Below are 72,089 nucleotides of genomic sequence, written 5' to 3' on the forward strand. Positions count from 1 at the left end.
CCATTTGGAAATGTCTCTCATTCGATGTTCAGAGATAAAAGGGTTAACCATTCTTGCCATTATTTTCTGCAGATAAGTCCTTGTTCATACTGAATCACCAGTTCTGGCATACTTCCAAAGTATTCCCAATAGTCCAGTTTTATTTCTGTCCAGGAGGCTGGATGCCAAGGACCATCAAGCACAAGTGCACATAAGCAGCAAGATTACAGTCAACACACTCTGAAAATTGAAAATGGCAGACATAGTGAGGCCATCGATGCCCCAGCCACGTCACCCTTCCAGGCCCAGGGCGGAAGAGCAAGACCAGGTTCTTTCTTTTACTCCAGTTTCTTCTTTGACTTTGAAAGGTGTTGTATTAATTATTGCTATGCCACCAACTTGTTCTAATTAGGGGGTGGGCACTGGAAATCGAACCCAGGGCACTCTACCACTGAGCTACATCCCACACTTTTTTTTTTTCCTTTTGGAGACAGTATTGCTAAATAGCTGAGGCTGTCCTCAAACTTGTTATCTTCCTGCCTCCACCTCTCAAGTAGCTGAATGTACCACCAAGTTCAGGGAAACTCTATCACAGAACTTTTTTTTTTCTTTTCTTTTTTACTCTTTATTTCAAGACAGGCTTTGGCTAAATTGCCCAGGCTGACCTTTAACTTTCCATCCTCTTGCCTCTGCCTCCTACATAGCTGGGGTTAAAGGTATGCGTCATAGTGCCCTGATACCTTGTTGCCATTGTGTGGACTTTCACAATGAATCTCCAACAGTGTAACATGCAAATAACATGTTTAAATTGTATAGTTTTCTATGAAAATAACATGGAGCCGTATGAAATTGTGAAAATGGGCCTTCAGAAGGCTTCTAAATGCCATTAGATTCGTTTGTGTGCATTAAGACCTTTCAACAGAGTTGGGCACACAACACATCCTCACGCTGACCCCCACAAATAGTCACCACTATTATTTTCATATGAAAGACTGTAAGCCATGATCACTGCTTTTCAGCAAATTGCACAATAGATAGACACTCCCATATTAGGGACAATAAAAAAGGAACTAGTTGTCATTCTCAGAAATTCTCAGCACAGCCTTTCGGATTCAGAAAAAACACCAGAAAAAAAAAAAGTGCAGATTTAATCTGAGTCAGGTGTGAAGTGGGAGGAGGTGATTCTAGCTTCACAGAGAATCGAGGCACTTCTCTGGAGCCTGGACCCCATCAGACACAGCACATGCTGCAGGCTGGAAGAAGGTAGGTCCAGGGACATCCTTCCTGGGCTTTTGGACTGATGGATTTTCAGTTACTGGTTCTTAGACTCCTAGGAATAGGAGAAAGAATGAGACAGCTCACATAGCACATACCGGTACTGTGGATCGGGGAGCGTTGAGTCCACCCTGAAGTGTACATCTGGTGCATTTGAGGAGTAGGTTTGCAGCACAAGATGAAGATGGTCAACCACCTCCTAAAGTCCAAAGCTGGGTGTGTGTCGGTAGTTTTAGTTATTTTTGTTCTCTAACTTTCTGGGCTTTCAAAAAACTGTAAGCACATATTTTCAATGTTTGATTAATCAATTTATGTACCTTTAAAACACTCCTTCTTCTGTAGTTTTCATTCTCTGTCTCCAAACTTGTCATTTTTATAATGTGACATTTAAAGAAAAGATCTGCCACATGCAGAATCTGGTGGAGAGAGGGCTTGGGGTTAAGGCAGGGTCCTCAGCCAAATGCACTTACAATGGTCCTGCCGTAGTCTGTGGCCTGGCTTAGTTCTCCAGTGGTCTTTGTCACCATGCATGGCACACCCAAGCCACAAACTGAAGTTGCTCATGAAGAACTATGTGGATGCAAAATTCTTAGAAGATTCTTAGCTTTGTGGAAATCACAAAGAAGATTGGGGGAAACTACCCAACGCACTCTCTTTTTAGAGAGATTAAAGAAACCTAGAGAGGGGAAATGACCTGCCCAGAATCAGACTCGTTAATGAAAGGGCTAGGACTATACTGGATTCTAGTCCAGTCTGTCTCCCTGCCCAGGTTACCATTTCTGTATCACCACCATTTTCTTCTTCAAAAAAAAACAAAAACATCCAGATGCAGGCCTCTTTTGGGGTCTATATTTTATAAGTTTGTCAAAGGTGAGTCTAGACCTTTAGACCACTCTTTTCATGCCTCCTTGGAGATGGTGACCCATGAGGGGTGTTAATATAAAAATAAGGACACAAACGATTGGTGGTCATGCATTTCCACAAGGATTTGATAGCCAATAGGAGATGGAAGAATTGCCCATGTATCTCTATCTCTGTACCAGGAGCCCAAGTAAGTACACTGTAACCGCCAATGGTCTCCCAGAGGTCACAGGCAATGCGGCAAAGTAAGTGTCAGATCTTCCCCAAAACCTGGAAGAAATGTTGTTCATACTATCCAAGAGTCTGCATTTTGGGTTTCCTTGATATTTGAAAATGAAGACATTGATCATTGGAGTGTAGACATACATTTTTGTCCTTGGGGAGCTGACTTGTCCTGGGTCAGGACATGTGGATTTCTGTGATATGAAGGTAGGAGCTCCTCCCGTGGCCAGAGTCTCTTAGAAAGACATAGAGAGTATCAGCCTTCAGTGTCCAGAGCCTGACCTGTCTTGGCAGAGAATCAAAGTCACTTGAAAGCAGGTTTTGATATAATGTCTTTGTCCTGGGGAAGCCTGCCATCTTACTAGAGAGGCTTCAAATACAGAAGAGCCACCAGAGGTGTTTATAAATTTCCTAAATCCTCTATCTGAAGGTAGACCCCACAGGCAGAGACCCCACTGCATAAAAGAGAATAAAATAAAGTACACATTCACTTAGACTGAAAAGAATCCTCTTTAGTTACTTCATAGCCCTTTTGCTTCTGTGGTGTAACAGGGAGGTAAGTTGAGTGATTCATGTGTCTGAATGGAGGCAGACTGCGTGATACTGTCAGTGTACTTACGAGAAGGGTCAATGTTGGGGTGGGATGTTCTGCTTATTGTTATGAAGCAGACAGAGATGCAATTCATAGGGAAATTCCTATGAATGGGACCGACATGCCGAAATGCCCCAATATAAGAATGAAATTGTTGTTTTGGAAAAAAACTAAAATAAGGCCAATGCATTAGAGATATCAAAAATAAAAAGGAGAGATAGCAGAGGGACAGGTGACTGTAATGTCAGATACTTAGATAGGCTGAGGCAGCAGGATCCAAAGTTCAAGGCCAGTCACAGCAACTTACTGAAACCATGCCTCAAGATAAAATTTTAAAAGCCAGTGTGTTGGGGCAGGGGGGTGTTAGGAAAAAGAAGGAATGGGATAGCTCAGTGGTAGAACAGTACTGGTTTCATTTCCCAGGACCACAGAATAAATAAGTACATGAGAAAAGAAGTTCAAAATAAGGTCAGAGTAACAAAGGTGGACAGAATCAGCTGAATTTCTCTTATCAACAACTTTAAAAATGCTTAACTATTTATTAATAGTGTAATACAAAGGAAGTGTTTTAAAGAAGAGGGTGACCAATAGGACCTTACCCTCCTCCCCATGATGTATACTTTTATATCACAATTGACTTTTTTCTACATTGGGTGTTCCCTTACAACTTGCGTCACCTTAGTTATTTTTGACCATTTTAATTTTTACCCAGCATATCGGTGATATGAATGATGTATACACCACCATGATAGTTTATTATGAATGTGAATATATGTCTACCTCTGCCAGTGATTTTTTATACCTTCATATATTTTCATGATAATATTTATCCTTTAGTTTCTGCTTGAATAGCTCCATTAAGTACTTCCTATGTGATCAGTCTGGGGGTAATAAGTTCCCTATTGTTGCTTACCTGAGGAAATCTTTATTTTCCTTGATGGAGAGTTTTTTCTGGTTACACTATTTTGGGGTTGCGGTTATTGTCTTTATTTTAGCGCTTTGACTTTTTCATCCCCTTCTCTTCTGGCCCTCAGGATATTTTTGGTCAAGAAATCCACTGATGTGTAATCAAGATTCTCTTAGATTTGACTTGCTTTTTCTTTTGCTGTTGTAAGAGTCTATCTTTGTCTCTGACTTTGATGTTTTGTTTATAATATGCCTTGGAGAGGAGGTCTTTGGTTTGAATCTCTTTGGGAAATTTTGAGCTTCATGGATCTGGATGTCCATTTCTCTCCCTGGACTAGGGAACTGTTCGGCAATTATTTTATTAAGTGAACTTTCTATCCCTTTCTGTCTCTTCTCCTACTGGAACTCCCATAATGTGAAAATTTGTTAATGGTATCCCACCAGTATCTTAGATTTTCTTCACATTTTTTTATGCTTCCCCCCACTCTTTCCCCCCTTACGGCTAATTTTCCAAGATGTTTTCAAGTTTACAAAGTTTAAAATTTTGCTTGATCCAGTCTGCTGTTGAAATCTGTTGTACTTGGGGGTGGTGGTGGTTAATTTTATTTATTTTTTTGACAGTAGAATGCATTTTGACACATTGTACACCCATGGAGCACAACTTCTCATTCCTCTGGCTGTACGTGGTATAGTGTCACACCAGTAGTATAATCATACATGTATATAGAGTAATAATGTCTGTCTTATTTCACCATCCTTCCCACCCCCACAGCCCCACCCCTCCCGTCATGGCCCTATGCACAATCCAAAGCTCCTTCATTCTTTCCTACCTTCCACTCCCCAGTATGAATTAGCATTTTCTTAACAGAGAAAGCATTTGGGCTTTGGTTTTGGGGGATTGACTTATTTCACTTAGCATGACATTCTCTAGTTTCATCCATTTACCTGCAAATGCCATAAATTCATTCTTCTTTAAGGCTGAGTAATATTTCATTGTGTATATATACCACATTTTTTTATCCATTCATCTGTTGAAGGACATCTAGGTTGGTTCCATAGTTTAGCTATTGTGAATTGAGTTTCTATGAACATTGATGTGGCTGAGTCACTGTAGTGAGCTGATTTTCAATCCTTTGGATATAAATTGAGGAGTAGGATATCTGGGTCAAATGGTGGTTCCATTCTTAGTTTTCTGAGGAATTTCTATACTGCTTTCCTGAGTGGTTGTACCAATTTGCAGTCCCACCACCAATGTATCAGTGAATATTTTCCCCCACATCTTTGTCAACACTTATTATTGCTTGTAGTTTTTAGAATTGCCATTCTGACTGGAGTGAATGAAATCTTAGAGTAGTTTTGATTTGTATTTCTTTAATTGCTAGAGATAATGAACATTTTTTTTCATATATTTGTTGATTGATTGTATTTTTTATTCTGTGAAGTGTCTGTTCAGTTCCTTAGCCCATTTATTGATTGGGTTATTATTATTATTTTTGGTGTTAAGTTTTTTGAGTTCTCTATATATTCTGGTGATTAGTGCTCTATCTAAGGAGCATGTGGTGAAGATGTTTTTTTCTTTTCTGAGAGAAGCTTTTTAGTTTGAATCTATCCCATTTATTAATTCTTGATTTTATTTCTTGCACTAGGAGTCTTGTTAAGGAAGTCATGTCCTAAGCTGACATCAGGAACATTTGGGCCTACTTTTTATTCTACTAGGTGCAGGATCTCTGTTCTAGTGCCAAAGTCTTTGATCCACTTTGAGTTGATTTTTGTGAGAAAGAGAAGTTTAATTTCATTTTGCTACATTAGGATTTCCACTTTTCCCAACACCATTTATTGAATAGACTACCTTTTCTCCAATGTATGTTTTTGGTGCCTTTTTCTAGTATGAGACAATCACATTTATGTGGGTTTGTCTCTGTGTCTTCTGCTTTGAACCATTGGTCTACATGTCTGTATGGGTACCAATACCATGCAGTTTTTGTTACTATTGCTCTGTAGGATAATTTAAGGTTTGGTATTGTGATGCCTCCTGCTTTACTCTTCTTGATAAAGATTGCTTTGGCTATTCTGGGTCTCTTGTTTTTCCAAATGAATTTCATGGAAATCTCTTATATTTTTAAATTTGATTTATTGAAGATTTCAGTTTTGAGTTTCTGTTTGGTTCTTTGTTTTACATATGTTATTTTATATAAGATAACATATATATTATAACATATAATATATTATATAACAATATATAAAATAACATATCATATGTTATATAATGTATTATATAATATATTAATATATGATTAATATATAATTAATATATACTAGATTATATAATCTATACAATAGATTATATAATATATATTATACATGTATATCTTTAGTTTTTTGTTCAGTTCATGAATTGTTTTTCTGATTTCATTGAATTGTCTAAATTGTCTAACTATATTATTTTGTATCTCTGAATTTCCTTAAGTTTATTTAATTCCCTTTCAGGAAACTCATGTAATTCTATTTCTTTGGAGTTAGTTATTGAGGAATTATTGTGTTCGTTGGAAAATGCCATATTTTCTTGTGTTTTCACATTTCTTGCGTATCTGTGTGGCTGGCTGCACAACTTTTGGAGCATCCACATCCTCAACACTTTACAAAGTACTCTTAAAGGTCAAGATTTTCACCTGCACATGAGTCTGAGCTGGTGGGCTGGGCAAGAAGCAGTCATTCTGGCTCTGGTTGGGGGTAGTGTTGCAGGCTTCATGCAGTTGCTTCAGCTGTGTGGAGCTGAACAGGATCTTACAAAACTACTGTGTCCCTTGAAACTTTAGGAACATGTTCTCTCACTGAGGCACAAGTAGATGCAGATTGCCCATGAATCTGGGGTCTTTGACCCTGAGGGACAAACTAGCAGCTTGGACCTACAGGTTGGGGACCTTCGCTATGCATCGGCAAGTCAAGATTTAAGGCACTATAATAAGACAAGAGATTTAAAATGTGGTGTCAAGGGCATGACTCTGAGTCTTAAGTTCCATCCTCCAAGTCTGGGGTTTGTAGAACAAAATTCAAGGTTCCATAAAACACATTCACTAAAGACAGACAGTGGAAAGACTTCTAGTTCTGAGGGTGTACCTATGTTCCGATAAGAAAAAGGGGACTATAAAATACTATACATAAATGGTAATGCTGATGATTCTGGGTAGCTAACTACTACTATTAAAGTGATCCTTCAATGGAGAGGTGGCTATAACCAATGGAATAGGAAAAATATGGATAGAGATCAATTTGATCACACTTAAATATGAAATTGAAGAAAATTTCCTAATTTTGGGGTCCAACATATTTACCTGGGTTCTCTCCACATTTTCCTGTCTTCAGCACTAAGATCTTGACATCACGTGGTCTTTAGATTTTCTCTCTCTCTCTCCCCTTTTCTCCTTTTCCCCTTCTCTCCTCTTAATGTGTTCCTTTTTATGCCTTCCTTTCTTAAATAGCTATCATAATATAGTTCAGAATTTCCCCTTAGGGAGAAAGCTGACTCACACTGCCATGTCCCTCTCTTGTCCCATCCAGGTCCTTATCCTGAATCAATTTCTTATTCTAGCACTGTTTCTGCTGCCATGATAACCACGCAAGGAACGGAACAGACCTCCGTGGAGGGCGGCCCTGCTCTGCAGTTCCTGGAGCAGGCAACCGCTCTACGCTCCCAAGTGTGGAAAAGGATGCAGAAGAAGTTCTTGAAGGGTGAACCCCTGGCTCTCGGGGTAAGTCAGTCGCCTGTGTGAGAGAAGACCAGGGGTGTAAACTCACACCCGATCAACCCAATGCCCAATACTGTCCCAGGAACCTTGTCGTTTACCCACCAGTCCTAGGATCTTCAGTGTTTAATTTTCAGGTCTTATCATTTGAAAAAAATTGGTATGGTACTCTGTCACATCATGTTTCTGATCCAGCTACATTTAAAGTATGGTGACTTTAGTTCCATTCCAGGTGGTGGGTCATCCAGGAGAGTTCTATTTCAGCCCAGGGGAAGAACAGCTGCAGAAAGGGCTTAGTGGGCTAGCCGAGGTCCTCGCCACTGGCCTGTCTGGTAGTAGACAGACCATTTGTCCCTTTATCTGTCTCTCTGGTTCCTTTTCTTAGCCTGATTCTCAGATGGTAAAAAATATTTTATCTTCCAAACACTTCTACCTGGAATCTCAGATGGATGTGGCTAAAGAAATGGAGAGTTTAAACATTGCCACTATAGGGCAGGTTAAGGGATGCTGAATACAGAGGTTTATTTTTATCCCAACTTCAGCTGGGCTCAACTAATTGTACTTTATATTCTCCCCCACCCCCTTATTCAAATTTTTTTCAATTTTGGAAAATGCTTATTTATATTGACATATGCAATGTTTATTCTTAATATATTAAAAGGTGTTCTTTTTGGGGGGGGTGGGGGGATACCAAGGATTGAATTCAGAGGCACTGAGCCACTCCCCAGCCTTGTTTTGTATTTTATTTAGAGACAGGTTCTCAAAAGTGAGGCTTAGTGTCTCACTTTTGCTGAGTCTGGCTTTGAACTTGTGATCCTTTTGCTTCAGTTTTGGGGTTATAGGAGTGTGCCACCACACCAGGCTTAGTAAGTATTCTTAAACAGACTTTTTAAAGAGGAATTTTAGTTTTACAGAACAATTGAGAGGAAAACACAGATATATCCCATAGTCACTCTGTGCCCATACATACATAGTTTCCCATTATCAATCTCCCCCGCCAGTACATTTTTTACAATTGATTAACTTTCAGTGACAGATCATTATAATTCAAAGTCCGTAATACACATTAAGATTCTCTCTTTGGACAAATGTATAATACACATATCCACCTTCATAGTGTCAAAGTAATTTCCCTTTTCTGAAAATCCCCCATGCTCTGTGTACTCATTCTTCCTTCCTCTCTAGCCCCTGGAAACTGCTATTGTTTTAATTCCTCTATAGTTTGCCTTGTTCTAAAACTCATATTACTGGAATTAAATATCAATTTAAATGTAATGGTTTAATTAAATGACAAATTAAATAATTTAGCCTTTTAATGTAGATTTCCTTCACTGGTAGTAGACAGACCATTTGTCCCTTTATTCATTGTTTCCTCCATGTTTTTTTATGACCTGATAGCTTGTTTCAATTTAGCACTGAAATATTCCTTTTTCTGAATGTACCACAGTTCCTTTTTACACATTCTTCTATAAAATGATATTTTGGTTGCAAATGTCAATAAAGCTGCTATGAATATCTGTGTCTGGGTTTCCAATGGTCATAAATGTTCAACTCATTGGAGCGAACACAATTGCTGGAGTATATGGTGTTCAAGTCCATTTTGTGTTGTTAGAAAAAAATACCTGAGGCTTGGTAACTTAAGAAAGAAATGAGTTTATAGGGTTTACACTTGTGGTGGCTGAAAAGTGAAAAGTGTATTGCATTCTAGTGAGAGTTCCTTGGCTACATCCAGACATTTTGGAGGAGGATAAAGAAAAAGCACATGCAGCACCTGAATTTATAACAGCTTGCTTTTGTGAGAGCTACCCCTCTCCTCAAGACCAGTAAAAACCCCTTACATGGATGGTTCCACATGAACTAATTACCTTTCACAAGGCCTAACCTCTTCAGGGTCCTGCCACCTCAACTCTACCACATTGGAAACCAAGCTTTCATCACCCAAACCTTTGGAAGACAAACTAAATCCGAATCATAGCGTATTGTAAGAATTTGTTCAGTTTTATAAGAAAATTGCTGAATTCCTTTATCACGAATACAAATAATAATAAATGCTGGTGAGGATGTAGGGAAAAAGGATTTACTTATAGACTATAGAACTGTAAATTAGTAAAACCATATAAAAATCAGCATGGAGATTTCTCAAAAGACTGGGAATGGAACCACCATACGACCCAGCTATTCTACTCCTTGGGATCTATGCAAAAGAATTAAAGTCAGCATACCATAATGATACATGCATACTCATGTTTAGAGCAATACAATCAGGGGACTGAAGTATCCATAAATGGATGAGTGGATAAAGAATAGGTGTAAGTGTGTGTGTGTGTGTGTGTGTGTGTGTGTGTGTGTGTACATACATATTGAATATTTTCAATGCTAATTGAAACAAGCTATCAAGCCAGGAAAAAAAAAATGGAGGAAACTTTATGTGTATTAAGTGAAAGAAATCTGCATTATGGGTACACACACACACACACACACACACACACACACACAGAGAGAGAGAGAGAGAGTGGAGTTTTATTTAGGCATAAAGAAGAGCCAAATTATGTCACTTGATGGAACTAGAGAACATTATGTTCAATGAACTAAGACAGACTTATCTTTTCTTCATTGTATCACTTTTTTTTTGCTGTTTTCAAAGATCAGTTGATGCTGTTCTGAGCTTTCTATTCTATTCCCTTGATCTGTTTTACTATTTTTTTTTTACAATACCACAGTGTCTTGATAAATGTAGCTTTCTAATATGCACTGAAGTTGTATAGTGTTAGTCTTCTTACTCTATTCTTCATCAATACTACATCTGCTATAAACTTCAGAATCAGTTTGTTCATACCTACAAAATGACTTATTGGGATTTTTAGATTGCATTGAATCTCTACATAAAGTTGGGAAGAAATTAAATCTTGACAATATTAAGTCTTCCTGTCTATGAACAAGGAATAGAATATCTTCTCAGGTTTTCTTAATTCTTTGATCTAATCCATCAGAGTTTTATAGTTTTCCTTACAGGTTTTGTACAAGTTTTTCAGATTTATACATAACAATCCCAAATCAATACCTAAGTATGTAATTTTTAAGGTTACTAATTTAAATAGAGTAAGCCATGCTGAAGACAGAATCTCAGAACTGAAAGACAAAGTGGCCAGCCTTGAATATTCAGCTAGTATCAAAGGAAAAAAAATAATTAACATGATAAGAATATGTAAGAAATCTGGGATAACATGAAAAGACCCAATTTAAGAAACACTGGAATTTTGAGGGCTCTGAGGTGCAAGCTAATGGAATGGATAAACTCTTCAAGGAAATAATAATAGAAAAAATTTCCAAACCTTCAGAATGAGATGGACATTCAGATACAGGAAGAATTCAGAACCTCAAATAGAGCAGGTCAAAAAAGAGGCTCTTCAAGACCCATTATAATTAAAATGCTTAACATACAAAACAAGGATAAAATAAAAGCTTTAAGGGAAAAATGTCAGGTCACATTTAGAGGTAAACATTCAGAATCATATATCCTCCAAACCCTGTTATAGTCAGTTATGAGTTTTATTAGTTCCAGGAGTATTTTGTTTTGTTTTACCTTCAGACTTTTCTACATGACCATCATGTCATTTATGAACATTTTTAGTTCTTCCATATATATATATATATATATATATATATATATATATATATATATATATATATATATATATATTCTCTTATGTCCTTTACTTTTTAATGTTAGTTTAGGTAGGACTTTAGCACAGTGTTGAAAGAAGTACCTTGCCCTTCATCTTGGTGGGGAAGCTTTGAGTTTCTCACTGTTAACTATGAAGGGAGCTGTGGGATTTTTGTAGGTATTCTTTAGCCAGTTGAGGAAGTTCCTCCCCATTTCTAATTTACTAGGAGTTTTTTTAATGCCTATTCTGCATTTATTGATATGATCACATGATTTTTCTTCAGTTTATTGATGTGATAGTTAATATTAATTTATTTTTAAATGTTGAACTTACCTACCTGGGATAAATATCACTTGTTACAGAAGATAGTTCTTTTTATACCTTCTTAGATTCAATTCAATGATGTTTTGTTGAGGATTTTAGTATCCATATTCATATTTTAGTAAGAATTTCAAAAGTGTTGACTTTCAGTTTTCTTTCTTCTTATTTATTTATTTGTTTATTATTTGGGGTAATTTCTGTCTGGGTTTGCTATTATGATAGTGCCCTCTCTCACAGAATGAGTTAGAATGCATGCCCACTATTTATACTTTCTGGAAGTTATTATAGAGAACTGGTATCATTTCTTTTTTTAAGAATTTGTTAGAATTTGCTATTGAAATCTTCTGTAATTGGTACTTTCTGTTTTGGAATATTTAAATCATGAAGTCATCTTATTTAATGACATAAGCCTACTCAGATCAGCTATTTCTTATTGTGAGTTTTGGTACATTATGCCTTGAGGACTTATCACTTCATCTAGGTTATCTCATTTGTGGGTACAGAGTTTCTTATAGTATTCCTTTATTAACCTTTTTATGCCCTAGGTTCTACAATAACATTCCTTATTTCATATCTAATATTTCTAATTGGTATTCTCCTATTTCTTTCATAGACTGGCTAAAAGGAAATTGATTTAAAAGCATTCCTCTGGGTGCTTTATTTATCTTTAAAAACAGTTTTTCTATTTTGGTTGCCTTTGGCTATTGGTTTCATATTTTCATTTTCATTGATTTCTCTTATGCTTTTTATTTTTTCTTGTTTCCTTTGGACTTAATTTGTTCTTCTTTTTTTCTGGTTTCCTCAGATGAAAGCTCAGGGGATTGGTTTTAGGTCTTTCATCTTTTCTTATGCATGCACACATGCTATGAATTTCCCTTTGCACACTACCTTCACTACATCCCCAAGGTTGTGATACTATTTTCATTTTCTTCAACTCCTTCTTAATACCTTTTGCGCAACTGAACTCCAATTCCTCATTTTTATTTACTGTACTCAAATTTGTCAGGTTTCTGTTCTCACAACTAAAAGGCTCAGGGGTTACTCCAGTTGAACTGGGCTAACTGGGCTGTGCAAAATAACCACACAAGAGACACAAATACCTTTTTCTTTGGGGTCCTGTGACGGCTCCTCTGACATTAAGGGTCCACAGGAAGAGAGAGAGCGAGAGCTGACCCATTTTATTGAGGAGAAGCTGTTCAAATGAGGCAAGGGGTCAGGTTTCAGGGGGCTGAGTATCTTCATGATGTCCACTGTCAGCAGGTTGACTGACACCTGGGTAGGCCACACCCAAGGGCACAGTAAGAGAAGGTGACACACACACAAGGCACTTCCATGGAAGATTCTATCCTAAACAAGGCAAGGGGTTATATTACAAAGGAACAGGTGAGCATAGCTTCACCCATGGGGCTGTAGGAAGACACACCCATGCACCAGACACCAACCCTCGAACCCAAGAAGGGTGGGGAAAGCTCTGCCACATTTCTGTGACTGAGCACCTCAGCACCCAGCCAGGGAGTGTGACTCAGTCACGTGCAAGGTTGGTCTCCCACACAAATTCTTTCCTCAGATCCCAAAAGAATGCCACATTTGTTCTCTGCCTCCATCTAAGTTTTTTTTTTCCTTCAGGTTACCTCTTCTTGCTAGAATGATTGCTTCCTATGTCCTGTATGACTCCTGTTTGAGCATGTGACAAAGAGAACAGCCATTGTGGTAGAAGAAGCAATGAGAGTATCAGAAAAGTGCCCTGAGCAGGTTTTGGCATGCTCCTTCTAACCTTGAAATTAATGGGTCAATGATAAATATTCTGAGGAATAATTTTGATAAGTTAGAATATCCACAGTTCTTGATGAGAAAAAAAGTGATAAGAATGTCTGGAAATTCATCAGACTATATCAAAAGATGGAGAATGAGGGTCACTTAGTGTTTGGATATGAGATAGCATGGTCACAATTTTGGTGGTGGATGATCTTTTTTAACTTTCTTTGTCATTTCTAGGTTGTGCAGATTATAATTGCCCTGATTATCTTCATCTTCGGGATAATAATGATGACTCTCAAGTGGTTCATTTATGGACCACTTATAATTTCGGGGTACACAGTTTGGGGGTCACTGATGGTGAGTAGCATATCTTCTGGAATAACTGGAGGTATCTTAACACTGTTGTTAATAAGGTGAGGCTTTGCATGGAATCCTACCCCAACTCTCTCTAGTAGTTCTAGAACTTTGAGAAAGATATATTCAACCTTGCGATGACTCAGATTTTTCATATTTAAAGTGTCAATTAAAATACAAAACTCATGGAAAGTTGGATCTACCAAATATTTAGTATGGATCTATTAGGATAGAGCATAGCAGCCTGTAACCACAGGCTCAAATCAGAACAAATTAAAGATTGACAGCAAAAGCAGACCACAAAAAGTGCAAAGGCTAGTCAGTTCCAGAGCTGGTATCCTGTAGTGTAAGAATTTATCTGACTGGCTGACACATATCATGTTCACAAATGTGTTATAGGTGTATTCTTAAACCAGATATGGGCAATAATAATGCACTTACTAGTGTTAACTTGGACTAATCGAGAATCATTTCTGTGTCTGTTCACCCTGCTCGGAAGCTCATGGGAGTCTAAACAAAATGAGGGTGTTGTTAGAAAGGAAGAAGAGAAGACATAACTGACAGGCAATTTGTACTGTCGAACTCATCTTAGAAAACGGAGTTGCTGTTAGATAAGTTTTGTTTCACAAGTTTAATGAACGTAACTACAATTTATATTAGAATTTAAGAAAATTTAGAAATATTTCCCTAAAAAACCCACATATACAAGAAGAGTTTTTTGTTGTTGTTGTTTTTGTTTTAGCAAATTGAAAGTGTAAACTGAGTATATAAATTATCTTTTCATCTACCGACAAGAGAAAGGTAAACTGTCTAAAATGCGTCTCTGTTAGAATCAGGGAACATATTCAAGTATAAAGGATATCCACGTATCTATAAAATTGAGAATAAGACAGTTTAGAGTTTTGTGAGAGACTTGCCTTTTTAATTTTTCTGTCCTGCTGACAGTTGAAGTGCCAGATTTGAAGAAGAGCAAATGCAGATCTTTTGGAAGCTGAGCTACACTTTATTTAATAATACCAAGGCCAAAAGAGCTTTTATGAAACTCTTACCCAAATCTGGGCTCCCTGCTGAGTGGCACAGTCCTGTCCCAAGTAATCACCACCAACTTCTGAGGGAGGATTTGTCTTCATAGCATGGATGAAGCAATCGTGACTTACAGGGCTTAAGGAAATTTCCCAAGATCTTTTTGGTATAGGAATCATGACTTGAAAAGCATCAGTCCAGTTCTAGGATCACACACCACTCTAACCACTCTAGTTTTCCACTTCCACTTTTTTTTTTTTTTTTTTTTTGTAAGACCAGGATGGAAACCACCTTACCCAGTTCATGACTTCTATGCATGTTTAGTGGTTCACTGGGAACTACAGGATCTGTCATCAGAGGACTGCAGGTGTTTGCCACCTGACAAGCCTTTGCTTAGTCATGAGAAACATTTTTGCTGATACCTTCAATTATTTTCTCACCCTTACTTCCAAATTTCAGTTGAAAAGTGCCTCTCTTTTCTCCTTTATATGGTACAAGTTCAAAGACCAATTGTACAGTTTTCTTAGGTCTCCAGTACAGCTATGGATCTTGATGAGAATCTTGGAGCATTATCCCCACTTTGGTCTATTTATTCAAGCTTGCTTTTGTTTCCTTTGGAACACTGTCGTGTTTTACTCATGTATATCTTTTGCATTCCTTGTTAAGTCTAGTCTTCTGAGATGCTATATATAATTTTTGCTATGCTTCATGATATTTTCTTATTAAGTCTTATCTTTTAACGTACAAATAGACAAATATTTATAAATCATATATAATTTCTGGCACAGCATATCTGATATTGTGTACAACATATATAATATATAATGTTTTCCATGTGCCTGACTGAACTTTCAATAGTTAGTATTAGTTTTTAGATGATATTCTTGGATGTTTCAAATATAAATCATATTCATATGTGAATAAGAGTAAGTCTAACAAATTATTCAAATATTTTCTCACCTAAGTATTTTGGTTACTGTACTCAGAATACTATTATATAATAATCCATATCATTATCTTGATTTTAATTTTAAGGAGGAGACCCTAGTATTTCCCCACTGAACATGATAAAAACTTTTAGGTGAAGACAGACATTCTATCATATTATAGAAAATACAGTTCTTCACATTCTATTAACCATGTTTAAGTCAATAGTAATTTTGAATTGTTTAAATGCCTTATCAACATTGTAAATAACAGTAGCAATTAATTCGATTTTTCCCTTAATACCACAAATTTAATAAATTAATAAGTTATAGTAAGTTATAATTTCTGATATATCTTTAAAGTTTTTTTAACCACATTTTTCCCTCTTATTCCTAGTTTATTATTTCAGGCTCCTTTTCAATTGCAGCAGGAAAAAGAACTACAAAAGGAATGGTAATATTTCTTTTCATTTTACTTCAGCATTGAAAGGGGAAGGATTTAATCAAATGTGCATTCTTCCAGAACAGAAAGCAAAGTTTGTTTCTTTGATTTAAAAACATCAAGAGATATTATGAATTTTACCTAGAAAGATCTTTCTTTCAAAAATGGTGGACGAACAATTGGCTGATGATAGAGTTACTGACATTGACCAGATATTTTGGCAGAGTAGTTGCTGCACAAATTGTTATGCAGATATAGGATATAGAGAATTCTAGAAAATAAATGTCAGGTGGATTCAGCCATCCAAGTCTTGAAGCTTGAGATCCAGCCCACAATGACAACATCAAGTATTGGAGTGGACTAATCTTTATTGACTTACTGATGAAAATGAGTATTCCAACTGTATCCAGGAAGGATTTGAGTTTGCAATAAAGGAAGTTCCTCAAGCACTATTACATAAGAAGAAGTGAATTTAAAACATAACTCTTGGGTCAGCATGTAAAAGTCAAAAGTCCAGATCTCAGCAAACATTTTACTTACTGGCTAAGGGCCATATTTGAGTTTTCTTTGCTCAAGGATAAATTTTAAATTCTGGAGCATAATAAATACAGTCTTTCCAAATTTGTCCTCCACCTACCTTCCTACCTTCTCCACCAGCTACTGCCATTAAAATGTACCTTGCACTACACACACACCAAACCTCACACTTGCCTGAGCAATTTCTATTTCTATAAAAAGCTTCCATACCTTCTCCATGAGAAGAGAATACCAACAAAAGCATACACAAAAGAGAGACATAATATGAGAATAGAGGCATGAGAGTTGAGAAGCAGTTAGAAATGATGAGAGGTCACTCACCTGTAGCAGAGCAGGGGAGGAAATGGACGCAGGAACAGTACAAGGGACTTTGAAATCTCTCCTGGGGGATTGAGAGTTCATCTCTTGTGCCCATAGGAGTTATCTGAAGGATTTAATCTTTGTTTTTCCTTTTGATTGGCACATTATAGTTATACATAACAGTGTGACTTTTTATGATATATTCATACATGCACACCAATAAAACAGTATAATTTGATCAATTCCATTCCCCAATACCTCCCCCTTTCCTCCCCTCCCTATCCCCTGGTCCCTGTTTCTATTTTTCTGGTCTCCCTTCTATTTTTTTAAACATAATAGTTCTAATTACTTATAGATCACAGTAGAATGCATTTTGACACATTGGATACAAATGGAGCACAACTTCTCATCCTCTGTCTGTACATCATAATGCAGAGTCACTCCAGTAGTGTAATCATACATATGGTAATAATGTCTGTCTCATTCTACCCTCCATCTCATCCCCACAGCCCCATCCCTCCCCTCACACCCCTCTGCACAATCCAAAGTTTCTTCATTCTTCCCCTACAAGCCCCCCTCCCCCCAATATGGATCAGCATCCACTTATCAGAGAACACATTTGGCCTTTTGGTTTTGGGGATTGGTTTACTTCACTTAGTATGATGTTGTCTAGTTCCTTCCATTTACCTGCAGATGTTATAATTTCATTTTTATTTAAGGCTGAGTAATATTCCATTGTGCATTTGTACCACATTTTATTTATCCATTCTTCTGTTGAAGAGCACCTAGGTTGGTACCATAGTTTAGCTATTGTGAATTGAGCTGCTATGAACATTGATGTGGCTGCGTCACTGTGTCATTGTGTATGCTGAATTTAAGTCCTTTGATTATAAACCCATTTGACCCATATAACTGGGTCAAATGGTGGTTCCACTCCAAGTTTTCTGAAGAATCTCCAAAATGGTTGCACGAATTTGCAGTCCAACCAACAATGTATGAGTGTACCTTTTCCCCCACATCCTCGCCAACACTTATTGTTGCTAGTATTCTTGATAACTGCCTTTCTGACTGGAGTGAGAGAAAATCAGAGTAGTTTTGATTTGCATTTCTCTAATTAGTAGAGATTATGAAAGCTTTTTCCATCTTTTTTTGGTTGATTGTAGTTCTTCTTCTGTGTAGTGTCTGTTCAGTTCCTTAGTCCATTTATTGATTGGGTTATTTGGGGTTTTGGTGTTAAGTGTTTTGAGTTCTTTATCTATGAAGGATTTATTCTTGGGAAGAACAAGATCATATTTTTGTTTCAGCAAAAATTTAGGATTGAAAGTCCTGAGGGAAAAGAGTCGATTTAAGAGATTATTAATGAAGATTGAGAGGATGAAATGGGATGGGAAAGAGGTAGAGGTTGAAAGAGATTGATGGAGATCTATCTGGGGATGTTGTGGGTTGTTTAATTGATTTTCATTGCTTCCTAGGTCCGAAGCAGTCTAGGCCTGAACATTGTCAGCTCTGTGTTGGCTTCCACAGGGATGATCATCACTATAATTAATGTGGCTATTTTTACCAACTTTTACTATTACTGTGACTACAATGAGATTTCGGATCATTGTGGGACCATGAAAACTTTAATGGTAAGTGCTTCCTCTTTTCCTGGGATACCAGGGTGGAAGAAGTATGCAGGGCTCTGACCTTGGCAAAAGCAACCTCCATTAATTAGTGAGGCACTTCGGGAATTTGGATGTGACTGAGAAATAGAACAGTCTTTTATTTAGCCATCAGGTTCACCTCTCATTGCTGTTTGTTCTTCCTCTACATAGCATGAGGCCAACCGAGTAGAAAGCAATATTGATAGAGCACATACTCATTAAATAGCTACTGAGATGAGCATGTTTGCACCATTTTTTCCTGTTTAATTTTAAAACACGGATCAGTGTGTACTATTATGTCCACTTTAAAAAAAAAAAAGGAGGGCAGATGTCAGTTCCTATAGGACCTCAGGGCTTCCTGAGGGAGCCTGATGAAGTTACATGGTCCTCTAGTAATATTTGAAAATTGTCTTGAACGTTATCCTACAGGTGGTGATAAATCCAGCAACCTTCTTGACATCTCTTGACATAATTCCCAATGTTCAAATATCCTTCCGAGGACATTGTAGCCTCCACATCCAGCTCCCGACAAATTCTCCATCTTTGTTGTGTATCTTGACTACTTTTTTTTGTGTCACTTACAATGGATTTGGGGCAAATAAGCTTGGACCCTCTCATCTCCGTTCCTTGTGTTCCTTCGTTGTGCTTTGTTTTAGGGTCTGGAGTGTGTGGTGCTTATTCTGAGTGTGCTAGAATTCTGCATTGCTGTGTCCCTCTCTGCTTTTGGATGCAAAGTGATCTGCTGCAGCCCCGGTGAGGTGAGAATCGGCCTTCCTTTGAAGGCGTCTCTACCAGTTTTCTATTGCTGTGTGATGGACTTCACAGACCTGCTAGTCAAACCCTAGCAGCTGGTGGGATTCTGTCTTCTGCTCTCCCAGGAGGCTTAAGACAGCACAGGTTGATTATCTCAGTTACAGCTTAGCTGGGTCCTCTCCTCAGGGTCTTCCCAGGCTGTACTCATGGAGCTCGTTGAGCCCATGGTCTCATATGAAGTTTCTAGCCCTCTTCCATGCTCATGTGGCATATTTCACATGAACTATGAAATACTTCTCTGAGGACATACTTCTCTGAGGACAGCAGAGGACAGCCTATGTCTCAAGTTCTTTCAGTCTCACAGGATTAGGTAAGATCCATCCAGAGCAATGTTCTTTTTGATATACTCAGAGTCAACTGATTCCTAACTTCCTTACAGGAGTGTCACTTCCTCGAATTGACAGGTTCCACCTTTTACATTTTCTGTCATCTCCCAACAGTCCATTCAAATTAGGAATCCATCAGTGAATTAATATACGGATGAGGTTACAGCCCTATGATCCAAACAGTTCTCCAAAGTCCCACACTCAAGGGGAGAGAATCACAAAAGTCTCAACTATTGGGTGTGATCTTAGGAGTCTGACTATCCCCCTTCAAGGGTATCATGAGTCTAGATCAGAGACTTCTTCACTGCCGCAGTCTGGCTGGGCACAAAATAACCGAGCCGCCACATAGCCTTGTAGGTTCAAACAGCAACCTTTATTCCCGAACTCTCACGGGCACTCTCCACACACGCTCCCTGGGAACCTCTCTCTAACGCCACCCACGCTACTCCCCCAGGCACACACACACACACACACACACACCAACCGGAAATCCCTCCTCTGGACCTTCCCCAACCAATGTGAACCCTCCAGGAATCCCCGCGAGAACTCCAAAGTAGCTCGAGAACTCCAAAGCAGAGGTGCCGGGCACCAGAGGCAGCAAGAGCCTCTCCATTGCCGGACAGTAAAGGTCAAATATACAATACAAATAATCCAGCATCACAGCAATTATATATAGCTTAACTCAAATCATCATCTCAATGGTTCCCTGGCGTCACCTTTCAAACATTCCCTCTGGCAAATACCAGGCGTCATTCTGACTGGGCCGTGGCTCTCAACACTTCACAATGGAGATGTCCTCCAAGAACGCCAGATTTTGTTTCATTACTCAATTACAGAAACCTTCCCTAGACTACTGAAGAAATTCCAGGGATTAAACTCCTTTATCCATTTTGAGACATGCAGTAGATTCTGTCTTCTGCTCTCCCAGAAAATAATGACTCACACAGAGAGTAAGGCAAGAAATGGAGAGAAGAGACCAGGAAAGAGGTCCTCAAAAGAATAGGGTGGTGACAGGGGCTGGGGACAAGGTATAGTCTTCAAGGACACACCCTCAAAGACCTACTCCCTTCAACTAGATCTCACCTCCGATAGTTTCCACCATCTCCCTATAGTCCACTCAAATGATGAATGTATCAATAGACTAATCCACTGATAAGGTTGGAGCTCCCTGGATCCGATCACTTCCTAAAACATCTACCTGTGAATATTGCTGTACTGAGGATCAAGCTTTCGATATTTGAGCCTTTGGGGAGATGCTCCAGATCCAGCCATAAGGTTGATGAGGGGTTTCCTCTAAATATTGAGGGATCCAGAAAGAAAGTGGCTAGTAAAACCCTAGCAGCTGGTGGGACTGCAAATTGGTGCAACCACTCTGGAAAGCAGTATGGAGATTCTTCGGAAAACTAAGAATGGAACCACCATTTGACCCAGTTATTCCACTCCTCAGCATATACCCCAAAGACTTGAAATTAGCATACTGTAGTGGTACAGCCACATCAATGTTTATAGCAACTCAATTCACAAGAGCTAAGCTATGGAACCAACCAAGGTGCCCTTCAACAAATGAAGGGATAAAGAAAATGTGGTACATATACACAGTGTAATATTACTCAGCCATAAAGAAGAATGAAATTATGGCATTTGCTGGTAAATGGATGGAAGTGGAGAATATCATCTAAGTGAAATAAGCCAATTCCTTAAAACCAAAGGTTGAATGCTCTCCCTGATATGGAGATGCTAACTCACAATAAGCAAAGGGGGGTGAGTAGGGAAGAATACAAGTACTTTGGATTATACAAAGAGGATTGGAGGGAAGTTAGGGGAATGGAAAAGAAAGCCAGTAGAATGGATCAAGCATTACTTTCCTATGTTCATATATGAACACACAACCGATGTAATTCCACATCATGTACAACCAGAAGAGGAAGTTGTACTCCATGTATGTATAATATGTCAAAATATATTCTATTGTCATGTATCACCACAAATAAAAAATAAATAAGTAAATAAATAAAACCCAGCAGCTGCTCATTAGCTTCATTACACAAAGGCCCTGGGGCAGCAAAACTCACAGACAAATATAGAACAACAGTTTAATGAGACTGCTCTTGTGGTTCTCATTTCTGTTCTTTGTGTCTCTTTGCCTTCTTTTGAGGCTCCCAGGCCACACCACAAAAAACACCCCCACAGAAGACACAGGAGCTAAATCACCTGAAGTCTCATAGTGGGTTTTGCCTAATTGAGGTCTGAGAAGTGTGAGTTTCCTGATAATTCCTGCCACCCTGGGCCAGTGTGGGTTCAGTGGGGCTCTATTGTGGCAGCAGATCATGATTTGGATGTGCACTGTCATCAGCACGAGTAACCTGGTTTGGAGGAGCAGCCCTGCATTTCCCATAGCACCTGGGTTAGGGGTGACTCCTCAGGGACCACCGTTCTCGAATAAGATGGATCAACTCTAAGGCTCCCAGCCATCAGCATCTCAGGCCCAGAGCCATCACTGGGTGAGGCTCCTAGATCTAGCCTGGTCTGAGGAACGCCTGAGAGTCCAGGCTGCTCTGGATGGAATTCAGAGAAGGTGGTGTGGACACTGCAGATGACATAAGTGGGTGGGGAAGGGAGGCCTGACATAGTTTGGTCACTCACCTGTGGCATTCTCATTTATTTCACAGGCCCTGATAATTCTGCCACCAAATCCTCCTGTGACAGAAACAGCAGCTTGTGCACCTTTTAAGGAGGTGTAATGCCACCATCAAGAGAAAAATGTTCCAGAAAATCTATTCTTACTTTAACTCAAGAACGCAATTTAGAATCCCACTCTGATTTGTGTGTGTGTGTGTGTGTTTATAAATTCAGAATCGTGTTCTCATTTTTCTCCAGGAACTTGACAACTCAATCCTCTGTATCTTTATCAGAATATTTGAAATTAAATAAATAAAGCATGCATTTAAGGGTCAGCAGAACTTGGACGTTTTCATTTATTCTCAAGACTTGACGTATAGGGATTAAACATGCAAAGAAACTGTGATTGCTGCTAAAATGAGACAGCTGGGGCACAGATTATTTTTCCTTCAAGAAATTTGAATACATGTGTCTCCCCACTTTTTCTTTCTTTTTTCCCATGAAAAGTGCCATGGGATAGCACAACCAGTCCTTGCATGTGCCTGAGTATTGAGCATAGGTACGTGTGGATCAGATACAACTCATATTTTCTCTCCCTCTCTCCTGCTATTTCCTACTAGGCAGGATTGAATTTTAATGAGATTTGTTTCCAGTTCCATACACAGGATTATACAATACACCATTTTTAATAAATATTCATCAAATCTACTTGATTTTGTTATTACAGAGCAAAAATAAATAAAATTAAAAGCAGTTCATTCATGTGTTACCTGTTTCCCATTCAGATGCCCATATTTGTGACAAGAGACTTTAGTATTGAGGTCAGAAAAAAGAGTAATGTGCTAAAGAATGTGAGCTTTCTATACTATCAACCTAGGGTTTTTATCTTGAAGATCTCATCTCTTTTATTTTCTATGTGTCTAAGCCAGGCAGAGAAAGGGAAAAAGTATATGATCTCATTTAGGAGAAAAATGTTGAAGGCAGAAAACCAAACAGTAGTTATTTGGGGTGGAGGGAGGGGAGAAGGAACGAGGTGGGGAGATAAAGATCAAAGGATACAACATAGTAGATATGTAGAGATGTACAATATGAAGACTTCGTATTTGGGTAGATTTCATCTGCTCTACAGACACACACACAGGTAATTATGTAAGATGATAGTCATATCAATTTGTTTCACTGTAGTAATCATTTTTGTTTTATGTATCTCATAATATCACATTGTATAACAAATATGTACAGTGAAATTTATAAAAAAAGAAAAGTATTTGACTTCATGATAATTGACCCCTAAGTCCCTTAGTATATGTTTCCTAGGAATAACATTCTACTATACAACCTGAATACTATATTGTGTCCTAAAAATGTAGTTACATATATACACAATGGAATATTACTCAGCAATTAAAGAAAATAAAATCATGGCATTTGCAGGTAAATGGATGCAGTTGGAGAAGATAATGGTAAGTAAAGTTATCCAATTCCCAAAAAACAAATGGTGAATGTTTTCTCTGATATAAGGTAACTGACTCATAGTGGGGTAGGGAGAGGGAGCAAGGGAGGAATAAATGAACTCTAGATAGGGCAGAGGGGTGGGAGGGGAAGGAGGGGCCAGAGGGTTAGCAATGATGGTGGAATATGATGGACACAATTATCCAAAGTTCACGTAGGAAGACATGAATTGGTGTGAATATACTTTATATAAAACAGAGATATGAAAAATTGTGCTGTATATGTGTAATAAGAATTGTAATGCATTCTGCTCTCATGTATTTAAAAAATAAACGCAATTAAAAAGTTAAATGGGAAAAAGACTATAAAATGAAAAATGAACATAAAAAATGTAGTTACATACTAATATACTACATAGTTTCTATTAAAATGCCCTCCATTGTTCCAAAATATATATATGTATATATTAGCAAAAAAATACAATTAATATGTAATCATATAACACACACATATACATATGTGTGTGTGTATATATATGTTTTTGTGTATATATATATATATATATATATATATATATATATATATATTTCACTTGTATATTTGGCTACTTTGTCTCTTTTACCCAGAAAAGTAATTATTTTTTTTCTCAAGCAATTCAAGTTTATTTGTAGATTTTAGTAATAATATTGGTAAATTAAGAAATTATAAGCACAATTTGCTCAAATGAAAGCATTTTGAATAAACTTCTCAATGATTTTTTTAGAATTAATTATATATTTTTTCATGTTTCATTGGTGATGATTCTATTATCTAATTTGAATTTATAAATATCCAAAGGAAGTTTTAAAGCATAATTATAATTAACCCTTTCTAAAAGAAAAGAATTTATAACAGTACATTATAGAGTAACAATTCAAACTCAACTATTTTTCTTTTTAATTGGAGCATAAAGCTGAGACAATACTTCGTTCCAGGTTAACATGTGACTTTTTGGTTTTAAAGGTGAATGTACATACTAAACATAGAAATTCACCACTAAAACTTTGTCATTACCTCCCAGACTACCTTGACATTATTCCTCCATTTCATAATTGACAAATTCCCACTACTGGTCACCTGGCCAACACCTTCCATTTCTGGAACTTAACACTTAGTAAATTATGGACACAGAAACGTTGTTATGACAATTACTTTGTCTCTTAAGATTCCTATAATCTAACTCTTAGATCAGTTCCCACCCTGTTAGCTTGTTGGATTTTATATTTGTTGGTCTTTTATGTTTTTAAAGTCTGTATTAGTTACTTTATAAAATGTCTCACATACTGGAAATTTTTTGTTGTTTTGGTTTTTGTTGTTTTTTTTCCCCACAAGTTCATGTTAACATTTTTAGCAAGAGCCCAACATAGGTGAAGTAATTTACTTATTAATTTTCTATTGTACCAGATAAGAAGGTATATACTATCGGTTTATTCCATTTTTTGCTAATGCTAACACCACTTTAACCACTTTGATCACATGGTGAAAGTGGTGTTACGGACTGAGTTTTTGTATAGTCCCTCCCAGATTTGTAGGCTAAAATCCTAACATCCAGTGGGCTGTCACTATGAGATGGGGCCTTGGCAGGTGATCAGATCATGAGGGTGGAGCTCTCATGAATGTATTAGTGCCCTCGGAAGAGACCATGGAGAACTTTCTTTCTCCTTTCCACCAGGGGAGGACACAGCAGGAAGACCCCCATCTGTGAGCCAGAATATGCTCAAATAATATGTATGAGGCACAAATAGGAATCAATTGACGTGAGGCTATTACTTCTATATAAAAAAAAATGGTTTTGTTTTTTTTCCTCATTTGGATATATCCTGTGATGAGACAGAAGTCTTGACTATAGTGACTCCATGTTGTTTAATATCTCCATTTTGTAAAACAGCCATGTCAACTAGGAAGGTCACAACTGGGACAAGTTGTTTTTCTTTTGCTTGTGAAAATCCTCAAGAACACAGAACTATCTAACTGGGCTCTGTTTCTGTAACTGGGATGACTGGGCTAATTGTGATTGGCTAAGCTTCCCGCCACCTGACTGCAATCTCCCGCTTCTGTAACCTGGCTTGCTTGCATTAGCTAAACCCCCAAACATTCCTTTTGTGGTTTTCAAGCTTAAAAGGAACGCCCTTACAATTGTTTGGGGCTGATCCGGAACAGACTTTGTGTTCCAGGTCAGTCGCCGAGGGTCTGCTTCAATAAAGGCTTGATTCGATTACATGTGAGTGGTCTGGAAGTCAATTTATGAAACCCCAGGACGTTGCTTTAACTATAATGATCCACATACTCTCAGAGATCAAACAGCCAGAGACCTGCTCCTAGCTGTTAGTTTTTCCCATGTAGAGAGAACCTACTGCTTACTTTACTTTGCTTAAATCTCAGCTGAGGACAATGTTTACTCTTTGCTCTATGTGACACTTCCCTTTTCTTCTCCACAATGGGAATAAGATTTTCACTTCTCTGAGAAGTTCCAGAAAGTTTTGTGAAACAGCTGGTGATGACCTTCCCGTCTTCTCTGAGGTGGTTGAATCCTGGAGAAGATGGCCAGGCTATGTTTACAGGCAGACTTCCCATTCTCCAAACCGCAATTTATCCACAAGACATTATGAAAAACGCAACTTCTTGTGAAACAATGCATTTGTTTTCTTCTCTCTTTCAAGCATATAGGACTTTTCAAGTTCTTTCCTAAGAATGCATATTGAAAGGAAAGTGACCAGAACACTCGGAGCAACCAAAAGATCTTTATTGCAGCAGTACAACAAAGAGAAAGGAAAGGAGGAAAGAGAGAGAGAGAGAGAGAGAGAGAGAGAGAGAGAAAGAGCAAGAGAGAGAGAGCAAGAGAGGGGGGCCTGGCAGGAGGGAGTTTTTATAGCCCAAATCTAATGGGGCCTCTGGGTCTGCAAGCTGCCTTGTTGGCCCAAGGGGGGGTTAAGTGTTCAGCCTTGAGCGGGACTTGACACAAACAGGTGATAAAGGACCAGATAGAGGGGGGTTTGAGTGCGTGGGCTATCTTGCAGCCAACATCTGTTCAGCCTGCCCAGCAGACAACAGAGTTCAGCCTGCTCTGCACCCAACACATATAAAGTGGAAGGGAAGAGGAAAACAAATGGAGGAAGGAAAAGGAGACGTGGTCTCGTAGCTACTTTGGAGTTTTGCAAAACTCCAAAGAATAATAAGAATATTCCACTAAAAAGATTATGGCAAGTGCTTCAATGGAAATCAATAGAAATAGAAATAGAAACAGAAAATCAGTAGAAAGGAGTTCCTACTGTAGGCCTAGGAGAGTGACCTCGAATAGAGGAGCTGATTATGATAACTAGGAAAAGGGCAGATATCCTCAAAATTACAACCAATCCCAGCAGCTTGGGCAGGTGGCTGAGGCAGGAGGATGATGAGCTCAAAGCCAGCTTCGGCAAAAACAAGGTGCCTGGCAACTCAGTGGAACCCCGTCTCTAAATAAAATACTAAATTGGGCTGGGGATGTGTAAAAAAAGAAAAAAGTTCATAAAGATTCCTGTGGTTTTGAAGAAGCAAGTTTAAAGGGTAGATGATAAAAGCTGAGATGCAGAAGGGACCTGGGAAACAGGATCTAGGTAGAAAAGCAACAGACAAACTAGGCAAGTGGTCATTTTGGGTCCAAAAGTTAGGGCCGTCTTATTTTCCAAGTAGAGATCCTTAGCCCAAGAAAGGCCAGGGTGGAAAAGAACAACCCATGGACCAGCAGGAATAAGGCATATTATTTTTGGAGTCTGTGCACAGAGTTGTATGAAGAGTTAAATGATCAGTAAAATTAGCCCTAACTCCCTCACTGCCACATATAAACATCTGCTCTTGGGCTTTGCCATAGGAACATGGGTGGCTCCCAGCTAAGTCAAATGGGATCTAGTAGCAAGAAATTAACTTGAGTGCCATCTGCAGGACGTGGAATAGGAAGCGCCAGCCTTCATTCCTCCTGAAGTTTTTCACTTAACAACATATGGACCAAACTGCCTTTGCAAGAACTCAGGGAGGAGGCAAAGGAGCGAGCGCCCAGGTGGAGAGTGCAGCCAGGAAGACACCCATCGAGGTGGGTGGTGAAGTTCATGGCACTTTTACCAATCCTCGCCTCTTTGTCACCCTGGCACCCAACTCCAAACATTTACATCAGAAGGGCAAGATGAGTGGACCACGCGTCCAGCATTCTGCATTCTGAGGGTGTCGTCTGGGGGCCTGGTTTCTATCTCACCTGACTCCAAGTGCTGACATGAACTGGCACAATTTGGGTACCGCGGTAGGGTACCAAGAATACAGGTGAGCACCCTGGTTTCAGTTCTAGAGAGATTGTAGCACCTCAGCCAGACACCAGCAGGAGAAAGAGAAAACACGCCCAGAGAATAAGCCAGCAAATCTCTTTAACTGGACAATTACACATTTAATCCCAGGGTCGAACACCCTGGCCTCAAAGTTTTGAGGGCCTCTGGAATCTCTAGCTATGCTGATTGCTGAAGTCTTCCTCTTATATGATTGGCCAATCTGTAATGACTGGAAAAGTTTTTTTGTTTTTTTAGAAATACGTAAATCTCAGCAAAAGAGCACCAAACATACAGAGGAACAGAAAAACATCTATTTCAAAGGAATAAAATAAATCTTCAGAAATCAACCCTAAAAAAACAGATGTCTCGAGTGAAAGGAAGCCTAGTAGAGCAGAGGAAGGAAAGGGGAGCAGGGAGGGAGGCCAGGAGGGAAAAGGGGAGCATCATGAACCCAAATCGATTTTCATGCAAGTATGAGTTTGTCGGGATGAACCCAACTACTGTGTGTAACCATAAAGCTCTAATAAAAATACATTAATTAAAAAAATAAGAAAAAAATGCCCAGAGGTCTATAAATTATATGACTTTGTAAAAATGTTTGCATACTTGTAGGTTTTTTTTTTTTTTTTTTTTTTTTTTTTTAGCGTTCTTCACAAAAGCCAAGAGGTGGAATAACCCAAGCATCTGTTGATAGGTAAAAAAAGAAAATGTGGCATGTACGTGAAAGAAAGAAATGCTGCAATATAGACGAAACTCAAGGGCATCGTGCTAAGTGAAGCAAGTCAGTTGCCAAAAACATTAAAATAAATGCTGTGATCACAAGAGGTGTCTCAAGTCATCCTAGAGGTCACAGGAAGCAGAAAGTAGTTGCCAGGGTCAGGGAGAAAGGGAAAAAGATCCTGTGGTTTGTTCAATGGCTACAAAGGTTTTGTTTCAGTAGAGAAAAAGCCCTAGAGATCTGCTGTGCAACAATTTGACTATAATGAATACTACCAAACTCTACACTTGAAATGGTTAAGATGGTGAATTACGTGAGTTTTTAATTATAACTAAAAGTTTAAAAAGCCAAAATCAAGAAATTGTTTAAAGAAAACAATATCCTGATTCTTACATACCCACCTATACACAGAAGTCATAGAAAACCCTTTTGCTCCTAGATTAATGGTTATCAACATGGGGTGAAGGGATTTTGCTCCTCCTCTGTTGGAGGACCTTTGGCAATGTTTGATGACATTCCTGGGTGGCATACCTGAGGTGGGATTGCTGCTGGCATCTAGAGAGTAGCGGACAGGATATCTGCTAAACAATTTACTGGAGCACAGAACAGTCCCCTACAATAAGGATTTATCTAGCCAATGTGTGATCATTAGGAGCTTCTTTTGAGAAACCCTGTCCTAGATTATTAATCAGCATGTGTTATCATTATATCAGTCTTTCCCCTCCAGATTAGGTTGGTGGGGTTCAGACTCTGTAAATAACTGATAGTATAAACGCTGGATGGAACTCAGCTGAGACACTAGAGAGAGGAGCCTTGTTCAGAGGTTGATAAAGCCCCAAAAGAAAAGAATAAACAGGAGAGGGTGAAGGAGGGGGAGGGGGAGGGAGAGGGATGGGGGAGGGGGACAGAGAGGGAGGTGGGTGGGAGGAAGAAGTGGGGCAGATAAGAAGGGAAGGCAGTACATGGACCACTTTGGGCCACTCTGCAGGATTCTGTGCTGAGCACATTACATGTGTTTGAATCCTTCAAACTTCTCTAAGTTTTCTTTTAAATTTATGCTAAAGAGGAAACAGATGGAAGAGGGAGGTTTTGCCAGGGTGGGCAGATTCAACTGGTTTATTGATGAATTTCCTGGAAGGGAAGTGGCTGTGGTTGTCCCTTAAGAGGCCCACCCACTTCTTGGTCAAGCTCAGGAGGAAAGCTGCACCCCACTAACCCACTGGATTGTTCCATAGCAATAAGGGGGCAGGATGTGATGGGGAAATGACAGCGGGCACCTGAGGAAGTGGAAGGGGCACCAGGAGACCAGGAGGGTGAGGGTGGGGGTGGAGGCTGTTCTGCCCCTGCCACAGACTTCTGGGAGAATCCATCCTCTCTCTCAGACCCATCTCCAGACTAGTGGTTATCAACATGGGGTGAAGGGATTTTGCTCCTCCTCTGTTGGAGGACCTTTGGCATACCTGAGGTAGGATTGCTGCTGGCATCTAGAGAGTAGCGGAGAGGGAATCTGCTAAACAATCTACTGGAGCACAGAACAGTCCCCTACCACAAGGAATTATCTAGCCAGTAACCTCTTGTCCTTCTGGCCCTGAAGGCAAAGACAACCTTCTAAATGGGGTTCCTTCATGCAGAGCCCACTGCTCCCTGGGGACAGCGGTGGCTCATGCTGTGTTCCTGGGTTTCTTCTGGCAGCACCCCCCACCCTAAGGAAAGCAGGAAGGAAGCTGTGCAGCTGTATCTGCAGCTGGCTTGGGTTCCCCTGCCCAGTGCATCAAAGTCAGCTCCAGAGAAGAGCTCCCTCCAGGGCGGCAGGCTCTCAGGGACCTCTGCCCTCAGGAGACCACTCCACTCTAAGCATGCATTTGCTGAGCGGGTTCAGATCTTCCTCAGTGTTCCCCATCGGTACCTCTTCCAGTTTCACTACTTCCATAGAAGTCTCCAACCTTTCCTGAAGTCCATTAGTAGAGAAAGTGGCCAGGGGAGGAAGGTGGCTTTAGAATAGGCAGCAAGTAGGCAACAAGACCTGAAAGTCTGCTTCTAGTTGTGGAATTGGAAAAAAAAAATATATATATATATAAATTTATTTATAAACAACAAATATATAAATATAAATATGTATATGTTTAGACAGCAAAATAAAAAAATATTTTTCTATGTTCTATTGTTACTATTTTTGGCCACATGTTATTGAATGTGCCTTGAAAGCTACATAGGCATTATTACTATTATTATATGGTTAACTACATAATATAAAATACTTTATTATTTATCATCTTTCTATTACTAGTAATATTATTATTAGAACTGGTGACATATTATTGAACGCTGCTTAGAAGCAGTATAGGCCTTTCATAAATATTTTATGTCATCTCCATAACAAGTTTCTAGTATTGTTTTCTAATAGTTTATGTAACAGGGGTCCACTTCATGCTTTGAATATAACCCTTGCTGCTCGGCCACTATGGCTTCTTTTAAAAGTGACATACTTCTTTTTTCTTTCCTCTTGTTCCTCTGCCCGTCCCTAACCATGGGGAGAACAAGGTGAAATTTATTATTGTCTTAGCCCGAGTTATCTGAGCTTTGGTTCACAGACCACAGGAATGAAAGAATCCAAACTTTAGGGCTGGCACTTGCAGGTGTATCTATTAAAGCTACAAATGAATGATATTCCCTGACAGGGCACATCTGTAGCCTTTGAATCTCCTCTATAAAAGGTTACTGTTCCCCCAGGCAGTTAGAATCTCAGCCTCTTGGGTGTAATGTGCACTATGAAGTCTCCTTTGCTAGTAAAGCAATAAAATTTCTTTTTCCTTTTTCTCAAAATCTTATCCTTCTTATTGGATCAGCATCAGGGACAAGGACCCAACTTTTGGTATGGATTAGGAAAAAATGCAACTTCAAGAACATAGACCTGTCTAACAGTGTGGAGCTGGTAAGTATTCAAGGGGCAATTCACACAGAAAGCTCTGTGACGCTTACCGACTCCCAACGTTGGTAATTCAATTAGTGATTTTTCTGAAGTTACTAGAAGTTCACAAGTCAGAAAGTGCAGACACATTTCACAAATGCTGCAAGCATCACATCCTGTGCAGCTGTAAACGCTGGGCTCAGGAAGGGCTGGTGACTTTCAGAAGGCGACAAGTAGGAACTGTTGATCAGACTTGGAGAACCCGGAGTTACCACGTCCTGGGGGTTTCTGAGAGTCAGCTGGGACCACGGCACTGGTCCTCGGGCACAGGTAGGCAATGCAGGAAGACTCTTCTCAACCCAGCGCTCTTGCTGTGACATTATGGGCACAGGGATTTTAACTCTTTCTGCTATTTTCTGACTGCATGATCTTGGTGAGGCACTTAGCTGAGGTCACATGATAAATGGAAGCCGAGCATTTTTCTCTTCAAATGCCATCAGGCCATTGGCAACTTGTGCAACCCATGGGCAAGGAATGGCATAGAGGTAGAAGGCTGAATCCTAATAAATCATGACTGGCAGGGTAGATTGGGGTTGAAATTCATCACACAGTGAGCGATGCAGTTGTTGTTGGTAGGACTAGGGGAAAGGGACATGGCTACATATTGAATGCTTTCTGGGAACATTTGCTTCTGAACATGGGGACCGAGAGGCATGATTCGTGCTCATGCCTTCCTTGACGTGTTGATTCTGTACAATCAGTGTCAAACACGACAGGAAAACCCTTAGGAAACCAAGGCTTTGTGTTTTCACTGCTCAGTACTATCAGTTTCTTTCCCTAAAAAAAAAGGGGAGGGGGGGTCCAAGTCTGGACAAAGGGGCAAGTCCTCTCCTATAGTTTTGGGAGACAGAACCTGGGAGTCCAGTGCTTGCAAGAGCTGCCTTGTTTTCTCTTCCAGTGTCAGCAGCACCATCATGATTTCACAACCTGTGCCCAGTGCAAATGTGGCTGTGCTCACGTCAAATGGCATCAACTTTCCCCAAACAGAGAATATAAGACCCACCCATAATAACCTGGACAACTTGAAGAAACGTCTAAAGGCAGAGGTCAAAGTCATTGGGGTAAAGCCAAGGAAGGACACATGGGAGTTGGGTGGTGGGTGGAGGAAAGAGACTGAGGGTCTTGGTACTAGAGATCCATTGTGAGTGTGGAGATTCACATCTTGCCGGAGGCATGACAGGCTGATCTGCAGACCAGTGCAAGTCACGTGGAGAGCTGTTTAAACCTTCCCCAGGACTTTTCTCACAAGATTAAATCTGTGTTTTTATTATTTGGAAAACCAGTAGTTGAATTTTGATTGCTTCAAAATTGTTTTTTGTATTTCTGAAGTGAAGTGTTTTTTTTATATTTCTTTTATGAAACCTATTATAAAGAATTACACATTTTATATTTTTTCACCAATTGCATGCTTAATAATCACACTGACTTTTTGACTTAATTTTTTTTTAATTGTTGATGGAACTTTATTTTATTTATTTCTATGTGGTCCTGAGAATCAAGCCCAGTGCTTCACACATGCTAGGCAAGCGCTGTTTGGTGATTTTTTTGCCTTTGTTCATTTATTTATTTATTTATTTTTTCATTACGATTCTTAATACACCATTATACAATAATTTGTCATATCTCTGATTATATATAAGGTATGTTGACACCAAATTCATATCTTCATACATGTATTTTATATAATGATGAGAGTCTTTTTCTCTCACTGCAAATTACAATAAAAACACACTTCCTTTCTTTTCTCTCTCTCTCTCTCTCTTTTTTTTTTTTTTTTGTACTGGGGATTGAACTCAGGGGCACTTGACCACTGAGCCATATCCCCAACCCTATTGTGTATTTTATTTAAAGACAGGGTCTTACTGAGTTGCTTAGCACCTTGCTTTTGCTGAGGCTGGCTTTGAACTCATAATCCTCCTGTCTCAGCCTCCCGAGCCGCTTGGATTACAGGTTTGCATGACTGCGCCTGGCTTCTCTGTTTCTTTTAAGAACAGGGATGATATTTACATTTGCTCCTCTCTCTCCTCTCCTCCATGATTTATTAAAGAAACAGTGGGATGAAGGGATGTTGGGGAGGGAGCTATGCAGACCTGGGAGGAAACCAAGGAATCCATGTTTCTAGAGTTGTCTCTGCACTAGCATTATCTGAAGCAAGGTGCTGCTTCTGACCAGGTTTCAGACCCAGTGGGACCAATCGCCTAGCCTCAGAGATACATTCCTGTGGGTTCCCGTGAGAATCCTGTGACAGAAGGTTTGAAAAGCTTCCTGGTAAATGTCAATAGAACTGTGAGTCTCTGAGGGGAAGATGGACCTCAGGGAGGCAAACTACCTCTTAAAACATAGGTTCCGGAACCCCAGGATAGGACCCAAGACACCACAGAGCTGTCCAGAGATCCAGGCTGCATGGTGTGGCCATCGGGGGTCTGGAGATGTGAGATGGGGCTTCCACATTTTCAGCGCTCATGTGAGAGCAAGGATTTTTAGATGTCCCCTGTTCCCCCAAGAGGCAGAAGGAAAGTTACTAGCTATGGACTCCAACAGCTCAGCCCTTGCCATGAGCTGGGAGTAAAGGTCCTAAACAGACCAGGGCTTGGGAGGCCAAAGTGCCCTCAGGACAGTGGTCCCCTGGTAGAACGGCACCCCTTCCCAAAAGAATTTTCGGATTTCTCACTCCAGAGCTTTTGCCGTGACAGCGTCCTCACTGGGATCTCGTAGAAGGTGAAGATGTGCGGGTAGCACAGGTGGAAGTGGATTTGTCTTCATCGAGGCTGGCTTAATCTTCGACCTCCTTTCCTTTTTCTACAGACGATCCAGATCATGTGTGGTGTGATGGTGTTGAGCCTGGGGATCATTTTGGCATCTGCTCCCTTCTCTCAACATTTTAGCTGGGTGTACTCCGCCCTGTTAAAATCTGGTTATCCATTCATAGGAGGCTTGCTTGTAAGTAGAGTTCCGCAGGAGGGCCGGTGGGGAGGGAGGGGTGAGGCCATACCCAGGGACCCTAACACCATACTCCTGTCCACTGGCCACCATTCTTCTGTCCATCACACTCAGTGGTTACAACCTATTCTCCTTGGTGTGTAGTCCAGGGAGAGCATCAGTATGCAGGAGGGCAGCAGTGGCTTTATTTGGGGTCAATTTCTTATCTGGTTTAGATAAACGTTTCTTTTAAAGGTCACCTTATTTTTCACCATAGTATCCTAAGCTATGTTGAGATTGGTGGCATCTTTCCAGGGTTAGGGGGGGAAAAATCATGAAGTATGATAGAGGTAGGAAACGGCTTTCCATATAGGACAGTGAGCTCCAATGAAAGAGGCCACCCTCTCCCAGGAAAAAACACTGAGAGGCTTGTGGGCTTTAGAGAGGAAGGGACACTTCCAGCTCATTGCTTCCACGGGGTGGGGGTGGGGGTGGGGGTGGGGGTGGGGGACGGAGTGTGTAATCTAGGCAGAGGTCTATACTTTCCGGATGGGACTGGAAACTTCTCTGAAACAGCACCACATCTGCGGTGTTGGGAGGAATGAATGGTTCTTTTCTCAGAAGGTGACTTTCTTCTAGATTGATGTGGGTTTGCCCTTCTCACAGCGAAGGTTTTATTTCCAATAGTCTCTTCCCACAGCTCGGGATCTATCACTCGCCTCTCCTGCCTTCATTTCTTTTATGTATCCAAAACTCACTTTTTTTCTTTGTCAGGTCCTTTTTCTTCTTCTTCTTCTTTTATTAACTGAAATCCACATTTTATTTGGATGTCACCAGTGTTTCCCAAGTGCCCTTCTTCCAAGGTCCATTCAAGGATATGACATTGCATTTGGTGAGTCTGTCTCCTTAGGTTCTTTGAGGCTTCCTCAGACTTTCCTTGCCCTTGATGAGTTTGATCTAGTTTTGAGAAGCCCCCCCCACCTCAGATAGGAATTTTGCACAATGTTCCTAAATTTGAATTTGTCTGATACTCTTCTCACATGTTTAGATTAGGGTAATGAACTTCTAGAAGGTGACAGAAGTGACATACCATTCCCATTAGGTCACATGAAGAATGCCCACTACCAGGGTTATGTGACCAGTGAAGTTAACCTTGATCATGGGGCGGAGGTAGTGTTTTCTGGATTCCTCCAATGCCTCATTCCTTCTTTCTCTTCTCTTTAGAAGCCTGTCGCTAACCACAGTCCATGTGTGAAGAAGCAGAGGCATCTAGTTCCTTTACGTTTTTTAAGTCTTGACATTTATCTACCTAGGCAAACTGCTTAATGCTGTGACCACTGGAACCCCAGAGGTTCTTTTATTTTGTTTCCCTCTCCCCGCCCCCACCATTTTAAAAACGTCTTTCTGTTCGTCTCCTTAAATCTCTTACATCACAAAGACTCCAGAGAATGGAAATGATTTCTTCAATTTTTCTGAACAGTCTCCAAGGTTCCTGACATCTCGCCCCCTCCTTTGTTTGGTAGTCATTTATCAACAACATGTTAGAAAGGTGATTTGATGTGATCAAGTAGGATTTGTCCCAGGGATGGAAGCGTGGCTGAACACAGGTGAATCACTGGGATGGCGTTAGGAAAAGAAGGACAAAGACCATGTGATCATCCCCCATTCTTTGGGTTTTACCCATGGGAGTTGTTCATCAACACCCATGGTGATGTTGTAGCTTTTTTGTACCTAGAAACTGAAATGACATATTTTTCTTTCTTTCTGAGTAGTTTATCGTCTGTGGATCTCTATCAATCGTCACAGAGAAGATGTCAACAGAGGTTTTGGTGAGTGTGAAAACCATAATCCACCACTCAAGGATGTGAAATTTAGACCTCTACAGAATCAGTCTCTTTTCAACTTTGAAAAGTTGGAAACTAAGTTTCAGAGTCATCGAGCTGGTTCCAGATTCTCCCAATTCCTGTCAAAGGCTCATTCACCCAACCACGGTGCCCTCAATCAGTCTGCCTTCAGGGGAGTGTATCTTATCCTACACTAGTACCCAGGAATCTCTCACACACACAAAAAAAAACTTCTGCTGATTTATAATGCTGTTTTATAGGTAAAAGGTGTTCAAATTTAGTTTTTCAGTGGTGAGGAAGCTGATAGCATTATAAAAAGGTGTTTTTTTGTGTGTGTGGGGGTGGGTTCATCAATAATCCTATGTGTCAAAACCCTTGAGAAAACCCAGTCAAAAGGCTGCTGTTTGTGTCAGGAATTATCTCTCTTTCATCTATCTCACCTCAAAGTTGATACTTTTGTTGGGTTTGAGTATAAATTTGTGAGTCCGAGATGCTGTCTTTTGTATTGGCTAAGAAATCAACTTTACCTACCATTAACTCTTTCTGGGGGAAATCTGGACTGGAAGTTGCAGGAAGAAGAAAGCTGGATAATAGGGAGAAATATTTGAGATCTGTAAAGATTCACCTAGTCCTGGCTCAATCCCTCCAGGGGTTGGTGTGTGGCATCGTGTGAATGCCATATAATGCAATTGCTCAGAAACTCAATTTGGAAGCTCCGACTCTACAAGTCTCCCCAAAGCAGCAAGGAAATGAGAGAGAACATTCTCAGGACAATGCCAGTATATCCCTGCCATCAGATATTAGAGATTAATGTCTGAAACTCCCACCTGGACCCCGAGCCAGGAGATCAGTGCTGTCTAACAGATCTTTCTGTGATCATGGGAATCCACTAGGTCTATGCTGTCGACCACGGTAGCCACAGGTGACTGTTGATAAGTTGACATGTGGCTAATGCAACTGTGCAGCTTAGTTTGAAATTTCATGTACTCTTACTTTAAATATAAGTAGGTCATGTGGCTAGTGACAATCATATTGAATAATAGTATAGGAGTAATGTCTCCAGACTTTCAAGAGGAGATGCATGGCACTCTTACCCTAAAGAACAAACCTGAAGTGAGGAGCAAGCAACTCAAGGACACAGGAGGTGGTCTTGGGGTGGTGTGAGCCTAATGCTTATAAGAAGCACTTAGCCTGTAGTGAATTTTAATCTTGTCACACATTCTATTAGCCCCTTTGAGGTTGAAGAAGGATGTTAGCCCAGGACAAATCTAGGTTATTCTTAAACATATATATTCTAGAGGCTGAGGCAGGAGGATTGCAATTTCAGGATATTCCTTGGCAATTGAGTGAAACCCTGTCTCAAAATTAAAAGGGTTGGGGTTCAACTCAGTGAGGGAGCATCCCTGAGTTTGATCCTTAGTATTACAAAAAAAAAAAAAAAAATGAAATTGAAAAGAAGTGTACTCTAGACACCAGGACTGTGACAGTCAATCAGGAAGTCCAGGAGTATGCACTGCAGTTGTTATATTGGGAAATCGCCCCCCCCCCTCCCAATATCAGTTGTGCGTGGTCTGTGTGATCTACATGTAAGAAGAGTGGGCTACATGGAATTCCATAACACTTAGTGCAAGGCTGTTGGCCTGCCCTGAAACTTCCCTACGTAGAGTCACAACTTTCAGAACGGTATTAGCTCAGTTCTCTTCTTCTGTGAGTTGGAGAATAAAGGAAGCCACTTCTGAGATCAGCTTTATTTATTCTTCTTACATCTTGAATGTAAAGGTGAGACCCAGTGTGGGGAGGGAAAAGGAGGACCTGAGGACTCAAGGACACGGACAGGTTGAGGCAAGCCTCTACTGTGACCTCAGTGTCCGACATCTAGTCCAGGCCTTCCTCTTCTACCTCACATGGGGCCTGTGTCTAGACCTCTGCCTGCAGCCATCCATAGGTGGCTCCGGCCTTGACCAATCACATGCCTGCCCAGGCTTCAAGGCCTGCCTGCGACTGAGAACCACATCGCACGGCTCAGGGTTGGCTGGGTGTGCTGTTGCAGGTGGTGTGCAAGGAGTAGTGAACTGCTCACCACCTCTCCTGTGTGGCTGATGCTTCCATGGTGGGTGGGGCAGGTTCTGAGTGTTATTAGTTCACTTGCTGTTACTAAAGCACACACCTGAGATAAATCATCATCAACAACAACAAAACAGAGGAATGGGATGTTTTGGTTCATGGTTTTGGAGGTTTCGGTGTGTGGCTGGGTGAATCCATTGCTTTGGGGTGTCAGGTAAGGCAGCACTTCATGGTGGCCAGCATGTGGTAGAGATAGCCATTCACCTCGTGGCAGCTGAGAAGGAAAGAGAGAGAGACAGGAAGGACCAGCCTCCCAATATTCCCTTCAAGGGGCTTCATCTGATGACCTAAGACTCAGCCCCCACTAGTACCACCTTTTAAAGTTCCCACCCCCTTGCAACAGTGCCAAGTTGGAGACTAAGTTTTGCACGTGTTGGGCTTTGGGAGACACTGAACATGCAGACTGCACTTGAATCAGTTGAGGGATATGGAAACAATATCTGGAGCCCTAATACCTCTGTTTTTGGCCCTATAGTCTTAAGGCTTTTGTAGACAGTCTCATGGGGCCCTGCTGTCAGTGCAGGGCAAATCTTTTAGAGGGGACTATTTCCTGCCACAGCACTGAGGTCGTCTCTGGGGTTGGGGGAGATTTCCTTTACTCATTTAGTGAGCTACGATTTACCTTCCAGGTTCAGAGATGTTTTTCCCAGGCACTAGTGGGGACAAACGGAAATAAGTGATTAATATTAGACCTCCCAAGGGGGACAAATGAAATAAATGATTGCAGTACTCTGGCAAAAAGATGGAAGAAACATCTGTTGCTTGCAAGTGTGATCTTTACTCAGCCTTTCTCTTTCAGGTTAATAGCAGCCTGATCACAAACATTCTGAGTGCTCTGTGTGCCCTGGTGGGTTTCTTTATCATCGCTGTCAATCTAGCTGCTTTGGGTCCTGCCTCAGAGGAGTGCGTGTTGAAGCAACAAGCTAAGCCAACCACTTTTTTGGGGTATTACTATCCCCATAATGGAGAGAACTACAGGGGCTGCTACCCAGCCAAAGCCAGTCTAGCTGTAAGTATCTCTAAATTAGGTGCTCTAATACTATGAGTTTTTAAAAAGCCCTTCTTTCTTCTTTGGAAAAACTCTGTATTCTCTCTGGTTTGGGGGAAACGAGGGATGGTCAAGACTAGGTGAAGGAGGGGAACTGCAAAGAATGAGACTAAAAGGTTAGACTAGGGGTTACATGCTAATAGGGAGGAATTGAAGTGTACGTGTCCCATAAGGTTGGTGATGAAAAACTAGACTTTATCACCGGTAGAGATTCTTACTAATCAAACAAATCAACTTTTGAGGTGCAAAGTATGAATTTGTCTAGCCAAGAACTTGGTACCTGGGAGAGGTGACTTACGAAAGGCAAACAGAAGAGAGAATAGGTAACCAGGACATGCCAGAGAGGAGACCTGGCCTGAGTGTACGGCAAGGGTTAAAATGGTCTGATGGATACCAGGCTCAGCACCGAAAAATAGAATAAGAAGAAAGGGGTCTGAAGAGCAGGGCTTTTCCTCTTTTCCAAGATCATAGTGATGAGAGACACTGATTCTGTAGGTTGGCAAATCATTGCCGTTCTTGTTACGACTTAGATTGGATTTATTAAACTGGGAGATAAGAAATCTTAGGAGATGAGGATGGTTAACTGATAATAATTCTAAGGGAACTCTGTCTTATTGAGTGAACTAAAGCAATTAAGTTTGACTAACAAAAATATTGTGTCTTAAGTGGGACAGCAACATCCTGAGAAAAAAGTAGGCAACATGACAAAAAAAGAGAGGCCGCGGAATGCTCATTGTGCTGAGATGATAGAGGTCAAAGACACAGGGGGAGGACGGACAGATAGGAAGATCTGGTGGAACTATGTCTGCACCTTGCTCCTTAAGGAGCGGACTGCAGGTGCTTCTCTCCTGGTTAGTGACATTACAGTGAGAAAAAAAAGTACATGCAATTGAAATGGATAGAAATTGGCATAAATTAACATCAGCACAGCTAAGCTAATCTTGGGGGAAATTCTGGAGTGCTTAGGAGGAAATTGAGTAGTGGATAAAGTATAAATTCATGATGGGATAATTTTACATTGTAAGTAAGAGAGACTGAGTCGAGCTTGTTGGCTAGGACAGTGTCAAGTAAGGCACGTCTCTCTCTCCTTATGCGTAATTGAGCTAGAGGACACCCCATCACATTCTCTCCCTATCAAGTGACCTGCCTGAAGGATACCTTGCCCCTGGACCACCTTTTGGAGATGGCTTGTGTTACTTTGCTGCCTTGATGGTTATTTTCTAATTCTTCTAATCACCAAAAAAGACTAAGGGAAAACATCCACATTTTTCAGGTATTTGGAAGGGTTAGTCAGTACTACATTTTACAAAGAACTTGCACAGTCCAAAACCTCATTGATCCTAACAAACCTCTGAGAAAGAAATTGTGCACACTTGATAAAGAAGGAAACAGAAGTTAGGGAAGCAGGGAGAATGGTCTAGGCTCATACCAAGCAGTACAGGCGAGGCTGGAGTGGGAGCTGTAGGTTCTCAGGCCCGGGAGCAGTTTTGCCACTCTGCTCTCTCAATGAGTGAACAGTGCAATTAACCTGTGTCCCCGCAGGTAAGAATCCAGGTGTACAGGTGGGGCCAACTCCGCATCTCCCCTCTTCATCTAGAGGGAGTTCATGAACAGAGAGATTGAATTAGGTGGTCCTCATCTCTACAGTCACCTCCCACCTGGGCATGAAGGCTGCGGTGGACGCAGGCACCATCTCTCTCTTATCTGCTGGGTTTCAGGGAGTCCTGTCTGTGATGCTGATTGGCACCGTGTTGGAGGCCTGCCTGGCTGTGCTCATTTCTGTGCTGTGGTGGCTGCAGGCCCACTCTGATGTCCCTGGGGTGAGTTGCTGGCGGCCTCCTGTCATCGTGCCTGGGGTTTTTCTGGGAAGTGTTGAGCAATGTTTCCAAGAGTCACAGAAGGAGGAAGCCGGCAGGCACAAGAGGCACGTGCGGCACGGTTTTGCTGGTAATGAGGAAAGCAGATGATCAGGACTGGCTGGCAGCTGAGGCTTCCCCGCTCTGGAGAGTCCGCCCTGAAAAGTCCCAGGGCCGAGTCCTCCTGGTTTGCAAACAGAACAACCACACCAAGGCTCTGTGAAGCTGAACGCCTGTCCTGGTGCAATGCTCCGTTGGTGGCTGTGCTCAGGACACTAGGACCTGGCTGCCGCCCTTGCAAGCAGGAACTCTTCCCGCCGTAATGACTGGTCTTTATAACAGTCTTTTTTTTTAAATTTTTTTTTATTGGTTGTTCAAAACATTACATAGCTCATGACATATCATCTTTCATATATTTGATTCAAGTGGGTTATGAACTCCCATTTTTACCCCAAATACAAGTTGCATAATCACATCGGTTACACATCCACATTTTTACATAATGCCATATTAGTGACTGTTGTATTCTGCTACCTTTCCTATCCCCTACTATCCCCCCTCCCCTTCCCTCCCATCTTCCCTCTCTACCCCATCTGTTGTTATTCAATTCTCTCCCTTGTTTTTTTTCCCCGTTCCCCTCACAAACTCTTATATGTAATTTTGTGCAACAATGAGGGTCTCCTTCCATTTCCATACAGTTTCCCTTCTCTCTCCCTTTCCCTCCCACCACTCGTCTCTGTTTAATGTTAGTCTTTTCCTCATGCTCTTCCTCCCTGCCCTGTTCTTAGTTGCTCTCCTTATATCAAAGAAGACATTTGCCATTTGTTTTTTAGGGATTGGCTAGCTTCACTTAGCATAATCTGCTCTAATGCAATCCATTTCCCTGCAAATTCCATGATTTTGTCGTTTTTTAGTGCTGCGTAATACTCCATTGTGTATAAATGCCACATTTTTTTTTTATCCATTCATCTATTGAAGGGCATCTAGGTTAATTCCAGAGTCCAGCTATTATGAATTGTGCTGCTATCAGTCTTGACTTGGGAAAAGGCACTTAGAACTGGGTCTGTCTCTAATTGCCCTCCTTTTCCTTCTCATCATCTTAATGTTATTTCTCCTTCAAAAGATCTTAAAGAAATACTGTTAAATCAAATTGCATGGGACAGTATTCTGCCACCCGTACAAATTCACAGCTTCATTTAACTGAATTTTTTAAAAAATAATTTATCCAAAATTAATTGTTTTAATTATTTTGCTTATAAATAGTAGAATGCTTGATGGGTGAATAGCAATTATTTGGAGGACTTAATGATGTACTATATTCATTCTGGAATGGCAAAAGTTCTATGTAAAAGTTTCAAGGGAATGCTATCTATCTGTACACACATATAGACTTATATACATGTATATGTACATTATAATATATATGTATATATGTTCATGTTCATATTCTCATATATACATAGTTATATGTATATGTTCAGTTGAACCTGTGTGAAGACTGAAACCTAACATATCCTCTTTCTTCTAGGGTGTGTTATTCCTGCCTCATAGTAACAGGAATAAATTCAACATGGCCCCAAAGGAGCTTTGTAACCCTGCATATGAGGAAATGATGACTTCTTAAAGAACAAAGAAGAGGAAAATATTCAGCAGAAATTGGTCTTCATGATAATAAATAATAATAGTAATAAACCCATCATAGAACAGAAAAGTTTTGGTTCCCTAAAATGTAGACTTTTTATGCAATGAGTATTACAAAACTTGTTGAATGTATGTGTCCCCTGATGCACTCTTGATTTGCCGGACATCGTCGGCTTCAGCAAAAGCACAGGTCTGGAAAACCGCTTAATAGACTGGCCCAAAAGTCCCAGACATGTCCCAGAAAACTAGGTACAATGTTTCAGTGGATCTTAGTGAAGCTGAGGAGACAACTTTTTCCTGCACCCCTTAACAGGAGTTATCTGATTGGTTGTAGATTTGGTCTCTCTTAGAGGTGGCATTAATTGTTCACCTCATGTATTTCACTTGTTAGTGCCTGGAGACAAGTTCATGTGATGGCAGAGACTGTAAAAGTAGTTGGCTTCAAAATAAAGTCTTTGTGTGACTGCACATTTTATTTCAAAAGTCATTGTGTTATTTTTCCTTCAAGGGCCGAGTTAACAATGATCTATACAAACCTAAATGTGAAGCCTCTTTCCCTTTCATCAAATATTCAAACAAATGAAGCACGGGAGTCTAACCGGGAATATTTATCTGTTATTAAGCGACAAACAACTTATATTTTTTTCTAATAAAAAGAAACAATTGTTAAATTGTACATATTAGGCCTCTGCACTGGCAAATAAGCATAAACATGCATGTGCACATACACGCACGTGCGCACGCACACACACCCACCCACACACTTTTATTACTTTACCTATTGCAATTTCTATCTCTAAAGTTAGAGGATAAATGATAAATACTTACATTAGGTTGAATTTGAGTGAACATTCTATGTTTAGCAACACTATTTTGGGATCCAGAAGGTATATCTGATTCCAAGATTACCAAGGTGAATAATATTCCGTTCTTAGCTTCAAGAAATGTATAGTTAAATAAGGAGAGTGGAGGTAACAATAAAAATAGGATTATATTGTACAGGGTGTTAAATTATATTTATTATATTTGAGCACAGAATGAAGAATACCTTCTTCTGCCTACAAGAATGTAGAAGATAAAAGGGAGAGAGGAGATAAATAATGTGTGTGTGTGTGTGTGTGTGTGTGAGAGAGAGAGAGAGAGAGAGAGAGAGAAACCTTCCTTGAGAACTTCTCACCCCTCCCACCCACCCCACCCTGGATGTCAATCATATGGTGCCACCTTCCTGCCTCAGAATCACGTAGAATGCACAGTTGATATATCAATCTACTGTATCGTCACTCTAGCTTCACACCTCACTGCTGGGCATCAATTTTTTCAAATCAGGGGAGAGGAGACATCTCTCCAAGCTCTACAGAATTAAAAGAAAAGAAAAAGATTATTAGGGAATAAAATGAACAACTTTATGCCAACGATTTTCACAATTTGATGACATGGGTGGGTGGGTGGGGGCAGTAGAAATCATAGGAAGACATAAATTAACAAGAGTTACCCAAAAGGATTTAGAAAGCAAAACGAGAATTTAAAAATATGAATGATTCTGTAACAAGTGAAAAATGGAAATAGTATTAAAAAACCTTCCCTTCAAGTAAACTTCTTATCCAAATAGCTTCACAGGTGAATTAAATTAAATATTTAAAGAAAAACACTAACCCTTTGTAAACTTATTCACAACAGAGAGGAAATGGGAACACTCCCAACTTGTTCCATGAGGTTAGTACCCTGGTGTCAAACTTAAACAAAAATATCAGAAGGAAAGAAAGCAAAGGTGAAATATGCTTCCTCACTGGCCTGCTATATACTTCTGAGGTCACTACAGTCATATGAGATGACATTCTGGTGTTGCCTCTTTTATTATAGTGTCAACCATAACTTGGGCGAGGGACATGCTGTTTGGAATCATGCAATTGTCTTCACGTAGCCCATCTGATAGCCTATCATTTACAGCTTTCCTATGACTCTAGTAGGCTGTGAATATTTATATCACAAGGAGGTAAATCAGAAAATTTGCTATTTTCTGAGCATGTATAATTCACCTTTCCTTTAATCTATTCTCATAAATCCTCAGGATCCATTACAACATTTTTACTCCTATAGACCATTTTAGTTGCCCAGGTTGCTTTGGTTGGAGCTCCACCTGCTGGCCAGAAGAAGAAAAGCTTACTTCTGCTTTTGCTGAGCCAAACACTAGAAATAAATTTTAGTGGATTTGCTGTATTTGTTTGTTTTATAGTTCTCTTCCCATACATTTTGCTATATCCTGAGACTGCTTTGATTATGTTCATGTTATTCTGGGATGTTTTTCTATCAGTAACTGATTCCAAAGCTTTGCTTCTTTAAGCCAAAGGCACGCAGTTATTACCCTCTATTAGCAGTTTGTTTCCACTTTATTTATCAGAATCACCTTTTTTTTTTTTTAACTTATAGGCAATTCTTAGCAATACTTTTAGCTAAAATTGTTTCTGTGTATTTGATGTAATGTCTCTTCTGATACATTTACCTCTAACAGTGGTTGATAGGCTTCAGTTTCTACAGAAGACTCCCAGGACCATTAGGACAGTGTTTACAAATCCATGGGATATCATGGGAATAGGAGGCAGCTTGCCAACAGCATTGGAATTAAGATTTGCATCCGGGTTAAACACTGCCTTGCAGCAAGAGGCACGGAGCCCGGGCTTGAGCTCCAAGGGCCCTCACTTTGTCTCTGTGATGCATGTTCTGTTTTTGGTAAGAAGTCCTAATAGAACGCCTCAGAACCAGGAATCCCCCAGACACTGTACTAGTTAGGGCTTCTTATACCTGATTTGGGCATATGTATTGGCATATAATGGGTCCTGATAGCAGATCATTCTGTGCATCTCATTAAAGATCACATGCAAATCCCTAGTCTCATTGTTCTCAGCGGTGATCACAGGCTGGCACAAACCTTTGAGCAACTCCACACACTCCTTGCTCCAAAGCAGCACCGTTCATCAGTATGCTCATGCAGTGACTGAGGGTCAGTGCCTTGGGGGAACTACAGCACAATAGCTTAGGACAATTTTAAGTCTGCTGAAATTTACCCTAATGACACAAGCTACATATATCAATAGAACAAAATCAAACAGATTGTGGTCAAATCATCTTTGCATCTGATTTCTGATATTTACCATTACAATTTTGAAATTTTTCTGTGTTGCTGCATCTATCAGTAGTTTTTTATTGTTTAGTAGTATTTCATAATATGAGCATTTTATAGTCTTTATCCTTTACCTGTTGATGGACATTTGAGCTTTTTTTTTTTTTGCTATTATGAGTAAAGTCACTATGAATATTAATGTGTAATCTTTTTGTTAATATACTGTATGTTCTTGTTTCTTGAATTATTACATGGAACAAGATGACATCACAAGATAAACATTTATTTAATATCTCAATAAATTATCAAACTATTTTTTCAGTGATTCTCATTTTACATTACTACCAAACATGTAAGACAGTTCTATTTGTTCAACATCCTTACTAATCTTTGCTATTTTTAATTTTAGTCAGTCCAGTGCATGTGAATGGCACTTATTTTAATTTGCTTTTCTTTTATAAATAATGACATTGAGCATCTTCTCATATGGTTATTGGCCATTTGCATATATTCTGACTCTTTAAACAATGTTTGATTGTGTTTATGTTGCATATTTAAGTACGGATTCTCCCTCTCTCTCCTTACCTTTTGCAAGGTCCTTTTTATCTCTTTGTCTGTCTCCTATCAAAACATGCTTAGGGCTTATTGTTTCTTGAATGTAAGGATTTATTTCTATCATAATTTCTAAAAATACTTAACCATGTATTTTAAAGTATTTTTTAAAATTCTGTAACCTCTCTGTTCTCTTTCAGGTACTACAATTTAATGTGTGTTAGATGCTTTTATCTCTCTTTCACAATTGAAAATATTTTGTTGCTGGATGGTGTTTCTACATAAAATATTAAATTTTCAGCCACATTAGACTTCCATGAGTGAAGCCTAGAGATGAAATTTCTAAGTATTGAAAAATAACAGAAAAATGCAATCACATCTTTTTTTGTTAAAATAAAAAAATACAATATTAGGGGTTTTGCACACAGTTGCAGAATTTTTTGACTATATTTTGTGTATTTTTTCTAAAACATATACATTTATCTTTTCAAATTTTTCTCTAATGAGAATGTGTTGTTATACCCAGAAATAATACCATACATTCATTGAGCGATATGTCCAAGAAAGAGAAAATGGATCTGGGACGTTAGTCAAATATTGGCCTATGGAGTTTTAGTAGTGACAATTACACCAAATTTAGGAGCTGGTCTGCGTCCTTTCCATGATTATCTAAGAGACCATGTATGAAATGTTGAAATATATATCCTTTCAATGGATAAAGTTGAGTCACATGACATTTGTGCGTATGTGTGGGTGTGTGTGTGCATGTGTGTGTGAAATCACAGCATGTTCATAATCAGTGTTTCTTCAATACATGTGAAGAAATAATTAAAATAAAAGTAAATACCTCTAGAATGTGAAGAGAGCTCTTAGTAGGTTTGCCATTCAGAATTCCCATGACTCATATTTAGTTCTGTAGGATTCTCTTTATGGGTGATCACTAGAAGAAGGTTTGTGTTGGATTCAGTACCCTGTCTTAATGGAATGTGCATATCTTGGCTAGGAAATGTATCCTTTCCCCAAATTTCCTCTGAAATTTGCCCCTGGGAGATCAGGACGAGAGCATTTTGCTACAACAGAGTGTGGAAACACCTCAGCCCTGGACTTACCTTCTCTTTGCTAGATCACGTGGTCTTCCAAACAAGGTGGCCAATGTGTGACTTTCATTTCACCCTCACTCCCTGGGCTCACTCAGGGTGTGAACCGCCATGGGGTCTGCTGATGCACGGCTGTTTACTGGGAAGGGGAGGAGGCATTTGAAACACTTCCCAGAATCATGAGTAATCACCAACTTCAATCTCTGCTTAGGTAGAGAATGGCCTAGAATAAATTATTAGCGGTCAGATGGGAGAAGGGGTGAGAGAACACTGATCTTGTGATATAGTCACCAATCTATTTTCTAAAGATTCTTTTGTCACATAACTTCCATAGTGGGGTATGTGCTATTCATTCTCATATGTCTTTTTAAGTTAACTGATCTAAAATATATTGAACATGGACTGTGCTTATTTCGTTGTAAGATAAGGAAACAATGGCATTGCAAATATCCCCAAGAACTATAGGTCATATTAAATAAATAAACGTTTCAATGGAAAAATTGTAATAGTTGAGTCAAAAGATTTAAAAAAAAAAAGCACAGGAATGGAAGTGTAATCTTGATACTAATTCAGTACCTAAAAACATTTCACACAATCCCTATTAATCATACACACAGAGACATTCATTTGCTCATGTATATATACACAGGTGCGTGGTGTGTGTATGTGTGTGTGTGTGTGTGTGTGTAGTCTCCCAAATAGGCATATGTATGTTCCACCACAGATTTTGCTAGTGGTAGCCACGTTATAACCCCAAATTCACTGTGCTGAGATTTCTGTTTCCATGTTCTGGGGACAAAAGCCATAGGAATGTGTCTCAGTGTATTTATGAATCCATCTCATATTTTTAATGGAATAGTCCTTTCTCCTATTACTTTTCAAAATTCTGTAGACACTGCACAGATTGTTGGCTATACAATATTTCACAAAAATCACTTAGAAATTTTACAAGATCACTCGGTATTTTACAAACGTTTCAGACATGGCTAAAATTGCCCTACCCCTCTCCCTAGGTTCTTGTGAACACACTGGCTGGGTGGGGTGTTTCAACAGGGACACTATTAACACTTGGGGATAGATATTGCTTTGTTGGGGGAGGTGTCTGTGTACTGCGGGATGTTTAGGAGCATCTCAATCCACTAGTTGCCAGTATTTCCTCCCAAATCCCTGTCTCCAGACATTGCCAAATGTTCCCTGGGAGGCAAAATTACTTCAAGTTGAGAACTGCTGAACTAGACTCAGCATTGCAGAGAGATATTTGCAGTTCAGACAAAAAAGAATCCTCAGCGATAATAAGAATTCAGGTGGAATAACTGAGGATGCTATTGCTGTTGTTATTTGCAGGCTTTGGCTTGACTAGATTAGATTCTGAAGATCTTTAACAAGACTTATTGACTCCACCTAAAGCTGATGAATACTTAGCACTGCAAGGTATAGACTCTGTGAATGCCATCCATGAGACTCTGTTATAATATATTTTTACCACACAGATCATCACGATGGTAACCAAAGACAGGTTTATGGTAGGAATCTGCTACACATACCCTCTTCCTCATGCCTGTCACTAAATTTTACACATGCACACATGCATGTGCACATGATTAGTATGTAGCTGCTCTTTATTTTATGGTTGCCCAAATTTGGTCTCAAAGGAGGAAACTGATAGTGTTCGTATTCCCTACATTCATGGATTTATTTTAACTAGGGTTATCATCATTTCTAGGAAAAATTTTAATACTTAGCTCTCGTACAGGGCTTTTTGTGACCCTTTATTCCATCTTAGAAAGTTTGCTTTCTTTCTTGGCTGACAGTTCATTCAAGTTTGAAGTCTCTGCACAGGTAGTTTGGATGAGCACGGTCATGCCATCTGACACCAAGTCCAAGCCAGGTTCCTTAGCTAAATGCTTCCAGGTCTTCCCTGTTTTTTTCTCAAGGAGAATCTGAGAAAAGATGGTAGAATAAATACAAAATGTGTATCAACAAAGTATAACATAGGACTGACAGTAAAAAATGTGTATTCAACTACAACCTACGGCATCCCTGCTGGAGGAAGAGCAGCTATTCTGCAGCTGTTGAGACGGGAGGAAGGAGGGCTCTCTGCTGTAAAAGTTTACTCACTTGATGTGCTTCTTGGCTAAGCATGTTCCTGACTTTCTCAGGGGTGAGAACTAGAAACTAACTTTGCAACACACAGAGGTTGGACTTTGTTTTTGATAATGTATGTGTTCTTTAGTAAATATGGTTTACTAAAAAAGGTTCCTCTTTTGAGAACTAATCTGATTTGAACACCAGATGAATACATAAGATTATTTAGAGTTTGTGAGCAGTTATGCCATTGCCCTCTTAGGGACTATTACTCAACCAAACAAGGCACTCTAATCTTTTGGGATATTTTCTAAATAGATTTCTCTCTAAATCTAAATAGACAGAGAGTATCTAAAAAAGATTAATGCTTCGTTCTCAAACCATAACCTGTTGTCAACCTTGGTCATTTAGAAATACATTCTTTGAATGAAGTGTTAAAAAAATAGAACAATAGTTCAATTAAAACACACCATTAGTCAAAGATTCCAGTTAAGATTTAGAGTGCTTTATTTGATTTTTCTGTACCTAAATTAGAATGTCTTTTCCATGTGAAAAACTACTATGTATAAAATAAAAATAAATGAAGGACTATTTCCAAATATCTAATATCCTAGAGGTCAAATGAGGGTTTCTTAAGAAATAATGACTTCTATTATTGAGTGCTTAGAAGTACTAAGAGATGTTCTGAGCCTTTTTAAACGACTAACTTGTTTAATCTTTACAACTTCTGTTTGAATTTGGTCCTGTTACTACCATCCTTTACCAGTCAGGAAAATGAATTCCAGCCAAGTTCCAGACTTTGCAAAAGGTTCACAGGGAGTGGACGGTGGGGGGACTGAGGGTGGGGTTGATGGGGAAAGACCTCTCAAGATAGATGGCTGAAACACAGTAGATAGCAAAAGTGAGCTCTCTGTCTCTTCCTTTAGAGGTCACCAAGGGCACTAACCCTATCAGATCAGAACTCCACCCTGAGGACCTCTTTAAACTTAATTATCTCTTTACAGGCCCTCTTTCCCCACAGCCACGTTGAAGGTTAGGGCTTCAGCATCTAAATTTTGTGGGCGACACCATTGAGTTTTGAGCAGCATTCTTTCCCTGGGCCAAGCCTTGGTGTTTGCTTTGGACCTAAATTGTTAGCTCAGGTCATAGGTAATTTGCTCTAGTTCCTCTTAAAATAGGAGATGTAGGAGCATCGTTGTTGCTTTGTTTTGCTTTGAGCTGAGGAACTAAATGAAAGTAGCAGCCATGGGTTGGAGAAGACCAAGGTCAAGGTGCGGTTCTAACACTTTTGCTACATATGTTTTGAGATTTATGAACATAACTCTGGCCTCTGTGGCCACAGTGCTACATGCCTGTGGGCTCTGACTCATGCTGCAGTCTCTCCTACCTCTTCTGAACTGCAATGCTTCCATTTTTCTGCCTAGGGACCATCGTGGTCCTTCCTTGAAATTTACCTACATGGAGGATATTGTCCTGACCTAATTCCTTCATTTGTGTGAGCTGCAGGGTTACCCTAAACAATTCCAACATGGAAAGGCATTGTACATCTAGCTCAAGGGCCTAATGTTCCCTGAGTCTTCTGCCAGGGCTTCCTCAAGACATGGTCTTCTTAATGCGGCCACGCCCAGCTTTCAAGTCACATTTTCTTCCTAGATCTCTTTCTACAAATCTGTAGTGATTTCTGTCATACCTAAACTTGGCTTCTTTTTAGAAAAGGGCACAATTTGAATTTACAGCAGTTAAACCAGCTCTTGAGTTGTGCTTCTCCTTCTCTATTTTAGGATGTGGAGACATTGTACAAGCCTCTGGGGTTCGGGGGTCCCTGCATCTACCCTCCTCTGGTTCTCCTCAGTGCGGAGAGCCCAGGCTGCTCATCTAGTGCTGGAACTTCCATTATCAATTTCAAGCTCTTTAATTCTTCAAAAGACACCCCCCAAAACTCCCTTGACCTGCAGGATAAAATAATTTTCTACTCTTTACAAACAACTACTATAGGGACTTTCTATTGGTTCTGTTTTTCTAGAAAATGCATCTTTTAAGACTCATGTGCACAACTCTGTCTTTATAGAAATACCTACTCACCTAGGGACCTTGTAAGGGCTATTGTAGGTTAAACTATCATCAGAGTGGAACCCTATATGTCCCCTCTGCAGGAGAGCTAAGGATAAATCCATCCACCATGCCCCTGCAAGAAGCTTCCATTGTGTGCATTATTCTGTGACCAAAAGTAGTTTTATTTCCCTCTTAATGACCTTGAATAAAGAATGAGTTATTGAAATTTGATGGTTATCTAATAAATGTCTCTTTTCTATTATCATTTTCCTAACCTATTAAAGATGGTAAAGTACAACAGAAGAAGTCAGTAAATATGATTTTGATAGAAGAGGTTTTCATCTGGTAGCTTCTTAGATTTCCCAAAAGTGAGCCTCAGAACGGAATGGCCATTCCAAATCATGGCAGGGCTGCTCCCCACCCCCAGGAAGAGCACACTCTCTTTTTTGGCAACTAGCTACTTACAGACAGCACAGTAACCACATTTATAGTAGTTTAACAAGCTCTAGAGTTGGCCTCTCCTTCCTTCACACATATAGGCTGGGGGCTGTGCTCATGCATATTCCCAATAGTGTGAGATCAGAAAGTCAGATTTAGTAAAGATAAGACCTACTGCTATAGGTCACACTGCTAGTAAGTTTGACCATAATTCAAACCCAGTCTTATTAAGGGGAAGCTTATTAAGGGGAACCTACTTACTCTCCATTCTTTGCAATATAGAACTATATTTTTTCATAAGAAATAAAGAACACTCTTTTAAGCATTTTATGCAAATGAACTCTGAGATAACAGATTTAAGGTTATTATGTCACAAATACCCACCTTTGTTCTAACAATGATAGAGATCTGGTAATTTAGAGAAATAGTTAAAATCGGATTACCTGAAGAAAGAAAGCAAAACTAAAAATATACAATAAAGTACATAAAATAATGAGAAAAAAATCTGGTGATAGGTATTTTTAGTCCTAATTATCATTTTTAGAAGTAAGTGGAAACTTTTTTCTCCTGGATTAGAGCATCCCCTCATATTTTATTACTGACTATCTGCAGCCTCTTTCTTCCTTTAACCTTGAGTGTTCTTCCTTAATCCACTAAGGGCCCTGGTGCTTGCTTTGTGTTAGACTTTCAGGATACCAAGATTTATAAAAATGGAATCATAAATCACCTCTTGTTTTATGCTCTTCTTATGGAGCTTGGAGAATCATGCAGGCTGTCACACGCAGCTATGATCCATTCGTCCTCATGGCCCTGTAATGATCCTCATGTCTGTGTGTTGTCTGTATTTATTTTTTATCCAATATCCCATAGGTGGATGTTTGGATTATTTCCAATTGTTTGCTTTCACCATTCTTGCTTCCATCTACCTTTTTGTTCTTGATCCCTAGTTCACATATGCAAGAGTTAACTCTTGGGCATGTATCTAGGAGGGGAATAATTGCTCAAAGAAAATGTATATAAGAGGTTTCCTGACACATCTGTGATTATCGCTAGGGAGGTACAGCTAACCTATGGCTACCCTGAAGGTGGTCATTGATCTAAAACTCCTTTCGTGGTAGAAGCTGATTAATTTATAAGATGCATTACACACTGGAATGAATCGCTGAACTTATCCCTCAGTTTCTGCACAGTTTATGTGAGAAGAGTCATTTCCATTGATTACTCAAAATTCTGAGAATCATTAAGTGTCTGGATCATCAATTTTTCTTTTTCTCCACAGTTTTCCTTTATCTCCACAGATAATTTAAAATCAACAAAAAAGGTCTTGGAGAATCTGAGTTCTTGCAGAATTTTCCACTGATTGGACACAACACCATGGTTGTGGAGAAATGGTTTATTTAAAGTTAATTTTACTGCTTGATCCTCATGGCAAAAGGGAAAGACCAAGACCCAATAATCTTCACAAAATGGTTCAGTGACTTCAGCTAGCTCCATAGTGAGAATTCACAAAAGAAAAAATTGAAATGTAAAACCCCACATTGAAATGTAAAATGCCCCACATTGCTAAATCAAAAAATGGTATTCAGCCCTGTCTCTAATGACTTAACAGGTGGCATTCAATATTGATAATGAGGTGCTCATCCTTTCCCTAAGACTGTCATTTTAACTTGACTTCAGGAAACTGTATTCACTTTTCTTTCCATTTCTTTTCAGCCTCTCTTGCTGCTTCTCCTACGTGTTGAAGTTCCCAGACTTATTCTCTTCTCTATTAACATTTTTATTTTCATTCACTCTTTTGTGATCCTAACTACTTTTATTCAATTTTTGGTGTCCATGATCCCAAAAGTTATATTAGATTTAGACAGGAAGTCTATTACGAGTTTTACTTCTTAAATTTTTGTCCACTGAATTTATTTTTAAAATCATAGAATGTTTCTTACAAAAGAACATTAGATTCTGCACACTGCTGTCTCTAAACAGATGCTAGGGACAAAAGGACTATTGCTACTTTCTTCCCTTTTCCATACCCCCAAAATACTTAGTGACCATAAAGTAGAGTGTTTGCAATATTTACATGGGGTATATTAACTTTTTTATTATCAGTTTTAGATCTCTACTTGTATATTTAGTAAAAATCTTAAACATAACACGTTCAAAAAGAACTCCTAATACCTATACCACCATCTGGCACACACAGACACAAACATTTATCAGATTGTGGTATTGGTTTCCTGTGACAAAACCTCAAGTTTGTTTATCTTCAGGACTATTATTGTGAAAATAGGAAAAGTACTTTCAGCAAATTTTGGTTTAGATTTACATGGGTCTTTCACATCAGAAGAAGAGAATATTTAACATATAAACTAATACATTTCTATCTAGAAGGAAGTATGTTAGATTTATAAGGTGAGAGATTCTCTGCTTGGCCCATTCCACAGTTAAGACTGTGAACCTTTCCTGGCACTGACTTTACAAAGAGCATTCAATCAACAGTTAAGGCTGAGGGTGGAGAATCTGTCTTTATGACAAAGAAACTTTCTACCCATATTCTGTGTCAAGCCCTTGGATCTTCTGGAGACCATTAAAGTACTGGTGACAATAATTGGGCTGCACTTGTGGACAAATCTTCTAGGCTATATACAGAGTGGCCAAAAGTCCTAACATATGCCTGAAAGCATCCACAGAGTTTTCTATTAAATGCTCTGAGTATCCTGGGCACTCAAAGTCCCCATAGGATGTTCACAATAAAAGATGGTTTTTAGTCTCTGCAACAGATTTTGATAACTTAAGATAATCAAAACATGTTTGAATTTAGGTATTTGAAACTTTAGCTCAAACTTAAATTGTTAAATTCCAACTTCAAAAAGGTCTCTAGGGCATCCTGTGATGGGAAAGAGTTAGCATCAATTTGTTAATTCATTAATAACAATTTTCTGAGACGTTTCTGAAACTAGAATCACATTTAGAGGTTGATTTCATTATACATGACAATTTATAGACCATGATTTGGTCTTCCTCTTAATTTCTCTTAATGAATATGGTATATCTCTGCATTTATTTAAATTTGTAAATATATTTCAATTCTAACTCAAAATTAATATATATTTCATATTATTGACAGGTTCAATCTTAATTACTATATATTTGTTGTTTTTGATATCATATTGATTATTTTAGATTTTGTATTGCAACTTTATTCTTGAGTGTAGACATGTAATTGATTTTATAAACAATACCTTACAAATGCTCATGTTATTTCTTTTTTTTAAATTTTTATTGTTGGTTGTTCAAAAAATTACATAGTTCTTGACATATCATATTTCACACTTTGATTCAAGTGGGTTATGAACTCCCATTTTTACCCCGTATACAGATTGCAGAATCACATCGGTTACACATCCACTGATTTACATATTGCCATACTAGTGTCTGTTGTATTCTGCTGCCTTTCCTATCCTCTACTATCCCCCCTCCCTTCCCCTCCCCTCCCATCTTCTCTCTCTACCCCATCTACTGTAATTCATTTCTCCCCCTTGTTTTTTTTTTCCCCTTTCCCCTCACTTCCTCTTGTATGTAATTTTGTATAACCATGAGGGTCTCCTTCCATTTCCATACAATTTCCCTTCTCTCTCCCTTTCCCTCCCACCTCTCATCCCTGTTTAATGTTAATCTTCTTCTCATGCTCTTCCTCCCTACTCTGTTCTTAGTTACTCTCCTTATATCAAAGAAGACATTTGGCGTTTGTTTTTTAGGGATTGGCTAGCTTCACTTAGCATAATCTGCTCTAATGCCATCCATTTCCCTGCAAATTCCATGATTTTGTCATTTTTTAATGCTGCATAATACTCCATTGTGTATAAATGCCACATTTTTTTAATCCATTCTTCTATTGAAGGGCATCTAGGTTGGTTCCACAGTCTGGCTATTGTGAATTGTGCTGCTATGAACATCGATGTAGCAGTGTCCCTGTAGTATGCTCTTTTTAGGTCTTTAGGGAATAGACCAAGAAGGGGAATAGCTGGGTCAAATGGTGGTTCCATTCCCAGCTTTCCAAGAAATCTCCATACTGCTTTCCAAATTGGCTGCACCAATTTGCAGTCCCACCAGCAATGTACAAGTGTACCCTTTTCCCCACATCCTCGCCAGCACTTATTGTTGTTTGACTTCATAATGGCTGCCAATCTTACTGGAGTGAGATGGTATCTTAGGGTAGTTTTGATTTGCATTTCTCTGACTGCTAGAGATGGTGAGCATTTTTTCATGTACTTGTTGATTGATTGTATGTCCTCCTCTGAGAAGTGTCTGTTCAGGTCCTTGGCCCATTTGTTGATTGGGTTATTTGTTTTCTTATTGTTTAATTTTTTGAGTTCTTTGTATACTCTGGATATTAGGGCTCTATCTGGAGTGTGAGGAGTAAAGATTTGTTCCCAGGATGTAGGCTCCCTATTTACCTCTCTTATTGTTTCTTTTGCTGAGAAAAAACTTTTTAGTTTGAGTAAGTCCCATTTGTTGATTCTAGTTATTAACTCTTGTGCTATGGGTGTCCTATTGAGGAATTTGGAGCCCGACCCCACAGTATGTAGATCGTAGCCAACTTTTTCTTCTATCAGACGCCGTGTCTCTGATTTGATATCAAGCTCCTTGATCCATTTTGAGTTAACTTTTGTGCATGGCGAGAGAAAGGATTCAGTTTCATTTTGTTGCATATCGATTTCAAGTTTTCCCAGCACCATTTGTTGAAGATGCTATCCTTCCTCCATTGCATGCTTTGGCCCCTTTATCAAATATATGATAGTTGTAATTTTGTGGATTGGTTTCTGTGTCCTCTATTCTGTACGATTGGTCCACCCGCCTGTTTTGGTACCAGTACCATGCTGTTTTTGTTACTATTGCTGTGTAGTATAGTTTGAAGTCTGGTATCGCTATACCGCCTGATTCACACTTCCTGTTTAGAGTTGTTTTTGCTATTCTGGGTCTTTTATTTTTCCATATGAATTTCATGATTGCTTTCTCTATTTCTGCAAGAAATGCCTTTGGGATTTTGATTGGCATTGCATTAAACCTATAGAGAACTTTTGGTAATATCGCCATTTTGATGATGTTAATTCTGCCTATCCATGAACAGGGTATATTTTTCCATCTTCTAAGATCTTCTTCTATTTCTCTCTTTAGGGTTCTGTAGTTTTCATTGTATAAGTCTTTCACCTCTTTTGTTAGGTTGATTCCCAAGTATTTTATTTTTTTTGAGGATATTGTGAATGGAGTGGTTGTCCTCATTCCCATTTCAGAGGATTTGTCGCTGATATACAGGAATGCCTTTGATTTATGCGTGTTGATTTTATATCCTGCCACTTTGCTGAATTCATTTATTAGCTCTAATAGTTTCTTTGTAGACCCTTTTGGGTCTGCTAGGTATAGAATCATGTCATCTGCAAATAGTGATAATTTAAGTTCTTCTTTTCCTATTTTTATGCCTTTAATTTCTTTCGTCTGTCTAATTGCTCTGGCCAGTGTTTCGAGGACTATGTTGAACAGAAGTGGTGAGAGAGGGCATCCCTGTCTTGTTCCAGATTTTAGAGGGAATGCCTTCAATTTTTCTCCATTCAGAATGATGCTAGCCTGAGGCTTAGCATAGATAGCTTTTACAATATTGAGGTATGTTCCTGTTATCCCTAGTTTTTCTAGAGTTTTGAACATAAAGCGATGCTGTACTTTGTCGAATGCTTTTTCTGCATCTATTGAGATGATCATATGGTTCTTATCTTTAAGTCTATTGATGTGGTGAATAACATTTATTGATTTCCGTATATTGAACCAGCCTTGCATCCCAGGGATGAATCCTACTTGATCATGGTGCACAATTTTTTTGATATGTTTTTGTATCCGATTTGCCAGAATTTTATTGAGGATTTTTGCATCTAGGTTCATTAGAGATATTGGTCTGTAGTTTTCTTTCTTTGAAGTATCTTTGTCTGGTTTAGGAATCAGGGTGATGTTGGCCTCATAGAATAAATTTGGAAGTTCTCCCTCTTTTTCTATTTCCTGAAGTAGCTTGAAAAGTGTTGGTATTAGTTCTTCTTTAAAGGTTTTGTAAAACTCTGCCGTATACCCATCCGGTCCTGGGCTTTTCTTAGTTGGTAGTCTTTTGATGGCTTCTTCTATTTCCTCAATTGATATTGGTCTGTTTAGGTTGTCTATATCCTCCTAACTCAATCTGGGCAGATCATATGACTTAAGAAATTTATTGATGCCTTCACTATCCTCTATTTTATTGGAGTATAAGGATTCAAAATAATTTCTAATTATCTTCTGTATTTCTGAAGTGTCTGTTGTGATATTGCCTTTTTCATCCCGTATGCTAGTAATTTGAGTTCTCTCTCTTCTTCTCTTCGTTAGCATGGCTAAGGGTCTGTCGATCTTATTTATGTTTTCAAAGAACCAACTCTTAGTTTTGTCAATTTTTTCAATTGTTTCTTTTGTTTCGATTTCATTAATTTCAGCTCTGATTTTAATTATTTCTTGCCTTCTACTTCTTTTGCTGTTGTTTTGCTCTTCTTTTTCTAGGATTTTGAGATGAAGTGTGAGATCATTTATTTGTTGGTTTTTTCTTTTTTTAAGGAATGAACTCCAAGCAATGAATTTTCCTCTTAGAACTGCTTTCTTTGTGTCCCATAGATTCCAATATGTTGTGTCTGTGTTTTCATTTATCTCTAAGAATTTTTTAATTTCCTCCTTGATGTCTTCTATAACCCATTGATAATTCAGTAACCTATTGTTCATTCTCCAAGTGATGCATGATTTTTCCTTCCTTCTTTTATCGTTGATTTCCAGTTTCATTCCGTTATGATCAGATAAGATGCATGGTATTATCTCTACTCCTTTATAATGTCTAAGAGTTGCCCTGTGACATAATATATGATCTGTTTTTGAGAAGCATCCATGTGCTGCTGAGAAAAAAGTGTAACTGCTTGTTGTTGGGTGGTATATTCTATATATGTCAATTAAGTCTAGGTTATTAATTGTATTATTGAGTTCTATAGTTTCTTTATTCAACTTTTGTTGGGAAGATCTGTCCAGTGGTGAGAGAGGTGTGTTGAAGTCTCCCATGATTATTGTATGGTGGTCTATTAGACTCTTGAACTTGAGAAGAGTTTGTTTGATGAACATAGCTGCACCATTGTTTGGGGCATATATATTTATGATTGTTATGTCTTGTTGGTGTATGGTTCCCTTGAGCAGTATGTAGTGTCCCTCTTTATCCCTTTTGATTAACTTTGGCTTGAAATCTATTTTATTTGATATGAGTATGGACACTCCTGCTTGTTTCTGAAGTTCATATGAGTGATATGATTTTTCCCAACCTTTCACCTTCAGTCTATGTATGTCTTTTCCTATCAAATGCATCTCCTGTAGGCAGCATATTGTTGGGTCTTGTTTTGTGATCCATTCTACTAGCCTGTGTCTCTTAATTGGTGAGTTTAAGCCATTAACATTTAGGGTTATTATTGAGATATGGATTGTTCTTCCAGCCATATTTGTTTATTTATGTTACTAAACATGGTTTGTTTTCCTCTTTGATTATTTTTCCCCCTTTACTGTACTACCTCCCACTGTTGGCATTCATTGCTATTTTCCATTTCCTCTTCCTGTAATGTTTTGCTGAGGATGTTTTGAAGAGATGGTTTTCTAGCTGCAAATTCTTTTAACTTTTGTTTATCGTGGAAGGTTTTAATTTCATCTTCCATCCTGAAGCTTAATTTCACTGGATACACAATTCTTGGTTGGAACCCATTTTCTTTCAGCGTTTGAAATATGTTATTCCAGGATCTTCTAGCTTTCAGAGTCTGTGTTGAAAGATCAGCTGTTATCCTGATTGGCTTACCCCTAAATGTAATCTGCTTCCTTTCTCTTGTAGCTTTTAAAATTCTCTCCTTATTCTGTATGTTGGGCATCTTCATTATAGTGTGTCTAGGTGTGGATCTCTTATGATTTTGCACATTCGGCGTCCTGTAGGCTTCTAGGATTTGGGATTCTGTCTCATTCTTCAAGTCTGGGAAGTTTTCTCATATTATTTCATTGAACAGATTGCTCATTCCTTTGGTTTGGAGTTCTGTACCTTCCTGTATCCCAATGACTCTTAAGTTTGGTCTCTTGATGTTATCCCATATTTCTTGGATGTTCTGCTCATGGTTTCTTAACAGTCTTGCTGAGCTGTCTATGTTCTTTTCAAGTTGAAATACTTTGTCTTCATTGTCTGATGTTCTATCTTCTAAGTGTTCTACTCTGCTGGTAGTATTCTCATTTGAGTTTTAAATTTGGTTTATTGCTTCCTGCATTTCTGGGATTTCTGTTTGTTTTGTTTTTTATAAACTCTATCTCCCTGTATAGTTGATCTTTTGCTTCCTGGATTTGTTTATGTAATTCATTGTCGAAGTGATCTTTCATTGTCTGATTTTGCTGTCTAATGTCTTCCTTGAGACTCCAGATCATCTGAAGCATGTAAATCCTGAATTCTTTATCTGACATTCCATCTGCTGCAGCTATTACCTCTTCTAAAGTTGAGTTGACCTGCATTGCTTGTGGTCCTTTCTTTCCTTGTCTTTTCATACTGCTCGCGTTTCTTTCTGCTTGGTGAAACTGTTGTGTTATTGAATTTTCCCCCTATATATTTATATCGCTCTTGTATAGTTGCAAAGTCTCCCTTGCAGGGGCAGGCGGCGACTGTGCTCCTCCTCCAATTGGGGTGATCTGTCTATTACGCCGGCGGGCCGCTGGACCCCTTCTCTGGGTCGCGTGGTCTGCCTACCTTGCGGGCAACGGCTGGGCCCCTCCTCCAATAGGGGTGATCTGTCTACCACGCTGGCAGGCCGCTGGGCCTGTTCTCCAGGTTGCAGGTCTGACTACTTTTCAGGCGCAGGCAGCAGCTGGGCCCTTCCTCCAATTGGGGTGATGTGTCTACCACGCCAGTGGGCAGCTGGGTCTGTTCTCCCTGTCGGTCGCAGGTCTGCCTACCTTGCAGGCACGGGTGGCGGCTCTGCCCCTCCTCCAATTGGGGTGATGTGTCTACCATGCCAGCGGGCCGCTGGGCCTGTTCTCTGCTCATGTTATTTCAAATGCTATCTTCTGCAAGTACTTCATATAAAAATAATTATCTCTAATAACATAACTTTTGCTTCTTTCACAATACTTATTTTTTTCTTTACTTTTGTTCTTATTGGAGAGCCAGGATAACAATAAGTAAAAGTAGAGTTCATGCCATTCCTGTTTTCCTAATCACACCAGACTACTTTTTAGCACTTAAACACTAATAATACTATTGGCTATGGACTTAAAGTGTATTTTCTTATTGCCTTAGTAAGTTTCCCTTTATTATTATCTCTGAGAGGTTTTTAAAAATTATATGCACTTGATTTTATCAAAACTTTGCATGCATTTCTTTATAGTACATAGTCTTTTTATATTATTTATTTTATTTTAATTCTATTTTGTTTGTTTGTTTTTTGGTATCAGGGATTGAACTCAGGGAAACTTAACCACTGAGCCACATCCACACACTTTTTATTTTTATTTAGATACAGGGTCTTGCTAAGTTGCTTAGGGCCTCACTAGGTGGCTGAGGCTGGCCTTGAACTCACAATTCTCTTGCTTCACCCTCCTGAGCTGAGTTGAGATGACAGACATGCACCATCGCATCCAGCTCAAATTGAAATTAAATTTTAATTTTTAAAATTTAATTCATTTCTTTTGGAAATAAAAGATTTTCCAGTGCTACATTACATGCCAATATCTTGAATGATTTCACCTGCTCATGGTGCATCTTCATCATTTTTATACATCCTCCTATCTTATTTATTATATTTTTCAAACTCTTTTATACTCAGGAGGAAGTATGGGCTATCATTTCCTGTTGTCATTCTGCCTATACTAGTTTTCTGTTGTATTTGAACAAACTATCACAAACGTAGTGACTTGAAGCAATGGAATTTTGTTTTATTGTTCTGTGCTTCACTGTCCCACACCGGTCTCACTGGGCTAAAATCAAGTTGTCCCAAAGGGTTGTGCTCCTTTCTGGAGACTCTAAACATAGAGTCCATTCCCTTGAGTTCTCCAGCTTGTGTAAGCCTGCTGTATTCCTTGGTGCTTAACCCCTTCACTATGAGCTGTGTATATTTGTATCCTTTTTATGTTGCATATCTCTGACCATTCTCTCAACATCACATCTGTCATCTGCCTGTGTGGCTGTCTCTCTCTCTCTCTCTCTCTCTCTCTCTCTCTCTCTCTCTGTCTTATATAGATGGGAACATGTCTATAAAGGATTCTAGTGATTACATAGAACAACAGAATAATCCATAATGAAAAACATATTTTGGTTAACATTGGGAGATTATTTTCAGCACATGTGTGTGCTGGGCCACCAGTCAAAGAGGCAGAATCAAAGTAGGGACACACAGAAATAATCAGAATGCATTTCCTTTCTCCTTTGATACATTTGTTGTGATACAGGCAGAAGCGAAGCTGCCCAGTTCAAGGTTCTATTTTTGCAGACTTGAGAATCTGAAAATGACACTGTGTGCCCTGGCTCATCCAGAGGTTGGAGGATGGAGTGGTGGGCAATCAAAAGAATCATCAGCATCAGCAAATAAAAAAGAGTCTTTATTACACTTTGTTTCATCATGGTGGGATTCCTAGTGTCTAAACATGAGCACAGTCAGACACACTGCATTGTGAGCTTAGGTGTACCATGTAGGGTAAACAGCCAACAGGATGATAACAGGGCAAAGTGCCTGGAAACATCAAACTTCCAGGCTATCAAAATGCCACCTCATCATAAAGATGTTCAGGAGAGACTACAGAGGTTATAGTGTCGTTATGTGGTAAGAAAATCACCACCTGTGGAGAAATCAGAACATTAGATTCTTATAGTCAGAAAATTAGGAAGGAAAGCATCCCCGTGCCTTGGTACCTCTTCAGTATCGTCACTTGTCACCTACATTAGACATCCTGGTACCTAGTGGGTCTATTTCCATCTTTGCTCTAACCATCCTTTTCTTACCACTTCCTCCAAGGAGGATTTCCAGAGGACCAGAAACATAAAGGACTCTTCAGTGTTTGGGGTCAGTTCTTTGGCTGAGAGTGAACATCTCTCCCACAGCCATTTCTACTTGTAAGGGTCATGCATACATCCAACACCATTTTCTTAAATTTCTCTTTCTAATCTACGCCACAAGGGGATGAAGGACACACACACACATGAGAGAGAGAGAGAGAGAGAGAGAGAGAGAGAGAGAGAGAGAGAGAGAGAGAGAGAACCCATGAATGCCCAGAACAGAGTAGGCTACCCTCCACACATGTGTGGAGAGAGAGAAAGCAATGGAGGCTTCCAGCACAGAGAGGATTTCCAAGCCTACACAAGGTCCCTGTAGAAAAAAATCTACAAAATAAAATCCTTGTCAAGTAGGAGGAAACACTCACAGGTTTCAGAGGACAGAATTCAAGTGGTAGAAAGGAAAACATTGGGTTACAAGAAACTGCAGAATTTCCCTGCTGGTGCTGGTTAATCTCATTATAGTGCAGAGGTGTTCTGCTTTATGAAGATTAGTGAGTTCTCTCCAATTTAATATTCACTAATTAACTACCAAAAGTGGATAATTAATAATTTATTCTCTCACTTATTTGTTCCAAACAGGATGAGCAGTGTTCCTGTATATTTTGGGGAGGTAGAAGTCCCGTTTATTTTATAATCCATTTGTGTTTTCAGACAAAAAACAGATCTTATCATTCCCCCCCTGAAATTCTCCCTCCTTCAGACTAGACAACGTTTCAATGAAAAGGAACATTTATTCTCTAGTCACCCCAGCTGTTTGCTCAGAGTCCCTGAAAACCAGGGAGCACCTGAAACTGCTAGTTTTCCTTTTCTTCCTCAGCAGGACGTTAAAATCAAGAGAAGAGTGCTCCTTAGAGATTCCAAATTCTTGCAGAACTTTCTATTAAATAAATTCACCTCAGGGTAGAGGTTTTGAAAAACTTTGTGTTCAGTACTCCTAGCAAGGTGCAAAGTAACCGGATGCTGATAACTGTCAGGAGATGAGTCAGGATCTTTAGAATCAATGGCTCCTACTCAGGTTCATGTGAGAAGCCACAAAGGACATTTCAGATGGTAAAACAATTAACCAATGGCCACCATTGGAACAAGAAATACTTGAGTAAAATGGCACAGGCTGCAATGATCCAACCATTCAATTTCCACATGCAGACCAAATTATGCTAGTAAATACCACACCTGCACCAGACCCCACTACTGTGGCACTGATGGGATTCATCCCCAGGCTTCCTTGGGTCTGAACAAAATGAGAAAGATTGTCAAAAATCCTCCACCTCCTGTTCTTCCTGTGTCTTGATGGTCACTAAATGACATTCAAACCCAACTGAGTTTAGTTTGGAAATCCACATGGGGACCTGTCCACTTTGAAGGTGCTGGAAGCAATGATTGATAAAGTAGCAACTTTGATGACCTTGAGCTCCAATGCAGGCAGCATGCTTCACACAGAATGTCAAAGAACATGCAGCCAAATCAATCATGCTTGCCTAAGTGTCATGGAGGAAGCATTTCAGAACACACCAAGGACCCTTCCTTAAAGATCCAGTGAGATTGCACATGCCTTAGCCAAATGACCGAACAGTTCCCTATTTCACCTGAGCCTCCCCAATGAGACACTCACCAAGTCCTTGGTCATTTTCCTTCCAGCAGCAGTGGACAGAGTCCCAGATGTGAAGAATTGACAAAAGAGAGAATCCGCTCAGAGCTTGCATTTACACTCTCCTTGTTATAAAATCCTCCTAGCTTCCTTAACCTCCCTGTCAATATTAGCTACCCAAACAGTAGATCTAAGCTTGGGACCCTCAAAAATTGTGCAAAGATTTTCAAAAGAAATGGCTAAAAGTATTTCAGGTGCTTGACATTAGAAGCAGTGGAATAATTACTGACACAGAGAAAGGTCCCCATCAGTGGTAGCCTACGTGAGTCCCAAGAACCATGCAGTTTTCAAGAGAAGGATGAGCTAGAGAAGCCATTGTAAGCCCCAGGAACAGGGTCATCAGCCGAATGAGAATCTGAAGTACCCGGAAGATAAGAAACATCTTCTAAGGAGGCGTAGCTTCGTAGGAACTCCAAATGTGAGAAGACTGTCTAGGAAAGTAACAGTCTTCACCTCAACAGGCTTCCTAACCTCACACAGACACTGTATTTATGTATTTGCCACTTAGACAAAGACAATGCAGTTTCTTCCAAGGATGGACTGCTTCCTTCCACTTCTCCGCTTCCTGAGTTGGTCAGTTTTGTTTGGGTCAGTGTAGGACAAATTGAGATCCAGAGAACTCAAGGGTCTCATTCACCCTGTCCTGTCTCAGAAAGTGGTCCCCTCCCCCAGCCCTGTGCTCTGCTCCGTCCACTCATCCCTAGGACCTGGGGCTGCCCTTTTAGGAAGAGCAGTAGACTCTTTTGGTGCTGAGAGGGCAGGACCCAGGGGCCCGGCTGGCCTGGCTAGAGAATGTTCTCACTCCCTGGAAAGTTTAAGGTCAATCCTGGGGCTGCATCTGCTCTGGATGTCCTGCTGAAGCTGCTGCTGTTGGCACCAGGAGAGGAATCACTTCACAGTACAGGTTCATTTTCAAATCTCTTCCATGATCAGTATCAAAAACCTAGTTGTGCTGACAACAGGGAATCGGGATGGGGTTGTGGGTCTCTAGAAACGGAATCATATTCAATTTGTACATTTTTTTGATCGGGGTACGCTGACTTTTCTTTATAGCCCCATCTCCATACCTACCCAAAGAGTCAGCTCAAATACATCTTGAATGGTTTTTCCTGCCCTCAGCCCTGTGCACACAGAGTTGCGGATCATATAGCAGAGGTCTCTGCTTTCCAAGACTGGGAGTCTCCCCCTCCGATTCCAGGAAAAGGGCAAACAGCTCACTTGCAGCAAGACTTCAGACAAGACATTTTTTCATTCCTTAGTTCCCTCTAATTCAACTTACAGGACCCCCATATCCCTTGTGCTCATATCCCGTGCCCCCAACTAGACCCGTGTCTAATAGACAAAGCAAGGCTGAGATGAGGAATGGATTCTTCCTACCTTTGCATCTTTCTGGAGCACACACATGGGAGTTATCATCCTTCAGGCTTCATGGACTCTGGTTCACAGTCCTCAAAGATTGTGACCTGCTCTTACGTGGGCTATATGACAAGGACATTGCCAGGGGTCCAGTTGGTCACGTGCTTCCTGGTATTCGTTCACTCAGCCTGCCAGATGCGTATCTATAAGGTTTTAAGCTTTGTGCTGTATCTCTGAGACGTGAGTCTCTCTCTACTTCTCACATATCCTGGACACAGTCAGTATTGAAGTCAGAGCTCACGGTCAAGACTACGCTTCCCGTTGCCCTGTCCCCCTGGTTACTAAGCCTCCATCTTCACTTTTGGAACCTCCACTCTGAGCTCACTTTACTCGGGCTTTATAAAATATTAACTGCATGTAAGTTATGAATGCCCATAAATCAAGGCTTTGCTGAAACTCCTTATTTTAATTCTCTATTTTACCTGATCAATTTAGTTGATTCTACTATGTACCATTTAAACCTACAATAATACATACTCCGTGAGAGTCTTCTTGACTGCTTAGTAGACTTTGATCATAGTCCATGTGATTTTGCCGGATTAAATCTTGTTAACCTTGAGATTCTTTCACAAGTATTTTTAATGATTTTAACAACTCGGTGTCTCTTTCCCCTCCTACATCATTCACACTTATCTGGACATTTAAAATAGATGTTGACTCAGACACTTTATTCAATTTGTATATATTCTAAAGCCTAAATCCACCCTTTTTATTTTTCAGTCAAATCATTTTGCCAAATGGATACTTCCAATCAAACTCCCAGTATATTTTGTTACCAATATAGTGACTGTCCACCTAACAGTAAATTTTAAATAAAATTGACTTTTATTTAATTCTATTTATATATCAGAAAACCTTTGGATATCCCATGAAATTCTGTCAGAGAGATTAATGTTTGATGCAACTTCACTAGTTACAATTTCAAACTCATCTTCCATTTCTTTCATAATGTATAATACATGGAGGGTATAGTTCCAATTATGGCCAGTAATGAGAAGCCATTGTTCAGTCAATTCAGGATCCTGTTTAATGTTTGATGAAAACATATCCTCCCGATGTTATTGAACAGGCCCTGTAGATCAAAGCTTCTAGGTGGTGCTTCTAGGGCCATGGCTGTCCTAAAGGACCTACCAGTGATTGTCAAAGACATCCACTTTCAATACCCAGCACCCACAGTTGTTCCTAAAGGAAAGTGAAATCCCATTGCGGATGGTGGTTGCGTGTTCTACTAGAATAGTCGGCCCATCCTCTTTCAGCTACACTGTTCCTCCAGGCTGATTTCCAGCCATCTCTACTCTCCTGGGAAAGTACTCCCTTCACTATCCCTATTTGGGGTTATCTTTTCAATATAAAGTAACTGTGGGGACATATAGTAACCCCACAAGAATCCTGTTCACTGGAAAAGATTTGGTACTATGGGTCTATTACTGACAAACCCTCCCTGTGTGGTGTAGTCTTGTTCTTGCCATGTGGTTCCATGCTTAGTGAGGGAACTCTGAGGATGAGTGTTGAACACAGGCCTTCACCCAGAAAGTCAATTATAACAATGTCCGAATTTCAAACTGCTGGCCCCCACTTTGGATAAGTTGTCTGCTGAAACATGCCTTCCCATTTAGTAACATCTACAATTAATAGGTTTACTTAATGTAATGCAAAGAATCCATGCCAATCATGGATTGGTCCTCCAGACTTCTGCTGATATTTCTATAGTGTGTTGTAACTCTTACACATTGTACATTTGGCATTTCATACCCATCTGGTCATAGAAGGTGAATTCGTTTGAGCTATTTTTGAAAAAATGAAAATCTTCATAGGAGGTCATAGAGGCAGAAGAAAACTACCCAACAAGAGGAAAACCTATTAGCTCCTAGTCTTTTAGAGGCTGGACTTTCAGAAGGATTAGAAAAAAATGATCAGGTAATACAACCTTTCACTGGGTTCTTTCTCCTGGTGCACCATGTTTATCCACCTAGATGGTTCTAAGTCTCTCTTTTGAATGTCACTTTATCCCAAAGATGTGCAAGAAGTCATTCTGTCTCATAATTCCCATTCAGTTGTTTATCCTCTGTCTTTTCTTGCATTTTTATTATAAAATTTCACCACCTCTTTGAAAAATGATTAACAGTCCTTGAAAAAGTCAAACATGAGCCTTCTTCCTGACTCAATACTTCTGTTCCAAGGTGGATATGAACAAAAACGATTGTGTTTTTCCACAGATAGTTTAGGCAGGAATAGTGATAGATTTATTCATGACTTTTTGGTCTTTTACTTGTACTATATCTCTTCTTTGTTAGTACACTAAAATATTTATCATTTCTGATTCTGACATCTGTCTTGAAAGAATTGGCGTATAGCTGACAGTTTACTTTTCTTAATAGTGTTTTAAAATACGTGATTCCACAATCAATGAGGTCTTAGATGCAGTGAAATATAGTGACATTTTAAAATTTCCATTCATAAAGAAGCAATAGTATGGATTAGTAATGTGTTACAATTTAATTTACACATATATTATATTTGCAATATATTTTAAATTAATGGTTAATATTTTGTTAGTCAAGTATAATTTATCTTATTCCAAGTGGCAGTTTATATGTTTTGCCAATGTATTTATTGTACTATTTTCTTTTTCCAGAAGTTATTGTTACACTTTGTATATAAGTGTGAGATGATACAGGCTGAAAACAGATTATTTATGACATTGGAATTCATTTCTATTTTTCAATGAAATCTATCTAGTTTAAAATATTTCACTCATAGTTTATTTACTTTCATCAAGATTTTCTTTATCTGTTATTTATTTCAGGCTTGTTTTAAAATTCTCTTACATATATGTAATATAATGATTTATTTCTTAAATCAAGAACTTGATTTTCATACCTTAACCTTTATGTATGTTATAAATCAAGGAAACACATTTTCCCAAATAATATGGGTTCGCATTATTTCCATATGAATTGCTAATTATCAATCTCTGCTTCGCTTACAAATCTTGAAATTTTAGGCCCCAGTGGGTCTAAAAATTCTTCATTCTAAGTTGATCTGTTTCTTTCAATATAGCTATTATTCTCTAAATGTAACTTTTTCAAAAACCTTGTGAATCTTTTGTATGTTTTATGATGTTTCATCTCATTAGGCACAAGTCACACATAAGATCTCCTGCAGGTAAGCCCTTTTCTACCTTGGGCTCTTTAAGGTCCCAGGACCATACCTGTAGGTTCTAGTTCCTTTTTGTTTAACAACTCTTCCTTTGGTTTTCTTTCTCCACTTACGTTTATTATAAATAGTAAGCAGAAACCAGGCTACACCTTCAATACTTTGTTTAGACATCTCTGTTAAATATCCAAGTTCATTAACTGGAAGTCCTGTTCTCCACAAAACACCGGAGCTCAATTCAGCTTTTGCACTTTAACTAGGATTTCCTCTGGTTTCCAGCCATGAGCTCCTCATTCCCATCTGCAACCTCTCCAGAAGCACCTTTAAGGTTCGTAGTTTTATAAATGCTCCTTTCAGGATGGTATGTTTGAAAGACAATAGGCATTTTCTATGTCACTCTCCCCTTTCATTTCTTGTAGGGATTCTGACCGTGGAAATATACGAGGAAGCATTCCTCTGATGATTAAACTCCTGTGGGGGTGGGGCAGGTAAGAGGCACCCTGTTTCCCACCCTTAGAGAGCCCTTTGGTTTCTCCTAGGAACTAGTAAGATAACTGATGTATGTGCAACATCTAGCTGCTATGGCAATGCCCTGCATTAGAAGGCTCTGTACTAGAGTCTTATCAGTCTTGACCTTGATCGCAGGCACATAGCTCCTGGGAATAAAGGAACTTGCTTGCTTGATAACTACAATGTTTCACCAAGCTCTGGTGCTCCTGGATCTGCCTGCCTAACAGTAACTTCAGACAATGAACTTTCTTGAGAACTGGGCAAAGCTCCTAACCTTGCACATTGTAACTGTAGAATGTAACTGCAGAATAAGTGACCCTACTGATACAATAAACAATAATGTAGTTATGGCACTAATGACCTAAGTAACCTATTGGTATAAATAAATCTGGCCGCTTGGATGAGCAGCCATTTTTCCTGCCTCTGCATCTTGTCTCTGTGTCTCTTTTTATTTCCTTTATACTTTCTGAGTCCTTACTATACTTACCTGTGATGTCCATTGTTCTACCCACACTCTCTTCAGAGAAATCCAGGCTTCTCCAGCTTCTTCCTATTACCCTGTTAGCAAGCTGCTTCTACAGTTTAAAGTGTTTGTTACGAGTCACCCACTTTGCAGTACCAAAACCCATACTAGTTTGCTAGGATAATGAAGTGCTGTGGACTGGGTGGTTTAAACTACAGAATGTTCTCAGTGCTGGAGACCTGGAGATCTGAGGTGAAGGTATTAGCAATATGGACTTCTGAGCACTCTGAGGACTGGAGGTGTTTCCTGCCTCTCTTCTTCTCTCATAGATGACGGACTTGCTCTGTCTTCACGTGCTCTCCCCTCTGTGGGTGTCTGTGTCCTAATCTCTTCTTTATGAGGACGCAGTCCTCTTGGATTAGTGCTCACCTGAAAGCCCATTTTAACTGAATAAACTTACTAAATGCTATTCATTCTCTATCTGTATGACTGAGTGACTTTGAGCATATAACTGTCTCCTTGCCTATGATAATGGATATTTTAGTCATTATTTCCAGGTTTTGTGAGGATCGAATGTGACTTATAACAAGAGGCTCCAAAATGAGCATTTTTTATGTTATTTTCATATGCTTTACATGAATATAGTCTGTCATATTTGATCCTGTGGCAAGTTAAGGCAAAACAAAAATCGTATAATTTTGAGTATACTGTAACAGCCTACCTTTTCACTGTTGTTTTTTTAAAGAGTTATAGTATTCCTTAAATTCCACTCAAAAAATGATTTATTTGATCAATCAGTCTACATAGCAATTCAATGCATGTGTATTGAGCACCTTGTGCTAAGTCTATAGTAATGAATAAACTAGGCAGAATTTCCTTACTAGTGAGTTTAAACAATGAAAGAGGAATGAGTATAGGTATAGATATGGGAAGAAATAAAAACAGAGATGTTATGTCCACATAATGAGGAGAAACTAAATGACATGGTAACAATAATTAAGAAAACTCACATGTGATCTCTTTTGTCATTGAGCTGTTAGGCAGTAATGCCCGATTTTAAAATCAATTTTCTGTTGAATATCATCCTTCAGGAAATCAAAGTTCATTTTCCCCTGCAGGTGAATAACTGTGTGCTTCTGCTCAATCTCAAACAATTCTCCTGGGAGGTTTTGTTTCCTTGTTTGCGCTTAATTTTGTATTTTCTTTTCTTATGCCTGCTCTCTTCTAGTTGTGTTCTTCAG

At 39.4% G+C, this 72,089-nt stretch overlaps 2 protein-coding genes across 7 annotated transcripts; both read left to right on the forward strand.

Annotated features, from left to right (window-relative positions):
* Positions 1-1,070: 1,070 nt before the first annotated feature.
* Positions 1,071-22,646, forward strand: LOC114100044 (membrane-spanning 4-domains subfamily A member 4A-like). Of its 3 annotated transcripts, none has more exons than XM_027944647.2 (7): positions 1,071-1,242; positions 7,394-7,584; positions 13,560-13,679; positions 16,023-16,079; positions 18,377-18,532; positions 19,204-19,305; positions 22,356-22,646. In XM_027944647.2, exons 2-7 carry the CDS (start codon positions 7,441-7,443, stop codon positions 22,425-22,427), a joined length of 651 nt encoding a protein of 216 aa, XP_027800448.1. In that variant the 5' UTR covers positions 1,071-1,242; positions 7,394-7,440; the 3' UTR covers positions 22,428-22,646. The 3 variants fall into 3 exon arrangements, with proteins under 3 accessions (XP_027800448.1, XP_027800446.1, XP_027800445.1); XM_027944645.3 differs by having other exon boundaries at positions 7,425-7,584; XM_027944644.3 differs by lacking the exon at positions 1,071-1,242 and adding an exon at positions 1,336-1,470 and having other exon boundaries at positions 7,425-7,584.
* A 9,233-nt stretch (positions 22,647-31,879) lies between these two features.
* LOC114099931 (membrane-spanning 4-domains subfamily A member 6B-like) lies at positions 31,880-43,674 on the forward strand. Of its 4 annotated transcripts, none has more exons than XM_027944467.3 (7): positions 31,880-32,044; positions 32,673-32,835; positions 34,580-34,714; positions 36,466-36,522; positions 39,461-39,670; positions 41,428-41,529; positions 43,094-43,674. In XM_027944467.3, the coding sequence occupies exons 2-7, from the start codon at positions 32,689-32,691 to the stop codon at positions 43,187-43,189; spliced, it is 747 nt and encodes a 248-aa protein (XP_027800268.2). In that variant the 5' UTR covers positions 31,880-32,044; positions 32,673-32,688; the 3' UTR covers positions 43,190-43,674. The 4 variants fall into 4 exon arrangements, with proteins under 4 accessions (XP_027800268.2, XP_027800269.2, XP_027800270.2 ...); XM_027944468.3 differs by having other exon boundaries at positions 32,673-32,820; XM_027944469.3 differs by lacking the exon at positions 41,428-41,529.
* The last annotated feature ends 28,415 nt before the right edge of the window (positions 43,675-72,089 follow it).

Source organism: Marmota flaviventris, chromosome 9 (genome assembly GCF_047511675.1).
Source record: "Marmota flaviventris isolate mMarFla1 chromosome 9, mMarFla1.hap1, whole genome shotgun sequence".
Lineage (NCBI taxonomy): Eukaryota > Metazoa > Chordata > Mammalia > Rodentia > Sciuridae > Marmota > Marmota flaviventris.

Coding starts and splice junctions, on each gene's coding strand:
- LOC114099931 (XM_027944467.3), top strand. CDS start 32,689: ATGATTTCACAACCTGTGCCCAGTGCAAATGTGGCTGTGCTCACGTCA. Junction 34,715..36,465: donor CATTCATAGGAGGCTTGCTT/GTAAGTAGAGTT, acceptor CTTTCTGAGTAG/TTTATCGTCTGTGGATCTCT. Junction 36,523..39,460: donor AGATGTCAACAGAGGTTTTG/GTGAGTGTGAAA, acceptor TTTCTCTTTCAG/GTTAATAGCAGCCTGATCAC.
- LOC114100044 (XM_027944644.3), top strand. CDS start 1,433: ATGAAGATGGTCAACCACCTCCTAAAGTCCAAAGCTGG. Junction 1,471..7,424: donor CTCCTAAAGTCCAAAGCTGG/GTGTGTGTCGGT, acceptor TTCTTATTCTAG/CACTGTTTCTGCTGCCATGA. Junction 18,533..19,203: donor GGACCATGAAAACTTTAATG/GTAAGTGCTTCC, acceptor GCTTTGTTTTAG/GGTCTGGAGTGTGTGGTGCT.